General features: G+C 39.0%; 4 protein-coding genes across 6 annotated transcripts; 2 read left to right on the top strand and 2 right to left on the bottom strand.

The window, feature by feature from the left end:
- Positions 1 to 12,333: 12,333 nt before the first annotated feature.
- LOC115748516 (uncharacterized protein At4g15545) lies at positions 12,334 to 15,579 on the top strand. 2 transcript variants are annotated; one of them, XM_030685015.2, is made up of 8 exons: positions 12,336 to 12,678; positions 12,781 to 12,849; positions 13,375 to 13,483; positions 13,861 to 13,956; positions 14,145 to 14,402; positions 14,804 to 14,846; positions 15,117 to 15,195; positions 15,315 to 15,579. In XM_030685015.2, the coding sequence occupies exons 1-8, from the start codon at positions 12,394 to 12,396 to the stop codon at positions 15,405 to 15,407; spliced, it is 1,032 nt and encodes a 343-aa protein (XP_030540875.1). In that variant the 5' UTR covers positions 12,336 to 12,393; the 3' UTR covers positions 15,408 to 15,579. The 2 variants fall into 2 exon arrangements, with proteins under 2 accessions (XP_048136162.1, XP_030540875.1); XM_048280205.1 differs by lacking the exon at positions 13,861 to 13,956 and having other exon boundaries at positions 12,334 to 12,678.
- Positions 15,580 to 20,505: 4,926 nt separating this feature from the next.
- Positions 20,506 to 22,132, top strand: LOC115748469 (histidine-containing phosphotransfer protein 1-like). 2 transcript variants are annotated; one of them, XM_048280221.1, is made up of 7 exons: positions 20,506 to 20,826; positions 20,968 to 21,098; positions 21,226 to 21,294; positions 21,392 to 21,463; positions 21,634 to 21,706; positions 21,814 to 21,894; positions 21,926 to 22,132. In XM_048280221.1, the coding sequence occupies exons 1-6, from the start codon at positions 20,767 to 20,769 to the stop codon at positions 21,874 to 21,876; spliced, it is 468 nt and encodes a 155-aa protein (XP_048136178.1). In that variant the 5' UTR covers positions 20,506 to 20,766; the 3' UTR covers positions 21,877 to 21,894; positions 21,926 to 22,132. The 2 variants fall into 2 exon arrangements, with proteins under 2 accessions (XP_048136178.1, XP_030540824.1); XM_030684964.2 differs by having other exon boundaries at positions 21,814 to 22,132.
- Positions 22,133 to 22,794: 662 nt separating this feature from the next.
- On the bottom strand, positions 22,795 to 29,625 carry LOC115748467 (LEC14B homolog). The gene is made up of 10 exons (XM_030684962.2): positions 29,403 to 29,625; positions 28,300 to 28,819; positions 28,040 to 28,159; positions 27,649 to 27,726; positions 26,826 to 27,005; positions 25,856 to 25,933; positions 24,513 to 24,691; positions 24,128 to 24,283; positions 23,896 to 23,956; positions 22,795 to 23,299 (listed from the first exon to the last, which is right to left on the bottom strand). Exons 2-10 carry the CDS (start codon positions 28,678 to 28,680, stop codon positions 23,147 to 23,149), a joined length of 1,386 nt encoding a protein of 461 aa, XP_030540822.1. The 5' UTR covers positions 28,681 to 28,819; positions 29,403 to 29,625; the 3' UTR covers positions 22,795 to 23,146.
- Positions 29,626 to 47,209: 17,584 nt separating this feature from the next.
- Positions 47,210 to 67,665, bottom strand: LOC115748475 (transcription factor ORG2-like). Its single transcript, XM_030684970.2, has 4 exons — positions 67,347 to 67,665; positions 66,298 to 66,666; positions 65,268 to 65,418; positions 47,210 to 47,231 (listed from the first exon to the last, which is right to left on the bottom strand). The coding sequence occupies exons 1-3, from the start codon at positions 67,656 to 67,658 to the stop codon at positions 65,299 to 65,301; spliced, it is 801 nt and encodes a 266-aa protein (XP_030540830.1). The 5' UTR covers positions 67,659 to 67,665; the 3' UTR covers positions 47,210 to 47,231; positions 65,268 to 65,298.
- Positions 67,666 to 71,255: the final 3,590 nt, after the last annotated feature.

The raw sequence follows: 71,255 nt of genomic DNA, 5'->3' as shown, positions 1-71,255 counted from the left end.
GACAATAAAAATCAAGAAGTGTCGATCCTTGATCTCATCCAAATTGCTATGACCAACCATCAAATGGTCAAATCCAGCTGCGTAGGAATTGTTAGGCATATAAGTTGATTTGACGTTTCAAGAAACATCTGTCACCCCATGCCAACGTCATCATTTTCTGCTAATCAACTTTAAAAATATATATTTTTCGACGCTACAAATGATTTTAAATTTTGATACAATACGTAACGTGATTTTTGAATTTTATTCTCGATATGTAATATGATTCCTGAATTTTTAATTTGTTGACTATAATTTATGAAGTGTTGGTACATATTTAACTTAGTTTCTAAATTATATAAAAATATTTCGAAGTTAACATTGGAGTTATTGCGAAAAAAATACATATATTATTGAGACAGAAAAAAAAAACGATTTTAAAGTCAAATTGAAGTTTCGTGGTTATGGTTATCGTCTTGGTCTACTAAATATTCTATAGGTCGTCGTCATTTAGTGAATTTCGGAGAAAGCATAGAAATATTGGGTAAAGTAATTATTTGTCTAAGGAGAAATGCGGACAAGATCTGACGTGGCTTTGCGATGACTGAAAATTTTCAATGATTTTTTTTAAAATCGAGTTTTATTTTAGGCACACGTTTTTGCGTAGACTTTTTTCTATGCCTTACATATTCGTCACCGTTGATATTTGGCCGCTAATTATGATAGTTGTTGCGCGTATAAGATATGATTTTTTTAGAACATTCGATATCGTTAATATTTAAAAACCAAATAATTACCTAATCGATACGTACACTAATTCAATTTTAAACTTTTAAATTTTGCCAATATTGTTTTGAACCTTTTGCATGTAATCCTTCTAGTCAATTGCTATTGGAAATTGCATACATGGCAAATAGGCGTTGACCGTTATATGTAACACGTTAATGAGGACAATTTGTGGATCGTCACATCGGCAATTGGCCAGAAATACTATGTAAAAATTTTGCACAAAGTTTTATGATTATATTGGTTAAATTAAAAAGTTTGCAGCTGAATTGATATTCGTACAATTTGTTTAGAACTGAATTGAATATTTTTTTTAATCACGTGGTTTTATATTTATAGATCACATATCCCAACATCTAAAATACATATCCATATTCTCATTTTACGAACCATCCAAAATCTATGTGAAGGTCGGAATGTACACAGTACACGCAAAAAAATTAGACAAAATTTTCAAATTTTTTTTAAACATATTGTATTTGTGTCTTTCAATTCTAAAATTTTTGATGATTTGCCAATGTAGTTTTTTCACTGATTTTGATTGAAGAACACCGACATGGAGGTTTAGCCGGTGCCTACAATTTTTTTTTTTTTAAATTTGTCATTCTCTTTTTTCTTCTACTTCCCTTTTCGCCGGTGGTTGGTCTTAGGTGATAGTTAGAGAGGGCTGGGCAAGGGTTGCCCTCTCCCGAATTGGTGAGGATCACCTCTCCCGCGGTCGGCGAGGGCCAATGACGGCTTGCAAGCTCTTGCTTAGTGGATAGAGATGGTTTCCAAGCGCTTTGCAGCCGTAATAAAGGAAAAAGAAAGGAAAAGAATAAATAAACAATTCAAAATCAAAAAATTCAAAAAGTAGCAAAAATTGTCTAGGAAGGGCCGATTGCTAGTGTTCATGTTAGCAATTTCAGTTAAAAAATGGCCGGATGGACTATTTTGACAAATTGTCAAAATGGTTAAGACTAAATCAACCAAATCAAAAGATTTAGGAATGAATTCGCACGAGTGCAATATGTTTACGATTTTTTTGATAATTTTTCAAACAAACTTATATTTTGACAAATAAAAGTTTTAAACTTGCTGATTCACCCTCAAATTTTGCTATACCATACTTAAGGCTTCAATGTTTCATATAACAATAGGATCTCTTTGCTTTAATTTCACCGATTCTCTTGTAATAATTTTTTTTTTTTACATGGCCTTAGGTCTACTTGATATAAGTGTCTTCAAGGTCCAAATGAGAAAATCATGAAGTAATTAACATTGGACGATCAGACAAAAGCACATGTATCGTTTCGAATAGGCCGCACACGATGAGGTCGACATGGGAACAAAGAAGATATTGTATTCCCGATCTCTAAATTATGAAATTGAAAGTCACTTGTCCAAACCAAAATGCTACCTGTTCCTCGGAATGATTATCGAGCCCCACTAGCTTTTCTTTAATTATTTTTAGATGGTAAAATAAAGCTAATCTCACTCTTTCTTTAAAGTGATTAATTATGGGGCACGACTGTGTCTCCACAATAAATAATCACATAAGCAAATGCCAATCCTGCGTTGATTTATTCAAAAAGATTCTGTCGTATGATTTTATGCTGGTTGGATGACGACATAATTATCGGACAATGTTAATTCGATAATATCGAACAAGATTAACAAAAATAAAATAAAATAGTTCGATGACACCGAATCTATGCATAAGGATGCGCCAATTTGAAGAATTTGTTACGCATTTGAGCGTTGTATACATAACTCCGGTCTCGAAGTGAAAGTTTATGAAATGATGTATCCTAACTTAAATGATGAATTATAAGAATTAACATATGCCCTTCAAACCAATTGATGTATCTCTAAGCACAAGAATTTAATTTCAATAATTTTCCTTATTCATTACAAACATCTTTTTCCCTCTTCAAATCCCAAATGCCCTAAATATGCATCCATTTATTTTTCTTCATTTTTAAAAATCTATGTGGGTTTTGTTAGGATTTGGGGAATAGCCACAACAAAAAAAGAACGTAAAAGCAAGAAAGAGAAATCGACACACAAGATTTATCTCGATTCATCATTAAATCAGGATTACATCCAGTAGAGGATTTCATTATAATTAGCATATCGCATCTCTTTGTTATAATTCTGAATTACACGAGAAAGATATAATATATAATATAAGCCATTAATGGGTTCAAGTCCAAATTAATTGTAAAATATGGATTTAAACTATAAAAGCTCTATAGTGTCTAGGGGATGCTACCCCTTTGAAACTCTCGCCAGGCGCCTCCCCCACCAACTCACCGAAGAGCAGGACCTCTGTGCTTTTCAAGTCAACGAGGAGTATGAATCACATCTCAATATGTTTCTTTTATTTACTTTTCTTTCTCCATTTTCTACTCTTTCCCCCTCTGTTTTTCGGTATAAATTCATGCCAGTTCAACATAGCATCGCGATGCCAAAGAACCCACTCAGCACTTCATCACCTCCAACTTGGAGACAAAGACCAAGACTTACGCCTCCAGCTCATCTTAATTTGGGCAATCAATCCCTTCCTTGATTCTTAATTTAATCAAAACTTGCAATCATTTAGTGAAATTTTTTATTAAAAAAAAAAGGAAATTTAAAGGAGTGGACCTTGACGTGCTCTGTCCCCACTTAATCCTCAATGATTTCCCACTGAAAAAAAGGAGGAAAATAAAGAAAAAGGGATCACAAATATTGGAGACTTTAAAGCAAGCAAGTGGGGTCAAAGAACCTTTTCTTTTTCCCCCTACATGAACCAATTTGCAAGGAAGCAATAATGCTCCTTTGTCTCCTATCACCAATCTCATCGCATCTTTATAAAAAAAAAAAATATGCTGTCTTGGGAAGGGGTAGTGGAAACATCCTCCTAGAAAGACAACATCTTAAATTATCCAAGGCCAAAAGTTTTTTTTTTTTTTTTTGTCAGAAAGGCCAAAAGGTTAAAGATTATATTCTTTGTTACCTTTTACTTTTTAGAAATGTTTGTGTCACTCTAGGTTTCGAAACTTTATCACAGGATGAAGTATAGTCCATAGCATTCGGATCCGCTAAAAGATGCAAGTTCTCACATTGTCTTAAATAAATTCAATCATAAATCTTTTAATTATGCTGCTTCAATCTTAAATCTTTTTACAATTGACGATCATTCCGGTCAATTTTGATTAGAAATTAATTATGTGAATGCCAACTATCCTACGTGGCAAGATCGGCCATAATGTGGACAACTTTTATAATTTTTATGATTTTTATTCATTTCTTCTTCTTTTTTACCGTTAAGAGCCAACCCTAGACCCCGTCGGCCCTTAACTGTTAAAAAAAGAAAGAAAAGAAAGTGCAAAAATTCAAAAAATTAAGAAAAAAATTTGCAAAAGTTGTCCACTTCAGTGCACGTGTCACATAGGATAACCGGTATTCACATTGACAATTTTCAATCAAAATTGGTTAGAAGTACTATATTGACAAATCATCAAAAAATTTAGGACTAAATTGACGCAATCAAAAGATTTATGACTGAATTAGCCGTCGTACATATTTACGACCTTTTAAACAATCATCCCCATTTTGATTACAATTTTATCGATTGGCCCAATCATCGGACGAGCCCATCCATTACATTCGCATCGCTCATGGTCGAAGGTATACCACGCGAGCGAAACGCGCCTTTGTTTTAGTTGAAGCAGAATGTTAGATCCACACAATGCACACGCAAGTAAGGTAAATGGGAAATTGTTCATTTAGGTGTCTTTTTAGTTTTCTTTCTTTTTTGGGTGAATTTGATATAGTAAATTTTGAATCCTGAATTGGTCACTTCGTGTCAACGATGTCATTGGAGGCAATCGCCGTTTGTCATGAAAAATTTATTGCAAAATGCAGGGTGTCGACATAATTTGGTTCGAGCCAATCCGGGCCACAAGCTAGTCTTCAGCAACTAATCTTAAGTCACATTACTGATTAGTGTACCTTACCTAGTTTCTTGTGGCTAGACTTTGGTCAACGGCCCAAGTTTGATGTTATCGTTGGTTGTGAAATTTGCACATTCGTTGATGTTTCTTGGTTTTGACTCAAGACTCCGTTCGAGTACCGCGTGGACGGTTAATCAAAACTCTAGGGTTCTTATTTGACAAATCGCAATTTAGTGACCGGCGTAATCTAAGGCTCCGTTTATTTCACGAAAAAAAACTTTTTGAAATTTTTTTTTTGAATTTTTTTATTGTTTGGTTCACAAAAAATAAACTAGTCAAGAAAAATATTCCATCAATGGAATCAAAAGTGAGGGAAATGATTTTTTTTCTTTTCTTCCTATACTCATTCACATTCATTTTTTTAAAATATTCCAAAAGAAATTATGAATTTTTTTAATAATATTTTATTTTATTTCTTCCTCTCGTTGGTTGCCGAACGCAGTAAGGGATGAGCCTAGCCGACCTCGGGTGAGGCTCCACCTCCCTAGATTCGGCAAGGTGGAGCTCGCTTGAGGCTAGCGAGCTTGACCTCCCATGGGTAAAGCTTAAGCCTCGGCTACGGTCTGTCATCGACTGGAAGAAAGAAAGAAAAAAGTATAAAATAATTTAAAAATTAATTTTTTTGGTAATTTTCTCCAAAAAAAAAATCAAATCGGATTTTTTATACCAAATGGGGAAAAATAATTTTCTATTCATTTTCAGGTTGTAGCCAAACACTAAAAAATATTTTCATTTTCATGAAAAATGGCTTTCTCGAAAATATTTTCCAAAAAGTCTCAATTTTTGCGAAACAAATGAAGCATGAATATACCATTTGCTGATAATCAAGTGGTTTAAGATTTGATTTGTAGCTCAACAATTTGTAAAAAGAACTAACTCCAATACCATGTTAGGAAAGTCCGATCCAAGCGCTTAAACTGATAGATGGAAGTAAATCACCCGAACATAAAGAGTATATGAAACACATTGTCAAGTGATATGGGACTTTGATAAAACAAAAAGTGATGCGAGACTTTGATAAAATAAAAAGTGATGTAAGGCAATATTTCAACAACACTTTGGCAGTTTACGAATTTGGGTTAGGTATATTGCTGATATCGGGCTTCCCATTTACTTTGCGATTCGCGCAAGTGTAACAGGCTTGTCCAAGAGTAGTGGCGTGGGCAAGATACACGTGGCCTCACTGAACATTTTGCAATAGTCTAGGAAGTGTAACGACGTTCTTCATTATTTGATTAGACAAAAGGGCTGTATCGAATATTTAGGATTAATTTAAAGATCACATCGAACGAATTAAAAAGTTGAAAACTTGACATTACACGTTAGATCAAAGTTTGTGATTGCTGGTGTCATGTTCCCATTCTATCAACTCTAGACACTCTTTAGGGAATAAAAAGGAAAGAAAAGAAAAAGGTGTGTGACTTCCTGGTCTTCTTTTTACAAAGCTTCACTCTTTCTATTTACTATTAGTCAAGTTTTGAGTGGCCAGGAGGAAGAAAAAGTCAATCCTCTCCTTTTCTCCTTCTTGCTTTCTCTATTTCCGATTTTTTTTTTTTTTCAGAAGGTCCCCTATAATGCATATTCTTTTTTTTTTTTTTTGCCCTTTTCCTCCTCCTCGACTCTTTCTCAATTCTCACTCATCCGATTTTGTCCCAAGCCTAAGTCGTTCCCGGGTTGGGCCGACAACATCATGAATCGGGTTGTCTAGCGATGTGATCAAGGTAAAAAAAAAAAAAAATGAAGAAATTTTAATTCCCTCTCCCTTTTTCTAGCTAACTTTTCCAATCTCTCTCCATGGAGCGAAAATATATGATCGTATTTTAGACACGTGTCAAGACTTTAGCTTACATTTGCGCATAACACAATTGTTAGGGATAAAATGTCAACAAAGTTCTCAAGCTATTGTATTTGTGCCAATTCAATTCTAAATCTTTTTTTAGTATCAATTCAGTCCTAAACCTTTTGTATTGATACCAATTCAATCCTAAATCTTTTGTTTTTATGCCAATTGAGTCAATTCGATCAATTTTAACTGAAAATCACTAACGTGGATGTCGATTGTCCTACATGGTACGATCGGCGCTTATGTGGACATTTTTTTTGGCACATAGGATTGAATTTGCACCAATAAAAATTTTAAGATTGAATTGGTACCAATGCAAAATGTTTGGGAATGAATTGACATCAAAAAAATGTTTAGGATTGAATTGGTATCAATGCAATAGGTTTAGAACTTTGTTGACACTTCTCCCCAATTGTTAGGGTTGAAGTATCTATCTTAGCTCTTATACCCACGGACCAGGCAACTGTGATGTGTATAAATAAAGAAAAATTAATAATTTCATGTCATAGTCTCACCTAATGGTAGGTATAAGCTGGGTAAAACTATTGGTTGTTTTTAATTATTATTCGCATGTTCCATAAAATATGGTTATGGTGATGTATCGGATTTTCTTTTGGGCCGACTATTGATGCATTTGGTGGGCTGAGTGAGACAATCAATATGGGCCGCCCACTCAATTGGCCTCAAGCCCAACGCCTGGACCGTCCTCATGGAAAGAACCCGTCAACTGAACTTCATTAAAAGTATTCCTTCGGCTTTACTTAATTAGTTTTATAAACCTTGTCACAAAAGTACAATTAAGTTTTAAAAATTTTAAAAATACAATCAAATTCTAAAATTTGTGAAATAAATGCAATAAAACATTTTCCTTTGACTCCGTCCAATTTGACTAGTGAAAAATGCTGGTGTGACTTTTTTGATTATTTTCACTCTCCTACGTGCCGATAAATTAACTAAAGTATGAAAAATGAGACTATCCTAATTTTCTTACCCTAAATCTCTATCACATACTTTTATTTCTCATTTGATGTAATTCTTACTGTCTAAAATTTAGAGTAAAGACAATATAAAAAAAATACAAACTAAAAAAAAAAATCACAGGCATGGCCTGCAGCCCCTCACCGATGGGTGTCATCGCCGGAGACGGCCGGCAGGAGTTTCCAAAGATCAGTTTCAGGTTTCCTAGTGTGGGGGAAAAATATCATTTTGCGATGCTCCTCTGTTTGGTTTTTTATTTTTATTTTTTTTTATATTTTTTTGGGATTTCTTGACTGGAATTAATGTCCTTTTTGTTCGTTCAAGGTGAGGAAGGAATGCCGGTTTAACCTCTCTATGCATCGATCATGTTCTCGTAAGTTTTCTGGGGTGGATTACATTGTGAGCAGGTCATGTGGCTATTGTTTCGGGGAACGTTGGTGAGGGTCACCGGGATCCCCCGCCGGCCTAATCCGGTGAGGTGGGGGCGGCAGCGGCACCCCACGGGTGGGGGTGCAGGCACTCGTCTATGATTTTATTTATTCAGTTATTTATCCAGTTGTGTTTTCTAACGTTTTTATTTTTAAATCTAATTGAATTAAGATTTGGGGCAAAATAGTAGGATGCTGGACCAAAATGTCAACGTTGGGGAGAAAAAATAATATAAAAAAAGCGTCAACGTTTTTCATTAGTCAAATTAGACGGAGTTAACTGAATTTTTTTATTGAATTACTTTGATAAGTTTTATAAATGAATTACACTTATTAAAAGCTTTGAGTCGCACTTTCAAAATAAGTTTTGGGATTTTCACTAAACGGTCAGATTGGATGAACATATTTACGTACTTATAGAATTAAAAATTAAACTTTCCTTGCTTTTCTTTTTTTTCCCTTTTATGCATTGTGAAGACTAATATGTGAACGTAAATATGAAAAATATCAAAGGACTTTAACGACAACCTCTTGCCCTTGCAGGAGATGCAACCTTGTAAAGGTTTTTAGGTAAGCAATGTTGAACCATTGTTTTCTATGTATCCTATCTTCGTGTTGTCCCCCATGACTATTTTGTGAAATTTGAAACTTATTTGGCTCTATGAATATCAATTAATTATTATTATTATAGTATATACCATTGTGATTATTAGGAGTAATGTCAGATATTTTGCTTAATTTAACACGGCATCACGTGATTCCCGCGAATGCCCATCCTAATAAATGAATGAATGATTGTTTTTCTATCTCATACTCTTTTCTTATGTTTCATTTTCACCTAACATAATGCCACGATTTAGATTTATTGCGTGTATACATTACATGAAGAGGATTTGAATAGTAGAAAGGTTATGTTGCCACTTGAGGATTCTCTAAAGCTTTTGATTATTTACTTAGGTTCCATTTGTTTCGTCAAAGATAAATGATTTGGATAAAATTTTCTTGAAAATGCTTTCTTGTATAACTTTGAAATAATTAGTCGACGAAAAATATTTTCATTATTTATAGCTATCTTTTGTGGACAATTTAAAATAATTTTCATCCATTTATTTTCGTAGGTGATACAATGTTTAGAGATATATCATTATCGGTAATACAAATATCTTTTTATTAACTAATTATTTTGAGCGATACGAGCTATCATTTTAAAAAAAAAATTTCAACTCATTTATTTTTCACAAAACAAACGGAGCTTTAATAAGACCTTCGTCTATCTCCTTTTCCATTATGGATATCTCGTCTGTCTCCTTTTCCATTATGGATATCTCGACTAATCTAGGCTCAACGATTATGACACTTTCTCGTGGATGCATGCAAAAAGCCTCATACGCATGCCGCATGCCCATGTGGGTAAAATATCGTCGCACATGAAAACTCGACTAATCTAGAATTACCATATTTTCTGTTATTAATATGTGGTTATTATCAATTATATAGATATACACATACATTATCAATTTTTTTTTTGGTCGGCTAAACACAGACATTATTGTCATTTTGCCGATGAACAACCGAGATGGAAAATACTTTAAGTTCCTTTAATTTACCACTTTATTTAGATTTTACAAAAGTGCTCCTAGGTACTTTTTAATTTCCCATTTTAATACACAAATCGCATTTTGAACTAGTTTAAATAATATCATTCCGGCTGCGTTCGGTGAATAGGACAAAACTCTGAATAGGATTACTTTTATCTTATCTGAAATTTGGAGTGACGGAAATCTATATACGATGGGATATAGCCCAGATATAATCCTGCAAAAAAAAAAAAAAATCCCATCTAAAAGGTGGGATAAACCCTAAGGCTGCGTTTGGTCGTCGGGATTTCAGGTCGGGATAGGATTGGATAGGATAGGATAAGAAATCTAGGGATTTGGCCATATCATATCCATCATTTGGTGAACTACGGATTTAAAGTCGGATATTCTCATATCTTATCATATCCTGCATTTGGTAGAAACCGTATATCAATATAAAGGACGTATATGCCATACGTGATGCTCATGAAATATTTCGATCTTGTTACTATAAAAATAATGTTCTCATACTCAAAAACAAAAACAAAAAAAACTTGAAAATATACACATTTTATTATATTTTCAAACCTCTTTGCAAAAAAAAAAAATAAAATAAAAATAGAAACAAATGAAACAAGAAAGTTAGCTTTTATTTGACGGATAAGAGAAATCCTATTCGACCTTATCCTACCCCCTCCCCTAGGATTTTTTTATCCAGGTTATATCCTCCCTATATCCGACATTATACTATCCAGGACACCTACCAAACACGGGATAGGATAAAACATATCCTATCCCGAGTTTTATACGGACGACCAAACGCAGCCTAATAGGATATGCGAAATTTGGAAAACTAATAAAAAAATTATGCCTTCTTTCTCCACTTCTACCCTCGCTCTCCCTTTCTTTTGCCCAACACCACCATCATCAGGCTCCAATGGCCACCGCTCCTCCCACTGGCGACGACCTACTTACCACCTCGGCCGTCGGGAAAAGCAACGCTGGAGTTCGCCGGCCCTGCCTCTTCCTTATGTCGCTCAACTCCATCCTGGTGGGGAACTTCGTGATCCTGATCAGAGCTCGGCACCTCCTCCACGATAAAAAGATGGAGCGAACTGGATCGGAGGAGCTGCCTGCTCGCAAACCGAATGTGCGCACCGTTTTGGCAGGCCTCACGAAACCTCGAGAAACTTCGCTCGTTGGTCTCTGATCCTCGACTCCACTCTCATCTGTACTGCCTCCATTGTCGGATGCAGCAATCGAGATACAACGTGATCCGCATATTAGTTCTTTTGGACTTGAAGAGAGAGAGAGAGAGAGAGGAGGGTGTTGAAGGTGAACATAGGATACGGAAGAGATTGTGTTCGATTGAAGGAGAGAGTGGATTTGACGCAGGAGAGAGGCGTCGACGGCGGCGGAGATGGTGGGACTGGCAAAGAACTTGAACTCGGGGCAAAGTTGAAGGTAGAGCAGGGCAAAATGCCCTCAGCAGAAGGGATATCACAGAAGTAGAGGGAGCCCTCGAAGTCATGGGGGAGAGGGGTGTCCGACATGGATGGTGAATCCGTGGAAGGATGAGTAGTTCTTACGACTCCCGCTGTTTATTTTTAGTTTTAATCCTACAAATCAAAAACTCGTTTGGTAATACTTATGTGAATCCAATTTATATCCCGACATCAACAAATATTGGATGAGATATTTAAAATCCCATCCTATCCTATTCTTGTCTTATATGGCATTGTCCTATCCAGTAAAAATGTCCAGATGATGAAATGCAATTTTTTTTCTTTAATAACTAAGGAGGCATTAGTGCAAATATCCAGTTACAAGGCCCGTAAGACACTCCTAGAATTCATATGTCGGTCGTGTTTAGGTCGTTGATGTAAGTGAAAATCTAAATAAAGACTTAAAGTGCTTTTATTTTTTTGAAATAAGAGCCTTAGGTGGACCTTATTTCAAATAAAAGCATGACCTTATCGGCCGATGGGCATTTTTGTCATTTATTTTTTTAATTTTCTTTTTCCCCTCTTCCCTCTGCCGACCATCGCCGGGCCTCGTCAATGGCTGTTGGACTCGGGTGAGGGCGCCCTCACCTAGGCTAGGCGGGCAAGATCCGCCCTAGCCCCGATCCGGCGAGGATCACCCTTGCTCGCCTAGCCCGGGCGAAAGTGGCTCTGGCTCGATGCCGGTGACGGTTGCCCTCTCTTGAGCCCGGCGAAGATCGTGGGCAGAGAAAAAAAGAAAAAAAGAAAAGAAAAGTAAACTAAACAAAAATAAAAATACATATTTTTAGATTTTTTTTTTTACTGCCCATTCTTCAATGGCCAGAATAGTTACATGCTCGTCAATGGGCCAAAAATCCTTACCTAAGACGATTTGATCACTCTATGCTATTGTTTGAAATAATGTTCACTTCACGCTCTCTTTTAAAAAATATAAAAACACTTCGGACATTTATTTGAAATTTTTCCTTTGATCTATCTAAACGAACATCGACGCAGATAGTTTTTATGCGTATTCGAACTTATGATCTCGTGTTTCCGATCATTAGGAATTCGTGCAATGGATTTTCTTACTATCCCTTTAACGTTTTTGTTTCGTATTTTTTTTTTAGCTCAATTTGTGGGATTTGTCCATTTTCAAAGTCCTATGATCCTATCCACACCAACCCCCGTTGCGCACCACACAAAACTTCTTGGAGTCACATTTTCCCAAAATTACAACTTTGCCACATCTTATATATAAGAATTAATTAAATTATATATGATAAAGAAATTAAAAAAAAAGGAGGAGAGAGAGAGATATACAGAGAAGAGAGAGAAATGCTGGCGAAGGAATCGTCGTCGGCGGCGGCGGCGTTCGACCTGCCGGAGGACGTGCTGGATGTGCTGCCGTCGGACCCGTTCGAGCAGCTGGACGTGGCCCGCAAGATCACCTCCATCGCCCTCTCGACCCGCGTCTCCGCCCTCGAGTCCGAGTCCTCCGACCTCCGCGCCAAGCTCGCCGAGAAGGACGACCTCATCGCCGACCTCCAGTCCCAGGTCGAGTCCTTCGACGCCTCCCTCGCCGACGCCCTCGACAAGCTCTCCCAATCCGAGCTCGAGAAGGTCCCAGAAAACCCGCGCCCACATAATGGAATTGAATTCGATTCGATTCGTTTTCTTCAGGAGGCGAGATTGAATTGGTTTTTTTGTTGGTTGGGATTGCAGGAGAAACTGGTGAAGGAGAACGAATCGCTGACGAGCACTGTGAAGAAGCTGAGCAGAGATGTTTCCAAGGTTTGTGCTCATTCAACTCCAGAGCTCTGACTCTATGCTTATCTTAGTCAATTTAAGCAAAAACTACTTCTTTTAGTGAAATATAACCTATTATCGTGAATTGGTCGCTTAGTGAAAGTGTTCATTCCGTCAAAGTTCATTGAGTCGATTACAGGAACCCACTGTGGTTCAAAGACTACTGGTGAGACCTAGGCTTCGAAATTTAATGGTTTTTCTGAGTTATGATGAGAATTGAATCACACTCAGTTTGATGAAAACTGTGTGTTTGAGCTGCAAAAAGAAAGCGGGTTTTATGAATTGGTAATGCCCTTGCGTAGTGCTGGGATTTGAAAAGCTACTTGAAAGACCTGCTATCTGTTTAGATTTTGGGCCTTTGAATTAAATTTCCTTTAGAGTGTGCCTCATGAGAAGATAACCCCTTCTTGAGTAATTTTGTTTTAGCGGTTGTTAATTTCCTTTTCTGTTGTGTAGTTTGGTAATTTCTGCTGCTCGGTTGGTCTGAGGTTTAATCTTGTGGTTATGCAGTTGGAAATCTTCAAAAAGACGCTCATGCAATCCCTTCAAGAGGATGAAGACAGTTCTGGCCCTGCACGAGCTGGAACTTCACAAATCATTGCAAAGCCGACACCGAGCGGTCTGATTCGAATTTCTATTCAAATGCTTAATGTCTAGCTTTCCTGACGATGCATTTCTTGCAATGTTGATGTACATGTACGTTGATGAGAAATGGGCCGCTTTGTTGGTTTCTACCTGATTGGCTGAAAATGAATGAATGACATTTGGCTGTGAATTTGAGGGGTTGTTGGTTCTCCTATGGCAGTTGAAGCTTCCTTTAGTTCCCATGGATTTTACAACACACATATAAGCACACGAAATTACCCCTTTTTCGGTCAAACGCATGCATTGTCCTAGAACTTTCTTTTGGCAGTTGTGGTTGGTTAGTTGAGAATTGTCATAATTGCATCGCTAGACAGTTTTGTCAACTCAAAATGATTGTCCTGTTTTCTTCAGAAGATGATGCCACACTGCCTCCTTCAAGATCATCTTCAATTAGAAGTCAATTCAAAGAGGTGGGAAATTCTCTATCGGAGGATCGCGAGACTGATGGTATTTTCTGATTTCTCATATATAGGAGGATCTGTCGTGTCACTTTCATATGGCACTGTAGATTCTTGTCTTACTTCCTGTAAATATAGACTTCTCTGAGGGCATTTTTCACAACGATGTCAAATTTCATGGCACAATGCATGACTTTGTACATCTGTTTTTATTAAAACAACTTCTTTCTTTGGCAGTTCCACGACCTGGTATGTCACATGGCTTTTTGTTAGCATCGCAAACTAGCACTCCACGCCTTACTCCTCCTGGCTCGCCTCCCAGTCTATCTGCGTCTGTATCTCCTGCAAGAACGTCGAAGCCAGGGTCACCAAGATGGAATGCGATGTCGTTCTCAACTTCAAGGGGAATGTTTGATGAAAGGTCTTCTATATTTTCTTCTTTGCCCCCAGGCCATCACGGTTCCATATCAGGTTCAGAGTCCGGGTCATACACTGGTAAGCCCAACCGGAATTAAAGTACTCATGCAATTTAACAGGTCATGTGTATGCTTGAAACATGCATTGGCTTTGATGCATTTTGTCTGGGGGCTTTGAAAGTATGTATGTGAAAGAAGTGTCATCGCCACTTGACGTAACAGTTGTGCTCTTTCTTCTCCACGAAAGTTTGTTTTTCGTGCTGATTGGATACTTCTTTGAGGTGCACTTACTCCCCATTTGATACTGCACTCAATGCGTTTTCTTAGATTGGATTTGTTGATGAGGAACATCCACAACATAGAAATGACTAGGAGAATTACTCATTGACATCTGCATTTGATGATTCTTGCTGTAGACTTCTTTTATTAGAAAACTGTCTGGTTGATCCTCTTATTCTTGCTTGGTTTACTTTTCTTCAGGAAGAGCTCGAGTTGATGGAAAAGAATTCTTCCGGCAAGTCAGGTAAGGAAATTGGAATATCTCATAGACAGAAGAAGTGTTTGTGTCGGGATAGCAAAGCTTGTAGCTCTAATTTTTCAATGTTGACCTCTGCCATATGCATTGTCTCATGAAAAAAGTGGTGGTGGTGGTAACCCTAAATTTTAGGATATTGAACTGATCTCAATCTAGTAGTGTTTTTCTTGGTCCATCGAATGCTAATGTATAGATGGTTACTTTCTTGTTCTCCTGGAATCATACTGAGATGCTTCTCTGACTCCTCTGTTTTATCAGGAGCCGCTTGTCGTACGAGCAATTTAGTGCATTTTTAGCCAATGTGAAGGAATTGAATTCTCACAAGCAAACTAGAGAAGTAACACCTCTCTCTCTCTCTCTCTCTCTCTCTCTGTGCCCGCACGACGAGCAGCAGAGAACGACTTCAATCGGGATCGAGTCTAATCTGTCTTTGTTTACGTTGGGTTCTTTTTGCAGGAGACACTGAGGAAGGCTGAAGAGATTTTTGGCTCCGACAACAAAGATCTTTACGTCATATTCGAGGGGTTGATCACTCGCAACGTCCATTGAGATCTTAATTTGCAATCTGCACATGCCTGTAAAGAGCATCTTGTTTCTACTTTCAGATCATTCATTCACACTAAATTTTTCATATGTAAATTGAGGAATAATCCAAGTGCAATTACGCTTGCCTGGTAAGTCATATTTCATCACCCATCAAATTTGCGAGTTGAAAATGTGTTGATTCGTTTGCTTCTGCTCGCACCTTGTTTGGTATATCTTAGCTGATACCAATAAAGATATAAGGTGGTCGAATCGAAAGACGGTGAATATTGATTTACAAATGATTAAGACCTTTTTGATGTTAGACATTATGAGTATTATTTAAATAAACTATTAAGACCTTTTTGATGCGATTAATCGGAAGATTGCCCCTGTTATCAGGCGTGATATTCTAACATGAGCAAAGTTGTATTATTTCACAAATGAAAAATGTCCACGGAAGAAAAATGCAAACATGTTCATCTTGCTAGGAGAATTTGTACGTCTTATTTTTAACTTTTCAGTCAAAGAAAAGCTTGGCAGATATGATAAAGATAATGACTCTAGACAAATTTCATGCGACTCTTTAACTTTTAACACGGTCATTAAAGGTGGTGCATTTAATCTGACATTAATTGATTGAAACCAGTGGTGTAGTGTCCAATGTTAATGTACAGAGATAACAGTAAAGCATAACTTTCGGTTTATTTCACTATGAGCAACCTTTGGGGAAAATTTCAAATAGGGACCGGAAGTGGACTTTATTTTAAACAACCGCCTGAAGTGATCATGTAATTTGAAAAAAAGGGTTTGGTCTCAAGGCCCTCTCGCCTATATTTTTTTTTTACTTTTATCTTTTTTTTTTTGGTAAGGAATTTGGACCATTTCTCAATTTTTTTTTTACTTTTATCTTTTCTAATTTAAAAAAAATAGAAAAAGGAAAAGCAAAGAATAAAACAAAAAAAATGAATGACAAAAATGCCCTTGAGGCTAAGCTATTTTTGAGACTATATGATCACTTCAGGCCCTTCTTTAAAACAAGATTCACTTTAGAACTTTTTTTTTTCAGAAAATAATAGTACTTTAGGTTCTTATTTAAAACAATATCCATTTAGGCCCTTTCGGGCCCTTATTTGAACATTTTTCCAAACTTCTTGGTGACTTTAAGGAAAATTTTTATTTTGTTTGTTTAGGATTAGTTGGTCTATCATGTGATAATGGATCCAAACGTTATCATGCTTGTGAAAGAACGTCTAGAAAATTATTTGGTAAGAGTGCAATAAGTTTAAAAAATTTTAGATAAATTTTATAAATTCATATTGTTGCGTTATAGATATTGTAAAAAAGTGCACTTATAAACTAGATTTCGTTCGACCTAAAAAAAAAATTGTATTTCACACCATAACTCTTTAGGAAAATTTTCAAGTAAGGGCACGAAGTGCTCTCATTTTCTCAAATAAAGACACAAAATGCTGACATTTTCTCAAATAATAGCATGGAGTGGATCTTGTTGGAAAGAAGGGCATGAAGTACCCTCTTTGTTTCAAATAAGAGCTTGATCAAGAGCAATTTCATCATTCACTCTTCTTTTAAACTTTTTTTGGCCCTTCCTTCTCATCGATGGTGACAAATGGCCATCGACGAGGGCTAGGCGAGGTCGACTTTGCTTAGGCAAGGCGAGTTAGGCAAGGGCTAACCACACCCGACGTGCTCGGCCCTCGCCTAGGCGAGCAGATTCTAACCCCAGCAGTAGACATAGCCGATGGACCGTGAGCTAAAATCGCCGCTCCTCGATTCATAGTTTTGAATCTCGGTTGGATCATTACGGTTTTGCTTGCAGCCCCTCGTTTGATTTCTAAGGCCTAATATTGAGAAATCTAGTGTGAACACTAAACGAAATTTCGGATCTAGAAACACACAGGCATAAGATCGGCAATCATCAGAATTAAAAAAATCCTTGAAGGCTAAATTACATGAATATAATATAAGTCGACCCTTTGGCAACTTCACCCTCGCCTAGATCCGGCTAGGGCCAGCCTTAATTTCAAAGAATCCCTCATTACTGCTTGGACGAGAAGTAATAGGTAGGGATGACAGGATTTGAACCTGTGACATTTTATACCCAAAACAAACGCGGATTTAAATTAGGTTTCGGATCCATTTATATTGATTGATTGCCCTTTGGATGTAAAATATATCTCTTCTCCCCATCCCCATACCTTCAGTAGCGTTTGTAGACCACGACGAGAGCCAACAAGGAATTCCATTAATAATAGGCCATTTTAGACCCAAGGGCTGCCCTCGCTGCGCACAGGTGAGGCCCTTGCCAGTGGTCGGCCAACCACCGGTGAAGGGGAAAAAGAAAGAAAAAAGAAAGAAAAAAGGAAAAAAGATTAGTTAGGCTCTTCTTTAAAATAAGTAAGACACTTCATGTCCTTTTTTGAAATAAACTTCACTTAGTGCCCTTATTTGAGAAATCGGTAGTATTTGGGACTCTTATTTGAAATTTTCTCTAATTCTCCATGACACTTTTTCTATAAATTGAAAGTAAAAATTTCTTGGCAAATTCAAAATTCTTTATCCTTATTTTTTATTCTGAAAATCTTTGTCCTTGTTGTTGCATTTATTCTGAAACTTGAGGAAGAATTCCCTCAAAAAGACTATGATTAGACAAGTTCTCAAAGGACTTCTCATCAAATCATCATTTCCTCAAGTAAGATGTCCTAGAGGGTGGCCTGGCTTGGCCACATGAGGGATGTTAATTGAATATTCAGTATTCATTCACTAATTGAAACTCTTCATCTTTATTACTTCTTACTTAATTTTTCAGTAATATATAATATGAAATCCTCCAAATTGTTACTTCTTACTTAGTTACGAAAAAAAAATGTTTCAATGTTATTCTCTATGAATAATTAATTCAAAGAAACACTGTATAATAATTCCTAGTTCATCAATTCTTACACATGTTTAATCATTGAGGATTGCTCGAGAGATCACTTTTTTCATTTGGGAGTTCAATTATTCGCCTTCTTAAAGGGAGAGATGGGTGCAAATGGATGAGCGAGGGAGCGAGATTTCGTAATCTGTGCATAGTACATATCGCACATAATGTGGCTTATAAAATAGGATATGATATGATAGGATATAATCAACCAAAAAAAAAAAAAATCATTGCACATGCTTCCCTTAATAACTTTTCTGCCCCGCATAATGATGGAATAAAATTGAGAACCAACGACCAAGGAAATTCTGTTGAACGAGGAGATGTGACAATTGGAATATGCCTATCCTTTCGTTTGACAAGAATATTTTTTATTTTATTACTATCTCATAGTAAATAAATTAATAAATAAATGGATGAATGATGGAGAGAGAATATGATGTCACGGGACAGGATATGTGCTTTGATGGTGAAAGAGAGAAGAACGTGGACCACTCAAATCAGCTTAAATTGATTAGTTTTTGCAGTATGATACTAAGCAAGATAAGGATTCTCTCTCCATGTTGTCGATGTCCAAAAGAGTAGGTTTTTTTTTTTTTTTTTTTTTGGTCGGAGTCCAAAAGAGTAGGTTCAGCCGACCAAAAACTCACGTATTTTTATTTAACGACTAATGTCACGAAAAACTTTAAGCTATACAAAATTTACTTTAATTATTTTTTTTATCATAAAAGAATCTCAAATTAGTACATTTACGATAAATTTACTCTAAATTATTTTTTTTAACAAAAAAAAATATCCAAAACTGATATACCCATGATAGATTTGCCCTCACACTAATTTTCTGACCACCAAATAATATATTTATCCTCAATTAATTTTCGTTAAATTTTACCGTCAAATTACTAAGTTGGATAACACGTGGCAATTAATGAGTGTTTTAATTTGGAATTTTTGCTCTTTTTTTGTTACATACGTATCAGTTTAAGATTTTTTTGTGATATTAAATTAATTTAATAGAAACTATCAGAAGATAAGTTTGTCATAGATGCATGCCAAAAAATTAGTTTTCGGTAAATTTATCATAGATGTACCGGTTTGAAATTTTTGATGGTTGAAAAAAATAGTGTGAGGGTAAATTTTTTACATTATGTACTAATTGGAGTTATTCTTTATTTTAATTGAAAAAAGTTAGGTCTTTTCGGGGGATCGCCATCATATCTTTTGCCTAACTTTATCTTTACTTAAACTAATAAAAAGGCATGCTTTGCATTTTGGGTCTAAAAGAGTAACTAGGGTTTGGATTTGTGCTGAGGCATGACTCCAAGAATTAAGCAGAAATTAAGGAAAAGTGAGTCTACTTGTTTTCTTACCCTTTGAGCTATGAGGTTTTTTGGACCAAAAAAAAAAAAAAAAACACGTGGTTTTTCGAAAAAAATAACTATGAGGTTTCATAGGAACAAAGACACTGAGACCTCTGTCAGTGTAGGATTAGATGATCCACATTTAAGATTAATAAAAGTTAAAAAATATTGTAAAGCAGATGTAGCATAGTGAGGTTGTTGGTGACAAAACCATGTTCCAACAAGATTGCTCCACTTGGGTTGGCTCTTAAGATTACGAGAGCAAAAACGTCATTTACGAAATATGTTTCAAATAAGATAAGGCTATGCAGAAGAGAAAGTTGTGTAATTTATGCATTCGTAATATTAAAGAGTACATGAGGTATTTATAGGCTTTACCCTTGACTGTCTTAGATAACAAGCAATTATAATCGATCAACAATTAGTGCGCATTGAAATCAATTTAAAGTATGAGATACGCGATCTAGGGGGATAAATGAAGTTACTTATATGTCGATACACTGATTCTCGTAATGGCAGCGAGAGAGGGAAAAAATATCGATATTAGTGGTACTACATGTTAATCGTAATCCCTCATAAGTAATTATGTTTGCAATTCTCTAAATCTTCACCATACGTTCTCATTTGAAATTGGAAATAAGAAGAATCTTCTACTTTGAGAACAATCCAACATGTAAAGTGTTCAATTGGATAAGAATAAGTAACTGAATTGATCCACTGTCTAGGCAATATGGGCATTAAAAATTAACTTTTTCTTTGAGAAAAAAGGCAGATGAGATGTTACTTGGCAGTGAATGTAAGGGGGGACTCTTGATTCTGTCACAAAAGGGCACCAATCCAGAGGATGTCGTAAGTGGGCAGAGCATTTCCCACATTATAAAGCAAGTCTGTTTTGTATTTTTAAAGACCACTAAAAATCACTTTCAGAGGTTCTTCTTTAGCATTTATTAGCTGATCTGATCTGATCTGATCTGATTTAGCAGTCATCATTCTCCACCCCCAAGATCTGCCAATTTAGAGCCACAAGCTCATTGGTCACCCCCCCACGCTTCAGTCTTCAAACAGGCGGGGAACAACAGGCATGGAGGTGGGTCAGATGCAGAGGAGGTTGGCGGAGTTCACCAAGTCAATGTTTATGGAGGTAAAAAGTTCATATCTGTAAAACTCATGTGCAATTCTCAAGTGGGTTTGTATCTTCTTTTCCTTTTTTCTTCTGGGTTTTGTATGGTTGTGTATTGATTTTGACTTTGGAATACTCGTTCTGTTTTTGGGTGAGAGGAAGGGTTTCTTGGATGGTCAGTTTTTGCAGCTCCAACAGCTGCAGGATGAGAGCAACCCGGATTTTGTTGTGGAAGTTGTGTCCCTCTTCTTTCAAGATTCTGAGAAGCTGCTCAATGATCTGACCTTGGCTCTGTAAATGACAAATCTCCTGATTTTTGCCTGATTTGAAGAGACTAATGATGTTGGATTATCATTTGTTTTGGGCCTGTGGCTGTGGGGTTTCTCTGATGTTTCTTTTCATTTTGTTATCTCTGCACAGAGATCAGCAAAATGTGGACTTCAAAAGAGTTGATGCCCATGTTCACCAGTTGAAGGGTAGTAGTTCCAGGTGCATCAGAATTTCCTTAACGAAATAAAAGGAACAAACTTAAAGAAAGACTCAATTTTTCAGACTATACAAACAGTTGATTCTTATAAATTTGCAGCATAGGTGCACAGAGAGTGAAAAATGCCTGCGTCGTGTTCCGCAACTTCTGCGAAGAGCAAAACCTTGAAGGGTGAGTTTGTTCGTCCCGTGTTTTCGAGTTTCATGTTCCGCCATTTCATGTCCGATCGATCGCGATAGCACTATTAGGATTTATGAAGATTCGCAGGACATTAGAATTGGACCTAAACATTGAAGAAAGGTCCTAAATGTTCCAAACCGGTTTTCATTCTTTGTGTGCAGGTGCATGGGATGTCTGCAACAAGTGAAGCAAGAGTTCTACCTTGTGAAAAACAAGTTCGATACTCTGTTCACCGTGAGTATATCTACCCTTTGAGTTCGCAGCCAACTCGAATCAGTAGCATCTTTTCAGTTTGTGTTCACTGCTTAATTTGTTGATACATATGTTCTTGTTTACTGCAGCTGGAGCAGCAAATCGTGGCAGCGGGCGGTTCCATCCCGGCTATGGAAATCACGAGCTTCTAAAAATTTAAGCAGAATAGCAACGTACCCCTGATATGCCGTAGATAATCCGTAACCCGATTTTGCGAACTTTCTTCGGGCCGTTAAGCTTAAGAATTGACCCTGTTTCTGTGTGGTCTCCACTGAGAAAGATGTCTCTGTGTTCGTAGTTTCCTAGAACAGGAACAAGTTTGTGTGTAGTCTAGCGTTTGTGGCTGTATTTGGGATTTAATTCTATACTTTCTTAACTGATGGGCAGTGACGACGGCTCATTACATCATAGAATTGGCGTTCAAAAGAAGAGCACAAGATCTTCCTGATGCAGAACAGAAATAAAATTTCCACATGATGTCCTCATCAAGTCGTAAAAGATCACGGTGAACCCTATTCGATAGGGTTACGATCGCAGCCTCCATGAAAACTCAACCTTTGGAGAGATTATGCCGTGTTGACTAATTCAACTAATGTACAAGAACTAGCTGCTAGTTCTTTCATATATGTGGCATGTAATACATCATCCACCAAAACAAGAAAGATAGCCAGTTGTCTGACGGAGATGCGAGCCCATTTTTTTGGGTTGCCGCCGATAGCAATAGACCCGGTCTGTGACAAGTCCGTGTCGACGTACGTGGACTATTGGTCTCTTCCCTGGTTGATGGGTTCGTAATCCCTGAAGAATCTACTACCACTTTCATCTTCAATCAGTATCGATGATCTATAGTTAAAACGTTCAAAATGGCAAAGCAACTATTGGAATGGACTGACTACGTCGCGCATTCTACAACTCACACAGAGACCACATCAATGAGAATAAATATCACAAGCAGCAGAGCTCCAAAGCAAGCAGAAGCATATAGATGGGTAATCAAACATCTATGAAACAGAACAATTGAAAACCTGTTCTTCGCCGATCAACAGAATGACCCCTCAGTACCCGCCACACGGAGAACTGCCCCTATTCGATGCCCTAGACTTTCCCACATTTGGCTGGAGGAAGCAGACGATTAACAAAAGAAAACTCATCTCACTGCTGCTGAAGCAATGACAAGAATAGTTCTGATCTCTATATACAGCAAAGGGATGAAGTTGAGAAGAAACCTCTGTAATGTGTATCTTTACTGGAAACTGCAATAAGGTAAGTTTATGTCTCGCCTTTTTTTCTTCCTTGGTAAAGGCTCTTTCTATGTTAATTTTGACTATAAACATTGAGCAAAAGATATAAAAAGACCAGGACATTTAAGGCCGCGACCCACTCTAGTAAAATATTGCCCTCCTCCTCCTTCTCTGCCTTGGTTTACCCGGTGATGTTGTTTTCCCATGGGAATTCCCACTTGGCAATCACGCCATCCCACGAAGAGGTGACCAGCAACGGATAAAATGGATGCCAACTGCAATCCCTTACAGGTTCGTTATGATGGTCGAGTTTGGCAACTTCCTTTCCACTCACCTAGATGAAGCAAACAAATTACTCAAAAACATTTCGAGGTAACATGAGGAAAGCAGAAAAGGTAATACTCAAGGTTTTATTCAATTCCCACCTACTGTTATCTGAGATATGGACCCTAAATAGGTAAAAATCAGGAGAAAATACTGACCAAATAGACAGATTTTAGTTTCATTGACCCAGTTTTTTTTAGGTTGAAAGGTCACAAGACCTAGTTACTCACTAGAGGAGTTGAGACATCAAAAGTCCAAATCTGTTACAAAGGTCCAAATGACTGCTCCTTTTTCGGGGCCTGTGATCAAATTACCCCATTCAATTTATTTCTCATGGCCATTAAAGCACCGCGAGAAAATTTACTTAAATCCTTCTCTTCCGAAACCAATGAACATGCACATTTCTTTTTCTTTTTTTTTTTTTCGCTCATGGTAGTTGGTACCTATTCTCGAAAATACCTTTCTACTACAAGTCCAAGGATCAAACCATGTACAAATCTAGTTATTTGATAGCAATATAAAAGGAAATTGATTTCTTCCTCTCACAGTGCAGCATGAAAATTTGAATGAATGAAGACATAATCTGTAAGGTAGTAAGGGTCATACCAGATCATATATATAAACTATGCAGTCACCAGATCCAGTGTAGATATACTTCTGACCAGTGCTGCCATGAAGGAAAAGAACAACACAATATCAGCAGAAGACTTATCAACCAGTGTCAGCTTTATGAAAAGGACGAATTTAGCACTAGTAGACATCCCGAGAAACCAACAAGAACAGAAGGAGAATTCAAAAAGATTTCGCCATAAAGGAGAGGGCTCTTTTGGTGCATTACCTATAGGCGGGGGAGAAGTAACATCGTATCAGAGTATACAACACTGAGTGACCTTTATATGTAGTCAGTGACTGATCGTAGGGATGTTTCAAGTTTCTATCTTCCTCTGGGTAGTCCATCCACCTGTAATCCCAATCATAGTCTCTTCGCCTGTGGCTGCCATTTCATAAGAGAAAACTATACCTGAGAATTAACTATTCAAGGAACAAATTCAACTTCTAGTGTGATAAATATGTGAATAATCACTTGCAAAAGATCCCATAGAAGAGATCCAATGTCTTAAACAACCGTTGGTCAACCCTGCTAATATTGTGTGTATGAGAGAGAGAGAGAGAGAGAGAGAGAGAGAGGACCAGTAAGATTCTAAAGACATAATAAAACCTACAATGTTGGACAATTCGAAGTCATCTTTCGTATATCCCATAATTTGGTGGACTGGTCCTTTCCATTTGAAATGAGGTAGCGTCCATCTCCACGACTATCGATAAACGTAATGCCTTCTAGATGTCCTGTCAAAACTCCAGCTGCTTGTCCTGCTGTAGAAAGACAACGACGGTCCCAGACCTAAAGAGAATTCATTTGTAAAGCAGAATGCAAATTCATGAGTTTCTTGCTCCACATATATATTCGCATACTATTTCCATTGACAACTTTAGCAGAGAATGTCATGCCAAAAATATTGTTGATTATGGTAGTTTGAAGTGCATACCTGCTATATAACACGGTGAAATAGTACATTTTTCACAAAGTATTACATTTCAATCACAGAGGGATAACTTTATCCTGATTATTTATGCACATGAAATAGTTCAGTCAACCAACAAAGAGGAAAGGATCGTTTCATCTTCAACGGGGAGACACTGTAAAGCTGCACGACTTAATTTATTTTAAGTACCTACATATTCGGCAAAATGACACCTCAAGTGCCAATATTTGTGTACGGTACTCACTTTGGTGCCAATATTATTTTGTTGATCACTTAAGTGCTATTTTTTTTTTTAAAAACGATTATTTAAGTGTCAACTCTTGTGAGGTCGCCGAAATTTCTTGCCGTTGGCGCCGAAGTGATCGTTTTTCTCCTATTGGCACTAAAGTGATCGTTTTTGGATCACTTAAGTGCTAATTTTTTTGAAAAACGATTATTTGAGTGCCAACTCCGGCAAGGTCGCCGGAATTTCTTGCCGTTGGTACTAAAGTGATCGTTTTTTCTCCGATTTGGCACTTAAGTGATCCCAAAAAAGATATTGGCACCAAATTGAGCGCCGTAGACAAATATTTGCACTTGAGGTGTCCTTATGCCTTAGATATTCGATTCTCCAACAGGAAACAAATACTTATAACACGTTCCCTAGAAATAGATAAAGAGCCTTTCACTAACAAAGTACCTATAGGTGCCTTATAATTATATATAATCATCTAAAACAACATCAGAAACAAAAAATGCCAATTCAAGACCATACCACTCAAGTGATACGCGAATTTAGTTTCTTGATTTGAGTAGAAATGTAGATCCTTGACTAAGCAGAAAACATCATTTTCCCAAAACCATGGAAGGCTACCTTCTTCATGCCAAGCTACTTTGGAAAAAAGTCATCAGACGAACTAAAAAATTAAGGTTTCTGTCAACAGAGTATTCACATTACACCCCCCCCCCCACCAGAAAAAGAAATCACAAGAACTACTAGTCAAGTTCACTCTCTTCCTCCAACAGAAGATAATGATATTTACCTTACAGAAATTATCATCACTTCCAGAATATATGATGTGGCCACTTTCATCCGCAAAGCATACGGTGTTAACATCAACCTGTAATATGCTAAGCATGTTAAGTATGAGGACCGTAGCTTTTAGCATCTTATGTCTTGTGGTCATGCAGCCAGAACAGAAGGGATATTTGAACAGCGTGGAGACATATGAGAATGTACCTTAAATAACAAAAAACACCAGCAAAAGTTAGTTTGAATTCAAATTCTGTTGGACCTAGATCAACCTTGCTCAATTGACATTATCAATCTCACTCTTCATCATCCTTTCTAATGCATGTCTTTTCCCACTTCATGCTTATTGGATCGGTTTTTATCTCATTTAGTGCTTATCCTATTGAGCTACCATAATAAGCTTAATCAACTGGTGCTACAACCCTTTGTTGAAAGAAAATTTCTAAAATGCCCAGATCTGCTTGGAACTAGGAAAAGTGGAAGTTGGTCTGAAAAACTGGGGAAAAGTTGGAACCTGAATTTACTTTAGAGGAAACTTTGATATACAAAAGATAAGAAACCGATCATTTTACAAAGATAACTAGAGCTTGTAATTTCATGTTTGCCCAAAATTCAAGCTATGAAAGTGTAAATTACACGAAAAGCCAAAGTCAAGAGAATAAAGGAAAAAGAATTACCATGCTAATTAAGCAAGACTAGAGTCGAGCAGCAAAACAGAAAAAAGAGTACCTTTACTTTACTCTTCGACACGATAAAAATAAAATCTGATTAAACAAGATTTCCGCATGTGATAGAAGGGGTCTAGTCAGAGCCAGACCCAAACACAAAAAAAAGTGCAAACCGAAAAAAGAAGGGGAAAAAGAACTGCAAGTGAGAGTTTCGATTTATACATTTTAAATTATCGACGTTTAGCATATCAAACTCATGCCCATTTGTTCAAACTAAATGAAAGCACTATATCCGTGGAAAAGTTCGCCTACCTGATGAGCGAGAATTTGAAGGCCAACCTTGTTTGCTAGAAGATCATAAACATATATTGCCCCATCACTGCTTGCAGCAACAAGCTCTCGCCCATCGGTCGAGAACTTCACGGAGAAGATAGAAAAATCTTCATAGTCACCATTGTTATTAGAAGCAAAATCCAAGCCATCATGTATTTCCTGCATAGAGAGGACTTGCAGCATGAAAAGAGCAGTTTTACCCATCACATATGCATAGCTTGCTACATAATGAGAAAGCAACAAAGCAACCTATGAGGTTGAGAAGCACTTCACCCTCCAAGTGCCAACCTAAGAAAGGCTTAACTGAATTCTTTAGAAAAAGTTCCTATGCAGCTGTTCTATATGATGTATCATCTCACACACTGATTGAACTGCAGTAAATCAATGTGGGACTATCTTATGTCTTGAGTCATGTAATTTGCAATTTAAGTATGAGACATGATCTAACCAAATGATCCCATTTCAAAACAAAGTTCCCATCTTGTTCTACTCTAGACGTAATCTAACAGAAGGATCCCATTTAATGCAAAATTCATATCTAATTTATTCCCAAACAAAATCTTGACATGCGGCAGGAACATAATTGAGTACAATATTCTTTTGCCAGTTTGAAATACCCAATAATCATCTTGCATGATAGTTCCATAAGAAGTAAATTGTTTGTATGGATGTATAATAATGTAATTATATTAACCATTTTGCATAACAGTCCACAAAATTCTGCGAATGCACAAAATTCTCCTTTGTAATTTGAAATTTGGAAAAAAGAATTTCACACTTCTGATCACAGTCGCAGACCTACCGTGACATTCGCAAGCGACTCTGTTGCAGCAGATTCAATACTGACAATGTGGACAAGGGGTGACATACTGGAATAGACCTGCAAAACACAGACCTGTCTGAGCTCCTTCACAAAGAAACCATCAATTTCATGGAAGTCTCGAAAAGAAGTTCCATCAAAAGCAAGACTCAAAAAAGACATACATATGAGTCAATGAAACCGACAAAATGTACTCAAATCATAGAAAGAGAATCCTACATCGAAAAGAAAAGAGCACGTTATATGACTGTTTAAAGATTAGGACTTAGGAGGGACATTACTTGTACAACAAATCAAATGACATGGAGATTAAATCTAAGAAACCTCATCCAATATGATAATGTACTTCCATGTTGGACCTTTCCAAACTTACGAGGTAACGTTGATCAGGAGAAAGACAAGTGTCTGTAATTGTCCATTGCAAACTTTTTGCCATTATGTCCTTCTGAACTTTCCAGCCCTTATCCACGTTGTATATCCTAATATGGCTCCCCTGCAATGGTAATAAGCTATGGATCAACAGCATCGCATAGAAACAAGTGTGCTTCATAACTTAATTTGACAAGATCACAAACTGAAGTCATGATGTGGCATCCATAATTTGCCAAATACCATCAGGAAAATAATGATTACCTGGAAGGCTGCCACAAACAGCGAACCATCAGCAGAAAACTGAGAAACATATGCACGGGATCCCATCGTATCCACCTTTTGAGGGCCATATATAGGCAAACATCTACTCAACACATGACAGCTATCAGACAATGAGAACCTCCCCCTCCCTGAATAATTGCTCTCTCGAGCAGCCAACATTCTGAGGGTAGAGACAGGCAGTTTCAATCCCCCCAGCCTAGCCTTTCTCAAATGTTCATTGGGCTCGGATCTGCGCTTTGTCAACTGAGCAATCTCATGGTCTAAGTCACCTAAATTTCCACCGGATCCATGAGCTCCGCTGGACTGGGTACCAGAACCCTCCTCGTTGCAGATTTTTGTACGCTTGAAATGCCGAGACATTGCAAAGCCTGAACCAAAACTCACCTGTTGCGCATTAGTTTGTCTATAACTGCATATACGAGTCTATTGGGAAAAATATACTCCGCCTCCGAGAATGTACAACAGTGAGAAGCTGACCCAATATTCCACGAGGCAAATCCTGCAGATGACAAAACTAAGACAGACTTAACTGCCCGTTCTGCACCCCATCAGAATCAAGACACTAAACTCCCACAACAACATGACCGTTAATAATGCCCAAGAGAGATGACCGAACTTCACGCACACTAAAGATACTCATGAAAATGCCAAACGACACCATCGGTGCAATCATAACAAGCTACCTCGAGCTGCCCATCGAAAGAACAAAAACATCATGAACATATCACGAACGCCATAAACCCCTCGGAACTAGGTCGGGACCGAGAATACAATCCGACTAAAATCCCATCTCCTTTCAATCACAACCAACGAAAAATCTGTCAAAATTTCCGCAATTTGTCAAGTTTTAAGCGCCATAACTCAACCCCCACAATCAAATATCCCTTAAAGGTTCGGTCTTTGATTCCCTGAAGTTAAAATAAGAGAAATTTCGATACAAACTACCAAATGTTTCAACGTTAGGACCTCAACTACATCGAAACCAGGGGGGTTTGGGTTGACCAAGAAGAACCCATGGTTTAGCGCGCGAACAAAACAAAGTGACTCAGATAAAATCAGAGCAGAACAACATCACCACCCACCCGGTGAAGGTGAGAGACGCCAGAACGTTTGGAGCAAGAAACCGAACAAGGCTATGATCGAAGTCTCGGGGAGGAGACAGACGAAAAGGTTTATTTATGCATAAGTGAGTGCGTATGGGAAGACGTAAGGAGGATGTCACGCTGAGTCGTCGTCTCTTCTTCTTCGTCGGCTGTTACGTTTCGATTTCCGGGAAAAAGAGCTCCAAGAGCCAGAGATCCCTTGGCCGCACAAACGACACGTGTCTGAATCCAGGAACCGGTGCTGCTGACGTACACGGCGGCAGACGGTATCGATCCTTCGTTGGACCACGCCCCCAACTCACTTGTTCAGACATTGTGACTTTTGTAAGTAGACGGTGTTCACTAGAGGATCCGTTTCTCAAGTGACCCGCAAAAACCCACCTTTATTGTGTGTTTGGAGACATTATTGTGAAAATTTTGACAATTTTCCCATTTGTCATCATACAAATTTTACGTTTTCCCCCAAATTTTCTCATTTCGCCACATGTAAATGTTACCTCGACTCACTCCATCTTTGGAGTGAGCGATATTGTCCTCTAATTATATAAAGTGTTTCTCGTAACAATTCAAGCGTCATTTACTTATGAACAACTTTCTTGAATTCACATTTTGTTAATATAATCTAAAACGCAATTCAATTATTCATTTGTCTCGACCGACGTGGGATTAGTTTGAGTTTAATAAATGTTTGTGCATGGTAAAAAGTTGAAAATTTTAGTAAATGATGAGACAAATATTAGATAGATCTTTTTTCTTAGGAAGGAAAGACGTATCTTAAATTTGAATTTATAAAGTTGAAACGAAGTTATAAGAGCCATGTGGAATCCCCGAACACAAAAAAAGGATTCGGTGCACTCATCTTCCAACTAAGGCGATTGATTCATATTATTTAAGGATGTGTTTACTGAAATTTTTAAAACTTATCACGAAAGTGCAATTAAGTTCTAAGAGTTGTAAAAAGTGCAATTAAATCCTAAAACTTATCAAATTAGTGCAATCGAGTCTTTCACTTAACTCCGTCCAATTTGGCTAAAGAAAAATGCTAAAATGGTTTTTTTTTTTTAGTATTTTTAGCATTTTTCTTTAGTATTTTCTCTCTCCTATGTTGCGTTGACATGTAACTCATAAAACATGAGGCTATAACGATGTGTTTATTTTTAAAATGAATTTTATCTAAATTAAATATCAAATAGAAAAAGGGAAACGGAGGGGAGGGTTGTAGCCCTCACAGCCACCGCCCCACCCTTCTCGGGAAGGCTAGCAGGGGTCACCGTTGGCGGCCAACCTCTAACAAGAGTGCCCTCGCCTTCGATTGGTGAGGGTCACAAGCCATCCCCACTCTTGCCGGTCTTCCTAGCGAGGGCTGCAACCTAAGTAGCACCGACACCAACACGCAACACGACACGACACTCTAACATATCATCTTTCAAAAAATAGAGAATTTCAACACGTTGGGACACGTTATATATCAAATGTGTATTTTTATATATACATGATAAAGTTTCTTCTTCTTCTATTAGGGATTCACGATTTTTTTTTTTTTGGTTGGTTGAGCATATTAATTTTGGAGTAGCTGGTTGTGACGACCTGAATTTCCACCATATTGAATTAATGAGCGGAATAGGCATAGTCGGGCTTGAAGTAATAGTCAAAAGGACTTTGGGGGTTTAAATCATGAGTGCGATGGATTGCTTGGGCCTAAGGGGACAGTCAAAGGCGGTAATTTTAGTTGGACCATTGGTGATTTATTCGATTGTGTTAGTTAAAGTAATATCGGTCTGGAGCGAAATTGGTTCGCGCTTGAATAGCAGACCGTTGATCAGTCCCCTGCTTCCACTCCCTCACCTGTCTCTCTCTTCAAATTTGCAACCTCAAGAGAACTCTCACCCCCAAACTCGCTCTCATATCTCTCTCGGTCTCACTCTCGCTGTGCACCTCGCTCGACTACCACTCATCTTCCTCAGTCCGATGCCAGCGACTCTCAAGCTCTCAAAGCTCTCGGCACCAGCTTCCTCCCACGGTCCCTCTCTTGCTCGCCCTCTCGGTCCCTCTCCCACGTGCGAAGCCAAGCAAGGAGGCGGCGAAGCGAGCTCATTTCCGACACGACTTCACTTATGTTCTATTCGAGCCTGGACCAAAGGCAAGTAGTCATCTAGCCTTACCACCAGACAACTCAATTAACGTTCGTCATAGCGTGAATCATCGACTTTGAAAATGGGTATTCCGAATGAGCTTTTAGTTTTGCATGGATGGGAAAATGTCGATGCACGTTCGATCGGTTGCTTGTAGTTGTATCTTTAGATCATGGGTAACCTGAAAATGAGAGTTGATCATTTTGTTTGCCATCAGTTTGCAGTGGATTGAAGTTGGAGGCAGGTTGTGTTTAGCGCGGCGACGATTCGAGATTCTCTTCGCTTTGATCTCGAGGCAAGTAGAAACTCTAATTCTTTCCACTAGATTACTTATTAGCACGCTGATTCGGCGTCACGGCACTGTTTGTTCTTGGGGATGCCAAAATGAGGTTTGGCTTGGGTGGATGGGATGACTACTTTGCAAGTCGAATTTGTCGCTTGGGATAGTCTCTTGTGGACTTGGGTAAGTTAAATTTAAGGGCTGATCATTTTGTTCGTCGTTGGAATAGCGTGTATTGGAGGTGTCTTGTATGTGGGTGTTCGGCCGTGTAGCTTGAATGGTGCATGAGGTGTGTCTTGGTTTGTATATTGACTGAGAATGTGGTGTCTCATGGCTTTGGATTGTCAAGTTGTGGTGTCGGGTTGCATTGCATGTAAGTACCAAAGCATGAGTTGTGTTTCTAGTATGAAAAAGTGGGCGATCAAGCACGTGTGATTGATTGTTTTGCCTGACGTTAACACTTGATTTTTAAGCAGTTTTTCTTTAGAAAATTTTTTAAAAATTCATAAGATTGCAAAATCAATTTTGGAAGTGTTGGCCAAGCTTGAGGATCCATTTTTGAACAAAAATATTTTTCGGTATTTTTTTTATATTTTCCGTATATTAGAAAAATACCGAAAAAAAAAAAAAACATTTGTGGCCACAAAAATCTGGAAAAATATCCAAGATTTTATTTTAATTCCCTCTTCATTTTGGCCTATGAAAATTTTGAAAAATTCAATTTGTGGATGCATGAGTCTTCACAAACGTAAACCCAAATTGAGAAAAAAAAAATCATTGGAGGTCTTTCTATTGTTTTTCTTACTTTGAGTCAGTTATGACATTTGATTCCTACACCTTTAATTGCATTTTAGTCCAATCAATTTCAAATTTTAAGCAGTTTGCAAAGTGAACCTGTTTGCATTTCCGATTTAATCCCCGATTTCCGATTATGGTCAAATTGGCCCTTATAAGGGTGAACCCATGTGCAAACAAACCTTGACCCATAGGTTTTTTGACATTCTAAATACATTGGTGAGGTCAGATTGGCACTAATTGATGATTAAGGACCCTAATTGAGCAGATTTTCGTATTCGGGGCTAAACTTGAGATTTGGGGTTTTTATATGAATCTATACCAATTTGACTCAATTGTATCATTTTTAGATGAAACACATGCTTTAGAATTTGATTTTAGTGTTAATTTTGCAGAAATTTGCCAAGGAATGGCCCGATTAGACGATTTTATGCAACATGGGTCAAATCAAAGTCCTCAATGCACAACGCAAACTTCGATCCGGAGATTGCCCCTTTACCCATTCTTTTCCGGCACCGACTCACCATGAAGTATGCCTGGAGCACGTGCGGTATGGGCTGGCACGTCCAACGAGCTTTGTGCGCCATAACAGAACAAGGAGGAGCTGATCCAATGAGGGGATCTTCCCTCCCATCGACCTCGCATAACAGAAAAAAGAAGAGGGGCTGAAGCGGTGAGATTTTTTCTCAAGGATCTTCAACAAACGAAAAGGAGGTTAGAAGGAGTGCTCGCACACGGGGGGAAAGGAGGCTCCAGAACGAACTAAAAAGAGAGAAGAGAGGGAGGGAAGAGAAAAGAGGTTCCCGGAGTTCACGATCCGCCATTAACGAAGGTGGGAGCAGAAGCTTCGAAGCTTCGGTCGCGGCAATCCAAAGCGAACGAAGTCTCGACATTGAGCCCGCAAACTTCATGGAGCCTAGGCGAAGGTCCTAAACCCTTTGTACTGTGGTTTCGTTGCGAAAAAGGTGAGCACTGTCGCCGATCCCGAGCTTCAGCTCCCATGGTGTAGCTTGATTCGCTTAATCGTTCTTCGAGTTTTTTAGTCCAGATGATTCCTAAGCTTCCACTGACCACATACATCCTCTCTATTTGTGTTTTCATTGCATATATATTCCCCGAGTTGACCTCCACATTCGCAACGCTTCAAACCTACAACTCAATCCTACGAGCTCCGCAGACCTTGCCGGGCCAATCCGACTCGCAGGTGAGTACTCCTGAATCCCATGGATGCTAGTCGTAGCTTTAGTTTGGATTAATATCGTGCAAGATGCGCGCCCGTTTGTTGCCGTGGCCGAACCTGTTCTTGCTGTTTTCACATAGTTTTCACCGTTGGATCGAGCTAATTTTAGGAAATGTGATAACTGACGTTGAGATGATTCTAATGATACCTAGATTGCCCAAATCGGATTAGATCTCACTGTTGAACGTTGTTGGAAAGCTTTCAGCTGTCCGTCGGTTGTCTTCTCCAATAAGGTATTGACCAATCAACGAGATTTGACTCGGTCAACGCAGACGTGGCAATGATGTGGCAGCTACGTCGGCGAGCCGTTATACCGGTACAAGAAAAAATAAAACTTGATTCGACGGTGATCAAAATGCCACGTGTCGTGATTTTGTATTTTCGAAAATAAAAATCGATTTTTTAAAAATATCCCATTTTTCGAAAATAAAAGATTGATTTTGTGATTGCACGGCCCAAGTTTGGCCGCGTGTCACGTGTCTGATCGTTAGATCGAGTTTTTTCTTTTCAAATAAAAAAATTCATTTTCAAAAGCCTTCGATCGGATGGCTATGAATTAGCCACGTCGTCCGATCTTGACCATAGATCTAAACAGAAGATCGGAGGGTCGTAGATTAGCCACGTGGCCCATCCCTGACCTTAGATTTGCTTCTAGATCGAAGCATCGAGAATGCGCCACGGGGTGCTCTCTGAGCCGTAGGATTAGGAATCGGCAGGAATTTTGAAAATTTGATAAAAAAAATTGAAAATCTTAAAAATTCAAGCCTAAATGGTGAAGCGGTGCTCGTTTCGGCGAGGCCGATCCGGACCCACGCAGGTTGGGCTGGCCGCCTCTGAATCGTAGGTCGGGTCACCCGACCTGGTTCGGATAATTTTTATCAATTAAAAATTCGATTTTTTTAAAAAAATTAAAAAAGGAAAAATCTTTGAAAAACCAAAAAAAATTAGGAAAAATTGTAGAAAATTCCTAAAAATTTACGAAAATTCTCAAAAATTGGGAAATGGCCACAGTCAACTGTCCAAGCCTATTTTTGAGGTTTCTTTTCCCGGTATTCCTAAAATGACAATTTTACCCTTTAGGGGTAATTTGTCTCCAAAAATTTCTATGAGTTTACGGAAAATGTTGAAAATTAGGAGACGGGTCGGTTTAGGTGGCCAATCCTATTTTGGGTTTTCTCATCCCAACTCTTTTTGAAAATGATCATTTTACTCCTTTAGGGTAAATTGTTTCCAAAAATTCCGAAAAATTCAGAAAAATGTCGAAAAATAGGAAATGGCCACAATCAACTGGCCAATCCTATTTTCGATGCTCTGGGCTCCTGATTTTCAAAAATGACAAATTTTCCCTTTTCGACAAATTATCGTCCGATTTTCTCAAAATTACGATTTTGCCCCTCATGGGCAAATCATGTCCAAATCATCCCTATTTACCCTATGGGCTGTGATTGACTATTCTCTTAAATAATAGGGTTTTACTAGGAACGCCATGCTGATTTGATGCGTTTTATCTGCATGTTATGGATTCCTTGATTTACGCATTTACTTTAATTGATTGTGATTACTAGGGTAGTCACTCCTACCCGTATAAACTCATAGATTTAGGATTCGCACCCCTACTCATTTGCATGAAATTCTGAGGTTAGAAAATTCAGTCAACTTAGGTACCGAAAGGACATCAACTTTGATAGTTGGCGTAACTAAGTTACCGATCCCACTTCTTTGGTTCTCGCAAAATCGAATAGAAGCTCCCGACTATTCGATAGGGGTTTCTAATCATACCCTCCAAGAAATGATTGGTGGCGACTTCGAGGCATATACACGTACGCACATATCACTAGACCACATCAAAAGGTCGACCCTATTTTTCCTCCGTTACGATTTGGGTATGGGCCTTGGAAGGGGCCTGCGTCCGAGATCCACAGATAGCTGGATTGAAGGGCGATCCATTAACCCACTCGAGAGAGCGCTCCTCGAAAGGGTAGTGACACCTAACGAGTCCAAAGTCGATTGTGTGTGTGGATTGTGTGGTTAAGTGAACGCATGAAACTAGAGTAAATGGAAAGAATGAATTGAATATGTTGTTGGCCTATGTCCCGATGAGGACAAAATGATATCCGCATGTGTCCGGATGATATCCCATGGGAGCCGGAGGGAAATCGAGAAGTCCACAACTTCTGTCCCGTGGAAGCTTGAGGCTTGTGTCACTCGAAAGCCCCGGAGTAAGGGAAAAAACATGATCGGTGTCCCATGGACAATAAGCTGAGGTGTTTATCCCTCAAAATCGAGGCATGTGTCCCTCGAAGATTGAGGCCTGTGTCCCTTAAGTGACCATGGCCTGTATCCATGGAAAAATGGTTATGAATTGGAAATTGACAACTAACAACGAGTCATGTGCATGCTCATAAGTGTGAGGTTCATGATATAGGTAAAGATCATAGTTCATGACGTGTGGAGTCATTGTCAAGTCTCATATTTGCTTGTCATTGTTGTTGAGTATATGGTTTGCGTGTTGAGTCTACTTGTTGTGGTAGTATCACATAGTTGTGGAATTTATTTGATCAAGTGACAAATAGATGATTTAGTTGTTTGGTTTAGAAAGTCCTACTGCTGAGCTTTAGCTCAATCCCGTGGATTTAACCCTTTTTCAGTTAAGCTAGCCATTTGAGAAGTAGTGGACATGGACAATGGCGTTGATGGAGCACGACGGTGGTGGTGACAAAGACGGGAGCAGTTATCTTTTCGTCGTTGTCTCCCAGTTGTTTGCTTTGGTTATTAAAATGGAAAATGTGTAAAACTATTTCTATGTATATAAAGTTCGTATTATCCGAATCCGTATGATGACGGTGTTATTATCGGGTCCCATTAGTGAACCCGCGAAAGGCCATACATAGTAGTGGTGCCTGCCATCTCTTTTTATATGCGGTTGTGTGATTGTATGGCCGCTGATTGTTTTATGTTTATAGTCTTTTACATGCGCCAATTATATAAGTAATATCATATTAAAGCGGAGTATAGTAGATAGTAAGTATGGCTGACGCCTTAGGACATTACACTGGGTATATAACTTAAGTATATATATATATTTGTGATAAATTTACATTTTGACCCCTAATGGATTGAAAATGCTTAAAATTGACTACATCCATGTTGAAATGGTGTGTCATGAAGCTGGACTCGCGTGTTGCTAGCGTGTCTAAAGCGTTAACCACTTGTCGATTGTACGTCGAAGAGTGTAAAAGTGTCAAACACGACATGATACGGAGGTCCTAGAGAATGTTGGTGCTTCTTGGGCTGCAGCCCTCACCACCGTTCCCCACCTTTCTAATATTTAATTTATATAGATTACATTAGAAAATGATATTTGGACGATGTAGAATAGAAAAATTATAAAAGAAAATCACGTCAGTAGTCCCGTTAACCAAATTGGACGGAATTAACGAAAAGACTCAATTGAATAGTTTTGACAAATTTTAGGATTTAATTGCACTTTCTGCAAGTTTTAAGACTCAATTGCACTTTCATGATAAGTTTTAGGACTTCCGGTAAATATATCTATGTTATTTATTGTTTGAAGTGTGAGTTAATACCACGAAAATCCCCAAACTATCACGGATATATTAGTTTAGAGTTTTTTGTGATAAAAAAATAGGTTGCCGTAAATTTATCACATGTATATCAATTTGAGATTTTTCGTGGTACTAACCCTTTTAGTGTAGGCTTTCCTTATTTTATTTTTTTTTGCATTTTTTTCCTAAGATGGGGGACTGCGATAAACAAGGTAACTTGTGGAAATTTATTTTAGGGCAAATATCACAAAAAAAAAAAATCATAAATTGGAATCACTTGGAATCATTTACCCAAAGTTCTACCACTGTCCCAACTCCTTTGTACTTCCATCCAAATTAGCCACAATCCTACATGGAAAATCCATGCGCAATGATTCCACAAGTTCACAAGTGTGCTTGCGCCGGGCCAGCACCATAACTACTACGTGCCAGGGCCAGCCACCGCTAATAGCTGGCGTCCTTTTCTTTGTAGAACCATTATAAAGGAAATAATTTCTACCATTTCTACCAAATTTTGACCGGTCATAATTGTTTTGTTTGGTGTCCGATTAGCGCAATTCTTGTGCCTACTTGGAAAGGTTCACTAGCCGAACTTCTCAAGAAAGTGTTGGGATCACGAAATTCCGCCAAAGTCGGGGCCGAACGGGTGGCCACAGTGAAAGTCATGGTATTTCCCTAGAAAAAACTCATCTCGAAATGATTCTCGAGGCATTGAAAAGCTTACGGTCAAACCTACTCACTACATCGAGATTGGATGGTCCTAGTAAAAGTCGTGATTATTTGGCTGTTTGATTCCGTCAGATTGGGTATTATTAGCAAAATTGAGCACAATCCAATTGTACCCGTCTGTCAAAATTTTGATGAGATTAGCTTTTGATCAAAATTTGAGCAAAATCACGGCAAAAAAAATTAGGTATCTCAATGTACAAGGGAGAAACCTTCGCTCACATATTACACATAGAAATTTTCCTTCTTGCTTTGCATGGTGGTTTTTTTTTGTGATGCTCCAAATCGTCATGCGCAATATGTATTCTTTCGGTTTATACTCATAAGTTATAACTACCCATGCGAGAGCACAATAAAATTTTCATAGTATCCTGTACGAGAAATTGCACAAATTTAGTCGATGTACATATTCTTCTTTATATTAACATCAATATTACAAAAACCAAAAGTGGTCCACATGATACCCCTAAGTGGATCACATGGTCCAGCGATCCATAGTTGATCATCAACATCACTCATCGGCAAGCCATCTCCGTTGAAATCGGAAGGACCATCAATACCCCTGTGTGGTCCAACTCTCCGTCGACCCATATGATAGAACTGCACTTAAAATATACCACCACCGATTTGGGTACATGCATATCTCAATATACAAATTCAAAGTACAAAGGAACTCCAAACCTCTGTGGTGGGGAGCAATTATCCTACAAATTTGAAAAATAAGGAGTGAGCCGAAGCCCAGTAAATGAAATCTCTAAGTTTAAGGTAGGAGATCAGCTTAAAACTCAACCTAGTATCAACAAACAACGTGAGTTCAAGACAATACTACTTAACAATATATGACAAATCCAGAGACAAATGCTCTATCTTTCCTATCATGATTCGCTAGTATGAACCATTAACAATATTGCATAAGATCATTCACTCAAATGCAAGCCGATGTCATTTTACTTCATGAGGCATCAATATCACCTGGTGGGTGATTTCATACTTGTCACTGGACACGATTCATTTAATCCCACAAGGCATCCCAAACACTCTTGAGGTATAGCCAACATGCTCTCCACTTGTTTCAATGTGCAATTAACTTCGTTTCTGCCCCCTTCACTATTTTAGAAGCTACTAGGAGCTGCTCTTTGTCCGGGGCCTCTCACCTCGGCGATCATTTCCCGACATCATCAGACTAGGTCATTATAGGCCCACCAGCTTTTGTCTAGTTCGTCCCCAAACCATACACCTCTTAGATGGGGTGCCACTTTGGCATCCCTAGATTAACTAGGACAATGAGTATACTCGACTAGCAAATATACTCGATAAGTGGTCATCTCAACAAGTGTATATGAGCAGCGGCTGGTGAGTCACAATTTAGGAAAATAACACTTTCAAGCCCGGATTCTTCATTTTCAGAGACAACATGCCACCACCACTCAAGGAATCAATCAAACACATTTACACATTTAAGAATTCATCAAAACAAGTCAAATCAACACAATATTGTAACATGCCACTATTGAGACTTGCTCACACTTACCATCAAATTCAACTAAAGCTAAAATTAAATTAATAAACATCGCCAAACCAAGTCAAGAGTACTAAGTAGATCAACACAGCTTAGTCCCTAGAGTTTTCACTTACAATCATATTCACAGTAAATTAAAAAAACCAATCAACTAAGTTAAGAGTACTAAGTAGATCGACCTAACTTTGTTCCTAGAGTTTTTACTTACCATCATATTCAAACTAAATTAATAAACATCAATAAACCAAGTCAAGAGTACTAAATAGATCAATGTGCTTAGAGTTTTTACTTACCTTGAATAAAAGGCTAGGACAAGTCGAAGCCTTAACCACTTTGTAAACTCTAGAAATATAAAACCAGAAGTTCTAGGAATACAAATGTGAAATCTTCGACTTTGCTTCAAAAGAGTATGAGATGAAAGAGAATGGGAAGTGGCATGGAAGTCTCTCTTTCTTTACGAGGAAACAAGTTGATTTTCTCTTTAAAGCTTGGAGAGATATGGAAATTTATTTATAGGCCAAGGGAGATAAGAACAAATAACCCAGATTAAAAAAATGATGACTTAAGATTAAAACTGGCATAATCACATGGTTCTATCCAAATATATGGCCAAGTTAAATGAACTTAGAAGGCCAAGGTTAAGAGAAACGATAGCATTGGGTTAAACCGGCTATGTGAAAAGAGAGGAATGGTAGTTCTCTTCCTGTGGAGATCTATGTTACACAGACACGCCCTCCCGAGAGATTTTTGGGTGTTGGACATGTGTCGGGGTCGGACACGTTCGGACACGCCGTTGTTGGTACTCGTGTGTCTTGAGGTAATTTGGGAAATTTTCAGTCTTTTAGGGGCAAAAACTTATGCGTCTTGGTGATCGTTTTGGCCTTCTGGCGCTAAATCGAGGTGAGGATCATGGAGTTGAGGGAGGACTAGGTCTGCGAGGTGAGGCAGGGGTAGATGTAAGAGCCATCGCCGGAGAGGAGCTTGCCGAGGATGATGGCGGACATGGCGTGGAGCTCAAGTCTCGACGTGGGGGCGATTGTGTAGCAAGTGGGTGAGCAGTTATGATCGGTCTCCTTGGCGGCGAGGTTAAAGAGAGAGTTGTGCAGGAGATCATAGCTCGCTGGAAGACCATCGTAACCTGTGCTAGAATGAAAAGTAAGGGGGTGGGGGTGGGGGCGGAAAAGAAAAGTAGAGGGCGATTAGGGTTTTGAGAGGTTTTTAATTTTTGTTTTATTCTTTTCTTAAAAAATTAAAAAAAGAAAAAGTAAGGGGGGAGGCCAAGGACATCATGCAGCGCTTGGGAACTTGGTGGAATTGGGTCTGAAGTTCAGACTCTAAACTAGTGATTTTTTCTCATTGTTATTTTATTTTTTTGAGCAAAAAAAAGAAAAAAGAAAAGTATGGGTGGTGTCTTTGGCTTCTTTTAGTGTATTTATTATTTTTTTTATTTTGAAGGGAAATGGGAGAAATGATTGATCATTATTTGTAGTGTAAATTCATTCTAAGCTCTTTTACTTGTGAAATCATAAAAATATAAAAATATATATTTAATATACGACGTGTCCTAACGTGTCGAAATTCTCTATTTTTTTAGAAATCACGTGTCGGCGTGTCGTATCGCGTGTCGCGTATTGTGTCCGTGCAACATAGGTGGAGATGCGATACTGCTGAGATTGTACTAAAACGTGTGAGCAGGTTCAGAGATTGGCAGCTAAACAGGTGTGAAGGAATTTATCCACAAAATTTGTTTCCACCAAGACCTATTACATTCATCTTGGTGAGATTTCTTCAAAGAAGAAGGAATTGTCCTCCTAAGACAGTTATATTCTAATCACAGAAATGACTTATTTCCATATGTATGCCAAGTTCAAGATGAAAACATTTGAGAACTCACTTAGGAACGTGTTGAATACTTCGCGGCTCCCGAAATTTTGGATCCAACTTGAAATTTCTCCAAATATTGGGTTCGCACTCACATCAAATCAAATAGAGAGGGTGGTAGCTGGATTAGCTATATGCCCTTAGGAAACACCCACCGATGTTTTTGCCAGAAGTGGACTCCTCCTCTGATCCCGAGCTGATTCTCGTAGATGGTGGACGGTTGAAGCTCGTGCAGATTTTCCAGAGAAGGCCCTTTCACTGAAGGTTTGGCACTTCCGAGTTGAAGTGACTCTAGCTTTGCGCAATTCGGCGGCCGGCGAGGATCACATGAAAAAAAAAAAAAGGGAAAAAAAGTAAATAAGAATAATAAAAAATAAAATGAAAAATTTGAAAAATATTGTTATCTTATTAAGAATTTTTTACGTCGGCTCTGATCATGCCATATAGGATAGCCGATCACATCAGCAATTTCCGATCAAAGTTGATCGGATGGACTCAGCTGGCAAAATGCAAAAATATTTAGGGCTTAAATGAAAAAATTGGAAGGTTTATTAATGAATTGTCAAAAGTATAACAAGTTTAGGACTTTTTGGACACTCATGTAAGTATGCGTTAATAACTAGTTATTTTTCAATGTGTATAGTACCCCATTAACAGGAAAATTAAGCTTGGGCCACTAAGGGTGGGTTTGGTTTAGCTTTCCCAAGGGGCTTTCGGCCCTCAAAGCCCCTTGTTGGGAGAATGTTGAAGTGCTTGGTTCAGTTTTAAGCCAGCATTTAGTTAAATGCTGGCCTTGGGAAAATTGAAAGCTCAATTTTGATAGGAATCAGCATTGGGTTTTCAGTACTTGGCCAAATGCTAAAAGATTTTTTTTTTGTTCCAAAACTAGCCTCACTAATTTTCTATTTTTTCGATTTTACACCTCTCTGTTATTGCTCACCTTCTTCATGGAGGAGTTAGATCTAGTATTCCAGGCTAGGATCGGCTGAGACAATGAGGGGTCGGCAAGGGATCAATTGCCTAGGCAAGGCCGACCACCCAGGTGGCGGCTCTTGGTTTGCTTGAACTTAGGCGACGGTGCCCGAGGTCACCCGACCCAGGCGCAGTAGCCTGGTAGCAAACCCAAGCATCGCGCGACCCTCAACTAGGGCAAGCTTGAGGTCGGGCGATGGCCTCCGGCACCGGATCTAGCTTGTCGGCGGCCTGAAACCTTTGCCGGTTTGGTGATGGTAATTTTTGATTAAAAAAAATAGAAAATTGCGTTCAAAGCCCCTTTGCAAACTTATTTTTACCAAACACTAGTTAACCTAAAGCCTCTTTCAAATGAATTTTTACTAAACACAATTAGCATTTTCCCAAACCCTTTAGGTTGAAGCATTTGTATGTTTTCAAAATCCATTTCAAATACTGAACCAAACCCACCCTAAATAGTTGATCCATGTAATTAGTACTGTTCGAATGAAAATTCGGGTAAGTGATTATACTGAGTGTTGAAACCAAGTGCTGCAGATTATACCGAGTGTTGAAACCAAGTGCTGCTTTAGCAGAAAAAAGTACACTAAGACTCCTTTTGTTTCATAAAAAATCTGGCATTTCTGTAAAATGTTTTTAGGAAGTTTTTTTCCAGGAAAATAATAATATTTTATGGTGTTCGGCTAGAATCTGAAAATCAACTAGAAAATATTTTTTGCCGTTTGGTATAGAAAGTTCAGTGTTTTTTCCCTCCGTGACCTCCTTTTAATAATTCTATATTTTCATTCAAATTTTTAATTATTTTTTTAGTTTTTTTTTCTCTTTTCTCTGTTCTTTCTTCGCCATGGCCGGCGACTAGCCAAAGAAGAAGGAAAAATAAAAAATAAAATAAAAGAAGAAGAATTAAATATTAAACTATTAAAAAGAAAATAAAAATAAAAATAATAAAAAGAAGTACTTGGAAAAGAACGTGCTTAGTCCGGGTGAAAGAAAAAGGAGGGAAAATGATAAGAGGAAATCATTTCTCCACTTTGAAAGTGTTTTTTCCATTGACGGAAGATGTTTTGCATGATAAGTTTATTTTCTACAAATCAAACGCCGAAAAATCCCATTTTTATTTCGAAACTTATTTTTTATGAAACAAACGGAGCTTAAGTCAATCCTTTAGCATAGTTGGCAACTTTTCACCGTGGAAAGTAGGTGTGTGAATTTCAATAACTGCTAATTTTGTCAAAATGGAACAAAACAATTTTACTTTCTAACTATTTAAATCTAGTAAATTCTGCACATTAATGGTCTCTTTCTATTTAGAGAAGTAAGTCAGAGCATATTGGTGGCAAGAATTGATTATATACCAGTTTTTGGTGACTGTTATGTCAATAGCCTATTTTGGGCCACAAAAAATAAATAAAAAATTAATTTAAATTATTGCATGATCCACTCTTTTAAGATTTTATGGCTCACAATATATGGTTATTCTCTTAGTCACCCAAAAAATGTTATGCTAGCAAAGTTCACTGGTGGCTAGTAATTTTCTGATTTAATGAATCCACCTGTGAAAAAGTGGCTGTCGGACATATCTATAATAAGTTTTATGCATTACTGCTGATCTAGTAACTTTACTAAACTGTGAAAATAAAAGTAATTACAGTACTAAACTTCAGAAATAGCAGTGTCGGATTTGCACTTGCACCTTTAGAAAAATCCTATACCCTCAAGTTACATTTTTCTACTGAAGCATTCTCAGACAATTCCTCGTATGCTAGAATGCTGCATATAGCTTTGAGCAACATATTTCTTCTTCATCTGATTGGGCATAGCAAGGAACAGAGATCATCAATTCCTGACAACGGATAATCTCAAAACAATGCAGTGGCGAGCTTTCCTAGTCAATCCGCAGAAAACAAATTTTCCTCTGAATAAGATTTCAAGTAGCCAATTGACTGCAATCCATGTTAATGAGCTTCATGCAAATGGAAATAATATAAAATTAAAAAAGCAAGGAAATTTATTTTTTATTCGTTTTAAAATATTATGGAGAAGTATAACAACTAAATATAAGCTGTTAGTAGTTCACCTTGCTCATGAAAACCCAATGCAAAGAGTTTCTCCCAGCTGATGTGCAACTCCACGGATGCTCATACGTCTTCCAGGAAATTCGTACGAACAAGCAACTCCAATATTATACACCATAACCAGACACTCTTGAAATATGACATTGCTTTCGGAAAGCCAATGCTGAGGACTATAGGGGCTGAAATGGCTCTCTCTTTCTTCAAGCAAAATGACGTCCGTAATTTCAAGCACTCGTTTGGGCAACGCTTTTGCAACTAAACTACGGAGAGTCAAATTGTCTTTGAATGTGTCATCGGTGGGATTCAACCCAGTAAACATCTCTAGTAAGAGAATGTCCTAACTATAGATGTCGCATTTTTTGAAACCTCACATGCCATTGCATATTATGCCACAAGTTCATATCATGGTACTGGTCAAAGTGGAGTGTGGATCATCAAATCAGAGTGTAGTGTGCATAAGACTATAAGAGTTATCATGAGCAACCAAACTTCAACAGGACGACACCCATGAATGAATTTTGGGTACATAAACTTGGTTTAGGGAGAGAGGGCGGGGAAGATTTTTTTTTTTTGGGGGGTGCTGGGGCTGTGCCAGATTACCCGTGGAGCATAACCAATTGTCTCTTGAAGACCGACTGAACTCATCTGGTTAGCTACAGTATCAAGGGATGATCCAGGAAGGAATTTTGCTAATCCAAAGTCGCCAACATGTGCGACCGTCTCAGCATCTAAGAGGATATTGCTTGGCTTTAGATGACAATGAACGATGGAGACTGTTGTTTTGGAGCCGCATTGCCCATAGGCAGCTGAGATTCCCAATATGAGGAGGGATTGATCCAGAGAGCACTCATGAATGCAAGTCCGAGACCATGACCCTCTGATGCCTTCGGCTGCACGTAATGCCATACCACTGGCAAAACCCAATGCTATCGTTCCACAAGTCAAGCATGACGAAATGATCTCCGGTTATGCCACGCTTGAACGCAAGCAGAGCGAGTCTGTCCATTTCATTGGTGGTGGAGGAGACTTGGTAAAAGCAAAGTGCAAGAGCAATGCCAAGAAGCAAGCAGCATGATTGAAACTCTGCAAAAGTAATGCTTAAGAGTTTCATGTCTGATAAGAGCTAGGCAAGCAGAAACAAAAGGCAGGGACAGTGCTAATGGAAACTGTCAAGAGATTTATAAGAAGGTGTCGATTTTTCACGACGGCTTTTTGAAGCGCACTTCTTCTTCTTCATCTTTTTTTCCTGCAAACGTCAATCAGTGCCTCACTAGTAAAACAAAAAGATGGTTGAAGTAGATGATGTTGACACAGTAGCCACTGAACAGCGAAGCCAGCCAATCCCATTTTCTACCGTTGACTCTGCCTCAGGGAAAGACATTTGTCTGGCCATGCATGCACGAGAGCAAATCTGACGTAGATATATAGCAAAGAGAATCGCTGATGGTCCAAAAATGCATGAAATAAGTGGCACTTTTTTGTCCTATTCTTTATCTGAAAATAAAATAATAAAATTCCTTGGTCATACCAAATTAATTAGCTACTCACCTTAAAAATCTAAACATACCTTATTCATGCTGCCTTTAGGAAAAAGTAGACATTATAGTCAATGCATTTTGCCCGTTTAATAATTCCGAACTTTAATCGGTTTCCTTATAAATGTTTGAAGTGAGAAATTGTTGTTATATTCGGTGGATTTTGGTTATTATAGCATTGTTTCGCCTATTCTTGTAACAAAAATGTAATTCCCCGCCGGTGGACAAGTTGTTCCTAATTGCTTTAATCCTTAACCATTAATATCAAGGGGTTATGGAAAATGCACATCGAGATGCTGGGACAAACTCAATTTGATTGTGTTGGATCTCGGAGGCGCAGCACTCTGATACCGAAAGGTTTGAAGAAGGAAATTTGGAAATGGAGTTTATTCACTCATACTGAAAATGATTACAAAACACATCTATTTATAATCTTAAGATATGACTCTACGTCTACTCTAGACACACGAACAGACACGTCTAGATTCATAACATTCAAAGCTATATTGAAAGACTAGAAACAATAAATAGACATAATTTCTAGGTAACAACTCCCTAGATTCCAAGTATCAAGATGAACTTGGGTTACAAAAAGTCTCCTTGAGACCCGAAAAGCCTTTTGACGTTTTCAACAGCCTCCCTTAAACCAAGCTCATCTTGACCATGCCTATCATCCTCTTGAATTTAAGGAAGGAGTCTGTCTTCAACGGCTTCGTGAACATGTCAGCCACTTGGTCTTCCGACTCGCAATACCGTAGCACAATCTCCTCAGACTTCACTAGATCTCGAATGAAGTGATACTTTATATCGATGTGCTTGCTTCTTCCATGAAAGACCGGATTCTTTGCAAGGGCTATGGCTGACTTATTATCACAATTAATCACCGTCGAATGCTCCTGCTTATGACGTAGCTCAGCGAGCATCGAACGTAGCTAGATCGCTTGAGTTGCACAATATCCCGCTACTATGTATTCTGCTTCAGCACTGGACAAAGCAACCACCTGTTGCTTCTTTGAGGATCAAGAAAAAATTCCATTTCCTAAAGAGAAAACATAACCGGAAGTACTTTTCCGTTCTCCAATATCGCCTCCCCAATCACCGTCCGTATATCCCACAAGCTGAAAATCATTAGAAGAATTGTAGAATATACCATCATCCATAGTACCTTTAATGTACCGAAGAATCCTTTTTGCCACTTGCAAGTGTGATTGTCTAGGAGTCTCCATAAATCCGCTTACCATCCCAATACTATAAACAAGATCTGGCCGAGTAGAAGTCAAATATCGTAGACTCCCAACTAACCTCTTGAAATAAGTGGGATCAACTTCGTAACCACTTCCGTCTTTTGTCAACTTCAATCTTTCCTCCATTGGAGTGCTAATTGGTTTACAAGTAGCCATCTTGAAACGCTCAAGAATATCCTTGGCATACTTTTGTTGACAAACAAAGATACCATCCTCCGATTGTGTGACTTCAAGGCCAAGAAAATAATATATGAGACCCATGTCTGCCATCTCGAACTCACGGGTCATGGCCTCCCCGAAGTTACAAATCAGCTCTTGACAATCTCCGGTAAATATGAGATCATCGACATATAAGCAAACAATGAGCAACTCACCATTCAAGCCAACCTTGACATATAAGGTATGCTCATACGGACAGCGAATAAAGGCATAATGCATGAAATAAGAATCAATTCTGGTATACCAGGCTCGTGGTGCTTGTTTGAGGCCGTAGAGAGCTTTCTTCAATTTATAGACTAAGCCCTCTTGTCCTTTCTTGACATAGCCCTCCGGTTGATCCACATACACCTCTTCCTCAAGTACGCCATTGAGAAATGCGGACTTGACATCCATTTTGTGTATTTTCCAACGCCTTTGAGTAGCCAAAGCAAAAATCATGCGGATAGTATCCATTCTTGCAACCGGAGCAAATACCTCAAAATAGTCAATCCCGGGTTTCTGTTTGTAACCCTTGACTACAAAGCGAGCCTTCAACCGATCAACATCGTCATTAGGCTTATACTTGGTCTTATAGACCCATTTCACGCCGATGGACTTCTTGCCTTCTGGAAGAGACGTGAGTTCCCACGTATCATTCTTCTCGATCGCATGTATCTCATCATCCATAGCAGTAACCCAACTATCATCTTGGGAAGCCTCCTTGAAGTGTGTCGGATCACAATCTGCAAAGAGAGCAAAATTGATAATTTCTTCATCGGAGGGATAATCATCTTTCGACAAAGCACAATCCCTCAAACGAGCAGGTAACACTTGTTCTCGCCGTGGACGTGAGGATGTTTCGACAAGATTTTCGACAAGATTGTCGACAGAATTCGACCGAGTATCTGCTGTCGAATTAGGCTGCATCAAACCCACTGTTGGTTCGGATTGACTATCTGAATTGGGTTGAACCGACTCCTCCTCATTGAGGACAAAGTGAAACTGCCTCTTTTCTTCCGTGTTTCACGTCCATTCAGCTTCCTCATCGAAAGTGACATCTCGATCGATAAACACCTTCTTCGTTACAGGATTATACAACCGATAACCCTTTGTCTCATTACAGTAACCGAAAAAGATGCACTTCTCACTCTTCTCATCAAACTTCTTGCGAAGCTCATTTGGAACATGGGCATAAGCAATACACCCAAACACTCGAAGATGTTGAACTGAAGGGATTCGACCACTCCACACCTCCGCCGGAGTCTTGAACTCAAGACCTTTAGTAGGACATCGATTTAACAAATAAATAGCACAGGCAACCACCTCCGCCCAGAAATGTTTAGGCAAATTTTTGGAATGAAGCATGGTACGTACCATATCGACAATAGTGCGGTTTTTTCTTTCCGCTACTCCGTTATGTTGAGGAGTATACCGTGCTGTTAATTGATGCTTAATGCCACACTGCTTGAAGAAACCATCTCCAACCAAGTATTCCGTGCCACGATCGGTTCGAAGAATTCGAATTTTGTGCCCACTTTGTTTTTCTACATAGGCTTTGAACTCCTTGAAAGCATCGATGGTATTTGATTTTTGCTTCAAGAAATAAACCCATGTTTTTCGACTAAAGTCATCGATGAAGGTAATAAAATACCTGTACCCCTGATTCGATGACTCACCGAGCGGTCCACATAGGTCGGAGTGCACTAGCTCCAACGGCCTTGAAGCTCTCCATGATTTTCCCGAAGGGAAGCTTTATCTACACTTCTTCCCAATAACACATGGTTCACATATCTCCTTCGAAGAAGAAATTTCGGGTAGTCCACGTACCATCTTCTTTTGAGACAACAGCTTCAAGCTGTCGAAATTCACATGTCCGAACCGCTTGTACCAAAGCCATGTCGAATCTTGCACTGAGGCACTAAAGCATGACGAAGCATAATTAATATACAAAGGAAAAAGTCGATTTCGAGCCATTTTTACCTTTGCAATCGGCCCTCCTTTGCCATCATGAATCGTGCAAAGTTCATCCTTAATGGTCATGTGATACCCTCGCTCGGACAATTGTCCCATGCTTAGAAGATTTTCTCGAAGACCGGGAACATAATGGACGTCGGAAATGCTTTAAACCGATCCATCTTTTGCCTTGATTTTAATTGTCCCCTTTCCCATGATAGGAACTTTGGTATTATTTCCGAACCTCACCTCCGAATTAAAGGTGTCATCGAATTTCGAGAACAATTCCTTCTCGCCACACATGTGATTGCTGCATCCAGTGTCTAAGTACCAAACATTCTTCTGGTTCTCCACCGCAGAATTACACGTGAATAAAAGAGCATTATATTGCTCACCGTTACCATCGATATGTCTATCGACGGATCTTGCTACATTTGCATGAAACTTTTGACCACCAGCCTTCCCGCTTCGACATTCAGATTTATAGTGCCCATATTTTTTACAATTAAAACACTGAATAAGGGACTTATCTTTTCGTTGTCCGGCATACTTCTCATGCCGCTTTGGATCTTTCTTTTGATTAGAAAGATTCTTCTTTTCACCGGGCAACACCAACTGGCTTTGTAAAGCTTCTTCCACCGTCTTGGATTTCTCCTTGAGTCGCTGCTCGTGCATTTGTAGAGAGCCCACCAACTCATCGACGGACAAGATGGAGAGATCGGGTGACTCTTCGATGGAAGTCACAATATATTCGAACTGCAAAGTTAGAGTCCGAAGTATCTTTTCAACAATCTGTTGATCAACAATAGTCTCACCATTGGCCTTCATTTGATTGACAAGAGCCAATGTCCGTGAGAAATAGTCAGAAATGGACTCCGACTTTTCCATCCGAAGGAGCTCGAATTGTCGACGAAGAGTCCGAAGTTGAACCTTTTGGACCTTCTCAACACCTTTGTATATGTTGGTGAGAGTGTCCTAAGCTTCTTTTGCCGTCTTCGAATTCGCCACTTTTTCAAAAATTGACGAATCTATTGCTTGAAAGATGTAAAAGAGAGCCTTACGATCTTTCTTACGATTTTCTTTTTGCGTCCTCTGCTCCTCCGTTGTCAAATCTGCTGGCGCTTCTGGCTCCACGAACCCTTCTTCTATAATCTCGGTCGGCTCCCGAAACCCGAATAGCACCTCCATCTAGATCTTCCAATGCTCAAAATTCTTCCCATCGAACCTTGGGATTTGAGGTTGGACCATCCCGGCACCACTCACAGAAGCCATCTCACTCGAGAGTAGATTTCACAAAACTTAGCCAAACCGGCTAAAGCGGCCAAACTAGCTCTGATACCAAATGTTGGATCTCGGAGGCGCAGCACTCTGATACCGAAAGGTTTGAAGGAGGAAATTTGGAAATGAAGTTTATTCACTCATACTGAAAATGATTACAAAACACATCTATTTATAACCTTAAGATATGACTCTACGTATACTCTACACACACGAACAGACACGTCTAGATTCATAACATTCAAAGCTATATTGAAAGACTAGAAACAATAAATAGACATAATTTCTAGGTAACAACTCCCTAGATTCCAAGTATCAAGATGAACTTGGGTTACGAAGAGTCTCCTTGAGACCCGAAAAGCCTTTTGACGTTTCCAACAGGTTGTAAACAAAAGTCTTGTATTCCACAGTGTAATTTGTAAAAGATAGGTAACATGTGAGAGTCAATGTGGGTCGACAGAAACTACAAAACTATGGCATTGTAAAATGTGTGACTCTTGATTTTCAATTTTTTTTTTTCACTTGTTGAAATTAGTAGATCTCCATTACATTTAGAAAAAGAAATACTTAAAAACAGAGGATACATACCTCAGCCCTAATCGTCACTTTCATCATAATCCGTGGAAAATGTAGCAAAAGTTCAGTTACATGAAAAATACAGATAATAAAGCAAAAGATATAGCAAATCATTTTCAGATATGTAAAGGAAAAACTTTCCATGTATGTTGCAAACCTTTTTTAGCCAATACACAATAAATAGGAAAGCATGCTTCTTTATCAAAAGATACCAAATTATAATTATTCAACGTAAATTATAATTATATATGTTACATGAGCCAACGTTAAATATATATTAGAGGAATCACTGGTGCTAAATAAGTAAAAGCCCTATACTTTCATCTCGTCAATATATTCAGTTATATCTATCTTCATTCAAAAGTTTAAGTTAACGAGTTACGAGCAAACCAGACATATTTATCGCTCCTCGCCAAATTGAGACTTCTTTAACACGACTTATATGTGCATCCTAACAATCTTACTCTCACATGTGAATTCAGTGTTAGATTTGCTCCTCCTTAATTCAGGCATCCTTATGCATTAACTTTATCTCAACTTGAATTTCTAACGTGCACTTTCATCCCTAGTCTCTTTCTCTGGACTGACCCATTTCATTGGGCCCGTATTGCTACACCACAATGCCCACCTACCCGGAAATCACGTTGGTCACCAGATACTAATATTGAGATATTCACCAAATGCCAAAACAAATCGAGAGCCCACTAATCTACATCGGATCTGATACCTTTGATGGGAGGAACGAAACTCAAACCGAAATTTATTAAAGGAAAGTCCGAAATCAAGTGTACCACAATCGCCTTCCGAATGAAAGTTGGAATGTGCGTTGGAGTCTTTGCCTCACGGAGCAGGAAAGTCCAATGCAGACTTGGAATTGCACCTTGACTCGATCAACATGTGCCAGGCAAAGAAATAAAAATAAGAAATAAAAGATACGGAAGTTCAGTTGGTTTCCGCAAAAGGATTTTTCTTGTTGAGATACATGCACTAAGAATTGGTGCAAAGTGAACAGTCTTGGGTTGTTGTGGCTATGAGCTATTTTGCTCGTTGGCCGGTGTTTCTTTGTGAAATTGCATCCGGTGGAATTCAAGAGTGTTCAAGCAAATAATTCTTGCAATAAGATTTGTAAATTCCTTCGTGAGATTGAAATATTATTTCGTGGGAAATTGTGAGGCTAAATATCACATGAGTTATTTGGTATAATTGGGAGTTGAGAAATACTGAGAGTTTTTGGGTGACTCGAGTGTGGTTGCAATTTCCGCTGTATCAATTTATTCATAGTGAAATTCGTTGCTGCTCTCTCCGTGGACGTAGGTTGTCCGATCGAACCACCTAATTTTAGTGTCTGATTTATTTTCTTGTTCTGTCTATTTTATTATTCAATCACTTGCTTCTGCAATAATTAATATAGGGCAAGTAGAAGGGAATGCAACCAGGGAACAATGGGGCTCAACTACAAAGCTCCCTACTACTGGACATTCTTATCATAATTATTTATGGACGGTTAATAGATTGATGATGCTTTCAATTGTTTGGAGTAGATCTGGCCTTATCGATATTCCAGGCTATTCTTGGATGCCCCAACGAACATCTGAAAAAGCAAGTCGGTTCCGGATGCTAGAGGCATACATCTCCAAGGAACTAAAATGTACACGCAAGGATACATATCGATATGCAAATACCTATAAACAGTCTATAGAGATAGAATTTATCTTGACTAATTTTGAGAATGTAACTACAAGGGTCGTGTCACCTTGACTGATTTTATGCTGAGGTCTCGGGCCAGGTCTCGATAGACGCGGGGCCCTATATTTCGGGCCCGAGCACTAACATTAGGTCCTAAGCCTGACCTTGATGAACCCGAGAGCAGGCACCAAGGACTGGGGCCACATGGGCATGGTCATGGTCGCCGAGGTTCCAGGCATGGCCTCAATGAACTCGGGTCTAGGCGTTGGGTACCTGGTTGCATGTGCCGAGGTCCTAGGGCCCACCTCGATAAACTCGGGGGCGAGCGCTAAGGTCTACATGCTTGGTCCGGGTGAAAGAAAGATAAGGGGGAAATCAAAAAGAGAAAATCATTTTCCCCACTTTTGAATGCGTTTTTTTCATTGGCGAAAAATGTTTTCCTTGATTATTTTATCTTCTATGAACCAAATGGCAAAAAATCTACAAAATTTTTTCTTTGAAGCTATGTTCTGTGAAACAGACGGAGCCTAAGTCAGCCATTTAGCATAGTTGGCAACTTTTCACCATGGAAATTGGGTGTGTGCATTTCAATTACTACTAATTTCGTCAAAATGGGGGAAAAAAAACTTCACTTTCGAACTATCTAAATCTTGTAACTTCTCGTCGTTAATTGTCCCTTTCTATTTAGAGAAGTAGGTGAGAGCATAGTGGTGGCTAGAAATTTTCTGCTGTAATGAATCCCCCTATGGAAAAGTGACTATCGACATATCTATAATAAGGTTTATGCATCTGTGGTGATCTAGTTTTTTTTTTTTTTTTTGGGTCAAATTGTGGTGATCTAGTAACTTTACTAAAATGCGAAAATAAAAATAATTACAGTACTAAACTTCTGAAACAGCAGTGTCGAATTTTGCAATTGGACCCCTAGAAAAATCCAATACACTCAAGTTACATTTGTCTACTGAAGCTTTCTCAGATAACTCCTACTACCGTATGCTAGAATACTGTATAGAGCTTTGAGCAATATATTTCTTCTTCGTCTGAACGGGCATAGCAAGGAACAGAGATCATCAATTCCTGACAATGGATAATTCCAAGACAACGAAGTGGCGAGCTTGCCTAGTCAATCTGCAGAAAACAAATTTTACTTTGAATAAGATTTCCAGTAGGTAATTGATCGCAATCCGCGTCAATGAGCTTCATGCAAATGGGGGAAAAAAAACCAAGGCAATTTGTTTTTGATTCGTTTTAAAATATTATGGAGAAGTATAACAACTAAATATAAGCTGTTAGTAGTTCACCTTGTTCATGAAAACCCAATGCAAAGAGTTCCTCCGTAATCTGACGAAGCTGATCTGCAACTCCACGGATGCTCAAACGTCTTCCAGGCACTTCGTACGAACAAGCAACTCCAATATTATATGCCTTAACCAAACACTCTTGAAATATGACGTCGCTTTCGGAAAGCCAATGCTGAGGACTATGGGGGCTGAAATGTCTTATCTCTTTCTTGAAGCAGAGCAACGCCAGTAATCTCAAGCACTTGTTCGGGCAAAGCTTCTGTGACTAAACTACGAAGAGTCAAATTATCGTTGAATGTGTCATCGGTGGGACTCAACCTTGTAAACATCTCTAGTAAGAGAATGCCGTAACTATAGACATTGCCTTCTCTTGAAACCTCATGTCCCATTGCATATTCTGCCACACGTTCATATCATAGTGCTAGTCAAATTGGAGTGGGGATCATCAAATCGGAGTGTAATGTGCATAAGACTATAAGAGTTATCATTACTAATCAAACTTCAACAGGAAGACCCATCAATATATTTTTAGTAAATGTGTAGCGACCAAGGCAATTCGCCACTGTCATGTCCTTAATCTACACGAGGTTAGCGGAACGTTCCATACGAACCACCCACAACTATGGCTTACGTTCTCTGCTTTAATCTTTCATTACTCAAAGTAACTGGCGCATGCGGAAGCTCTAAGTAAAAACAATCAAGCGTCCATACGGGTACAAGTGCATGTCAAAACAAAATATCGATACAACAGGCACGCCTAATCAAAGGATATGACCTTTCATGATTTCACTAACCAGATTCACGCATCTCAAACAGCATCCTTATTCATATCTTTCAATCAGTTCTTTACAAAGGTTCAAAGATTCCGGGAGCATCACAAAATACGATAACTACTCTGGCCTAATGTCATTCTCAGCGGACTTCATAATTCACCACCAATATCCACGGATATCTCCTTGCCACCAACATCACTAGTTAGCTAAGAAAAAGAGTTATCCCACGAGGGGTGAGCTCAACAGCTCCGCGATTAAACATTTAACCCAATAGAATGCAAGCATTGAAATCAGAATGCCACATCAACAATTCATAGTCCAAATGCACGCCTTTCAAGCTATTCAAGTATAATTTCTTTAGAAAAATCATGAGTTTATATGCAATGCAGCACCGGCTCCTTATTAGATGAACTTTATGCGAGTGTGCCATCCTCGGGGATAGACTCACCCGGCATCTCACTCCGGAGGCATCCCAAGCTCACAAGGGCGGAGGCATCCCCAACCATCAAAAAGCATCGGAGGCATCCCAAATTCCGTCTGGCTCCCACGAGGCAACATTGGCTCCTCACGGATGAGCGTTTTCCGCTGGTGTGCCCTCCTTGGGGATAGACTCACTCGACATCTCACTCCAAAGGCATCCCGAGCTCATAAGGACGGAGGCATCCCCGATCTGTGATCGGAGGACATCCCGAATTCCATCCATCTCTCGCGGGGCATCGCCAAATAAACCTCATGGCGGTATAACATCGAATAGACTCATGATGAGTGTTTTACTTGTTTCATCATGAAATGCCATGCCATGCATACAAAATGCAATCTTACCATCATTGGCATTCTAAAGTTCCATGAGATGAATGAATCATACATTTTCATAATCATATTCTTTTCATAAAATCAATCAATGAAGAAATCAAGCATATCAAGCGAGAATTCAAGAATACGATCAGGATTCCAAACTATCGACGAACAATTCTAACGCCAATACAAACAAACTATAAAAGTTAGAAATCCACTCGCTTGGATTAAGAAATTCCAATTTCCGAAGATGACGAACGGACGATGGACGATCGGCCAAGGGAGCGCACGGCCGACGCGTCGAACGGTGATGGCTCGATGGCTAGCTAAGGCAACCATGGCCTAAGGGGGTCAACTAGGGCGGTCGGTGTCGGACGGCGCGAAGGGCGGTGCATTGCTAGATGGCGATGTGGATGGCATACGGCGGTGTCACGGACATGGAAGGACAACCAAGGGATCGATGGTTCAAACAAGCAGAGTGAAAACAAAGGTTTCTGACAAGAGTTGACAGAATGAACTAACGCCAATTTCTATTTATAATGGTTCGGTTAGCTTAGGCTAGTCGGCTTGTCTGCAGCTTGCAGCAAAGTCGGTTTATGACGAGTTAACAACTTGTCACCTGCTTGCGATGGAGTCAGCTTACAATGAGTTAACAACTTGTCAACTGCTTATAGTGGAGTCGGCTTGTGACGTGTCGTGCGTAACAATTTATCGTGCTTCTGTTTTATCGTGCTTGACTGCTTTGTTGTGTTTACATTAGCTAAATTCCAAATTCGTGTCAAATGATTCTAAATTGTCAAGCACTAACATGCTTCTACTTTAAGCAAGTGAAAGTTCGGGTCATCACAAAATGAACTTTCATGGTTGAGAGAGAGGGAGGGAGGGAGAGTGATTACTTGGTGGAGTATTGCCGATTGTCCCTCGAAGACCCACCGAACTCATCCGGTTAGCTACAATGTCAAGGGATGATTCAAGAAGGAATTTCTCTAATCCAAAGTCGCCAACATGTGCAAACATCTTAGCATCTAAGAGGATATCGTTTGGCTTTAGATCACAATGAATGATGGGAACATGGCATTGGTGATGAAGATAATCCAGTGCAAAAGCAACTCCAACAACAATATTTATCCTTTGAATGAAATTCAACTTTTTCGGAAGTTCGTTCCCATGAGATGACGTTGCGTTGGGTGTACCACTATTCTAGGCTTCCATTGTCCATGAATTCAAAGAATGCCTTAAAATCATTTCCTTGATAATCACTACTCGAGCAAACCGTTAGTATCTTCAAAACATTTCGATGTCTAATGTCCCTTAATGCTTCGCACTCGATTGTGAAACTCTTCAAAGCACTATCACGGACTAAATGAAGCACTTTCACCGCACCCTATAAATGGAACCAAAGCTGCCAACACCAATCAAATTCGCTGAAGAAAAACCGCCAATTGCGTTTAGGAGTGTTCCACAAGATACATTTCAACGTGAATCAACCTTCAAACTTGAAACCGGTTCATTTACTTCTTCTTCAACCAACAAAGATATATAAAACCTAGAATAAGAGTTATTCCAAGAACTCTAGAAATAAAAGAAGCAGGCAATATCACTACATTGATCTTTTTGCTTGTGGAGCTTTCGAAGATGCATTTAGGGAGGTGAAATTCTGGCAATTCGCCACAAAGCTCATTGTCCACAATTATAGAAGTAGCGGTAGCATTCTTAAAGACTCCTTCACGTGGTAGCATGCCTTCAAACTTATTGTAGGATAAATGTAGAGGTTTCAAGAAACGAAATACCGCTAAGAATGTTGGAATTTGACCCAACAAATTGTTACACGAAAGATCTAGTTCTTCAATGCTTCCTAACAATTTGATTGTTAGAGGAATGAACCCGTGGAAAAATTTGCCCGCCATCCTCAATGATGTCAATTCAATGCAATTACTTAAACTACTTGGGATTTCTCCTTCCACCAAATTATCCGAAATGTCCAACACAATCAATGTTCTCAACTTGTCAACTTTTGTGGATAGAACCCTAGTCGGATGGTTACGAGACAAGTCCAGAGTGATCGCTAATGATGAGAGACCTATAAGTTGTGGAGGTATGGCACCACTAAGATTGTTATTAGGCAGATCGAGTAGATTAAGATATCGGCATTTTGATAGATGTGACGGAATTAGCCCACCAAAGAAACTCCCACCGAGATAGAGTTTAGTCAACTTGGTTAGATTTCCCAAAGAAGATGGGATAGTCCCTCCTAGGTTGCTGTCACCTAAGTACATGATTGCCAGATTTTGTAAATTCCCCAAATTTGAAAGGACAACACCCGAAAGCTGGTTGGAACCCATAACCAACAATTCCAAGTTGACAAAATTCCCAATTCCTTGTGGGATCTCCCCATATATTTGATTGAAGGCAATATTAAATTTTGTGAGAGTGGTGGATAAATTACCTATGCATTTAGGTAGAACCACACCAAACTCATTCACGTTAATACTAAGTTCCCGCAATTTGGTCTTGTTAGTTAATGAGCAGAGGAAGCTCAAGTCTTCGGGTTTTCCACTCCCAAGCTGATTAACATAGATTAGAAGCCAACTAAGCTTATACAAATTTTCCAAAGAAGGTACTTTGCCGGAAAACCTGTTAGCTGCAAGTAGAACCTTATCTAGCTTTGTGCAATTCGATAATTAGGGAGGAATTAGCCCCTCAAGCTGGTTCCCGAGAACGGTAAAACCTTCAAGATATGGGAGTTTGAGGCCTAGGTCTGCGAGAAGAGTCCCATGTATTTGATTGTTTGAAGTAGGGGTGTCAACAGTCTGGGTCTCGAGCTAGCCCGAAATTGAACAGTGCCAAGCCCGACTCGGCCCGAACCCTCTTCGGGGTGGGTCGGGTCAGGTCGGGTCGGTTTCTTTTTTTTATTTTCTTTTTTTAATCAAAATCACTTGACATGTCCGTCGAATGAAAAAATATAACAAATAAAAATGAAAATAAGATAAATTCAAAAAGAAAATGTGGGTGAAAAAAAAAAGCCGAGAACGGGCTGGCCCGATCCTAACAAGATCAAGCCGGCCCGAAAATTAGGGTGAATTTTCGAGCCGATTTGGGTCAGACCGACCCGGACTTTTTTGACACCCCTAGTTTGAAGCAACAAACTAGTTAGCAAAGAGAGGTTGAACAACACAGATGGAATTGTACCCGACAATCTGTTTGCTCCAAATCCAAGGGCTTGCAAGTTTGTCGGGTGGCCTAGAACTTAGGGAATGCTCCCATCCAAGTTGTTTAGGGTGAAATAATGGATCACCAGTGAAGATAAGTTCCCAATGAAGGAAGGTGCACTCCCAATGAGATTATTACTATACAATGGAAAGAACCATAGCTTTGATAATGAACCAACTTATGTGGGAATTTGTCCAGTTAGTAGGTTGAATCCAAGGGTTAGAGCGGCCAGGTTAGAACAATCCGATATGTTTCTAGGAATTTTGCCAACCAATGAATTGTTGTTTAGTTGTAGGGTACGCAAGCTGCGCAGCTAGCCAAGTTGTGGAGGGATTTCACAATCGAGACCGTTGTTTTGGAGTCGCATTGCCCTTAGGAAGCTAAGATTCCCAATATAAGGAGAGATTGATCTGGAGAGCCCTTGTGATTGCAAGTCCAAGACCGTGACCCTTCGGTGCCTCTGGCCGCAAGTAATGCCGTACCACCGGCAAAACCCAATGTTATCGTTCCATGAGTCAAGCACGTCGAAAGGTTCTCCGATTACACCAGCCTTAAACGCAAGCGGCGCGAGTCCGTCCGTTTCGTTTGTGGTGGAAGAGACTTGGCAAAAGCAAAGTGCAAGAGCAATACCAAGAAGCAAGCGGCATGACTGAAACTCTGCAAAACTAGTGCTTAAGAGTTTCATGTCCGATGAGAGCAAGGCAAGCAGAAACAAAAGGCAAGGTCAGTGCTAATGGAAACTGTCAAGAGATTTATAAGAAGGTGTCGATTTTTCAGGACAGCTTTTTGAAACACTCTTCTTTTTCTTTTGGGATATATTCACTAAAAGACCTAAAACTTGTCACAAAAGTGCAATTGAGTCATAAAATTTATAAAAGATACAATGAAGTCCTAAAACTTGCCAAGTTGAAGCAATCAAGTCATTCTATTAACTCCGTCCAATTGGACTAGCGAAAAATGATGATGTGGTATTTTTTTATTATTTTTTACAATACATCTTGCTGAGATGGCGCCAGGTCAGAAAAAAATGGAAAATTAAAAGGGAGAAAATAAGAAAAACAACCGATGAGGACTTTTTTTTTAACTGTTCATCATCTTCCTTCTTCATGAGTGCATCCTTTTCATGTTCTTCTTTCTCCTTCTTCATGAGTGCATCCTTTTCATGTTCTTCTTTCTCCTTCTTCATGAGTGCATCCTTTTCATGTTCTTTCTCTATTTCGTTCATCAGGTAAGCATTGCCAGATCTCACTGCCTCTTCATTTTCTCTCCGTCTAGGTCTCTTCCCTCTCTTCGAGCTCCGCGAACAGCGGAGCACGACCCCCAAATCTAAGTTCAAGCTCTCGCCACGTGCAGAGGTCGAGCCCAGATCCAAGGCTGACCTCGAAGCTGCAAGCGCAGCTCAGCCCAATATGGGGTCGAGTTCAAGCGGCACGGTCCTTGCCCACGTGATCTTCACGGCCACCATGGCCAGAACTGGCTTCGATGCTTGCTGCCATGGCTGTTTGCGCTCGAACCCAGATCTGGGCGGCCAAAGGCCATTGTGGACGCTGGATGAGTGCAAGATCTTGGGACCGAAATCAATTTGACAGAAACACAATCATCAATTAATTTGATGTCAATTGAAATACTTTGTTAGAACCTAAAGAAAGGCTGCACTCTTTGAGGATATGCTTCAGTGGCAGCGACGGGACATTTGAGAACTACCTCCCACTCTTTCAATTAAAACCTAAAGAAAGGTTGCATTCTTTGATTTTCATTTTCTTGGGGTTGTGTGGGAGTGAGGTGAAGGCACTAAAAGGGAACCAGGAAGAGAGGTAGTGGTGGTGGTCCTGCGTCCGAAGAAGCATCATCGCTCATCGCTGGGTTTCTCATAGCAAATTTGTCTAGGCAGCTGGTATCTTGAAGAAACAATCGGTTGATCGACTAGAGAAAAAGAGAAAAGGAAACAATCAATTGACAATAATATCGTGGACGCCAGTATACAATTTCTTGATATAAATTTTGGCATTTTTTCCTTTTTTTTTAATTTTGAAGTTTTTTCTTATGTGGCATTTGGTGGGTGGCATGTCAGCACTGCAAGCTTTAAAAATTAATAACAAAATGCCACATAAACATTTTTCGTTAGTCTAATTGGACAGAGTTAACGAAAGGACTTGATTGCACTAACTTGACAAGTTTTAGACTTGATTGCACCTTTTATAAGTTTTAGGATTCAATTATACTTTTGTGACAAGTTTTAGGACTTTTAGTGAATATATTATTTTTCTTTTCTCTTTTCTTTTTTCCAGCAAACATCTTTCATTTTCTTAGTAGTAAAATAAAGAGATGGTTGATGTTGACTCAGTAGTCATTGAACAGCGAGGCCGGCCAATCCCTTCTTCTACCGTTGACTCTGCCTCTGGGAAAGACATTTGTCTGGCGATACATGCGCGTGAGCTCATCTGATGTAGATATATATAGCAAAAGAATCAGTGATACTCCAAAGATGCATGACATAGGTGGCACTTTTTTGTCCTATTCATGTTTTAAAAAAAAATAAGAAATTCTTTGGCCATACTAAATTAGTTAGCTACTCACCTTAAAAATATGAACATGCCTTATTCATGCTGCCTTTAAAAAAAAATGAAATTTACAAAAAAGTGCTAAACTTATTGCAATTGTTTCAAGGGAAAAAACCACCAAAAATCCTAAACTATGTCAACTGTGACACATTTACCCCAAACTTTTTTTTGTAACACCAAAAATCCCAAACTTTTACTCATGTGACACATTTATCCTAAACTTTTTCATGTGACATCGAAAACCCTAAACTTATATCCGTGTGACATATTTACCCCAAAATATTTTTTTGTGACATCAAAAATCTTAAACTTATATCTATGTGATACATTTACCTCAAAATTTGGGATAAATGTGTTATATGCCCGTAAGTTTGGAGTTTTTAGTGTCACAATAAAAAGTTAGGAGTAAATGTGTCATACGAGCACAAGTTTGGGGTAAATGTGTCACATGTGTATAAGTTTAGGTTTTTTGTGTCACAAAGAAAAGTTTGGGGTAAATGTGTCACAACGGGCATAGTTTAGGGTTTTTGGTGGCTTTTTCCCTTGTTTCAATTCGATCATGAACTTTTTTTTGTCAATTCGATTATAAACCTTTTACATTTGTGCCAATTTAGTCCATCCAGCCAACTTTGGCTGACCGCCGCTAACGTGGATAATTTTTAATGTAACATTTTGATTTTTTATAATTTTATAATTTTCTTTTTGTTTCTTTTTTTCTTTAGACTTTAGGGCTGAGATGCCCTCGCCGACACCGGGCAAGGGTGTCGTGACCCTTGCTAGATGTGGGTGAGACACCGCGTGCCCTCGCCTAGTCTTGGCGAGGGCATCTCGACCCTCACCTATGGCCGATCTAGGGAAACGAAAAAAAATAAAAATATTAAAAATTGTCCACGTGTCGCCTAAAATTTGTCGGATGGAGTGAATAAATACAAAATATTGAGGATTGAATTGATATAATTACAATATGTTGTTGACTTGTATCACTTGAAATGATTAGCCAATGAATTTTTTTTATTATTGACAATAGTTTATGCATAAATATTTTAGTGAATGATGAAAATATTTTTCGTTCATTCACTTTTTGTAAGGTATATAAGCGATCATTTTTAGGAAAATGACTTTCAAATCATTCATGTCCACAAAACAAACAGAGCCGAAATCTAAATTAGATGCTAAAGCAAGAAATATGTCTGTCCCTGTTGACCATATAGGCAATTATATTCACTTCCAGAATCTTCGCTAATATCAACATCAACTTGTTCTTTCCACATTCCTCCTCATTGGACGTCGCCCATTTACCCAATAATTTGACAAAGATAGGTGGCATGTGAAAGTCAATATGAGCCGACAGAACTCTACAAACTTATGGCATTGTAAAATGTATAATTCTTTGCTAGGGACATGGACGCGAGTAGTGGGTCCAAAGCCCAGCCTCGATGGACACGGGTGCGAGTGCCGAGGTCTATGGCTTGACCTTGTAGGACTCGGGTTCGAACGTTATGGACTTGGTCCCAAGAGCTTGGGGTTTGGGGCCTAGCCTCGATGGATCCAGCGTGGGCAGCCAGGGTCCTGAGCACGGGTTCGAACTCTTTGGACACGGGCCCGTGCATCGAAGACCCGAGCATGGGTGCTGAGGTACCGAGCATTGTCTCAATAGACCCAAGGTCGGGCGACGGGTCGCCGGGTACAACTTTGATGGACACTAGCCCATCTGGGCAAGGGCGCAAGGGACCCTAGCTTGGCAGTTAGGGACCTGTGCATGGGCGGCCTCAATGGACCAGGCACTGTTCCGAGGACCCAGGCCTAACCTCGATGTTACCAAGCCCAGTGTCTCGGGCACATGCACTGGTGTCCTAGCCCCGGTCTCAATGGACTCGGTGTAGCGGCCGAGGTCTCAGACACGGCCTAGATAGACTTAGGCCAACGCAATGGGGTCCCATGGGTTCAGCTTCAATGGACCTAGGCCTAGTGCCGAGGGCCTTGCTGTCAAGGGCTCGAGAATGAGCGTTGGGGTTTCCGTGCCCAATCGCAATTACTAGTCCAAACGCCGATACCTAGTCATATTTTGAAAAATTATTTTCGATTTTTTAAAGAGGAAATCATTTTCCTGAATTTAAGCTTTGGTAGAAAAACATTTTCCGTTGACTCATTTTCCTAAGCAATCCAAACACCGGAAAATGATGAAAGCTTCTTCCTGGAAAATATTGTCTGCGAAACAAATGAAGCCTTAGGGTGCGTATGTTTGAGTAAAAGTGTTTTCTTGGAATTGATTTTTCGAACTTTCACGCGTTTGGTTCGCCAAAAACGATTTAATCAATGGAAAACACTTTCCGGTCAATGAAAAATCCATGTATAAAATTAGGAAAGCAAATTCCCCAATCCGAAGAGGTGAAAAAATTTTCCAAAATTGTTCCTCTCAAACTTTTAACATTTTATTTCATTATTTTTTAATATTTCAATATTTTAATAAGTTTTTTTTTCTATTTTCCTTTTCTTTTTTCTTCTTCGTCTTCAGCGGCCGTTGCGGAGCTCAAGGTTTAGCCTCGCCGGCAACATGGTGAACTTGAGCTCGGCCGTGGCCGCCACCAGCTAATCGCGGTGGAGGACGTGGCGACAGAGGAAGAAGAAAGAAAAAAAAGAAAAAATAATAATTAAAACATAAAATATAAAATATATTCTTTATTTTTATTTTTATTTTTATTTTTATTTTTTTGCTTAAGATAAAGTAATAAGATTGAAATTATTTTTCAAATAAGAACCGAGACACCACAAAATGTTCTCGTCATATATCACCAAACAAAGCAAAACAAATAATTTTCCTTAAAAAATTCTCTTTCATGGATCTTTTTTGTAAAACAAACGCACCCGTAGATGCAGATGAGAATGAAATGGCACAAGTTAAACATGATTACGAGCACTTTCTTGTGGATAGTCACGGTTGCTCGGAGTTAAGGTTCTCCATCAGTAGAAAAGTGGCCATCGCCAAGGCCCCGACAAATAGTGAGAAAAAAAAAGAAAATTAAAAAGAGAAAAATCAAAATATCTACAAAAATTCAATAGAAGTTTAAGAAAAATTATGAAAATCCTTTATGCAACGCCGGTTGTGCTATATAAAATAGCTAACGATCATATTGGCAATTTTCGGCAAAAAGCTAGAATGACTACATTGATAAATTGTAAAAGGTTTAAACTAAATTGGCCAAATCGAAAAATTTATGACTGAATCAACTGTTGTACAATATGCTTAATATTTTTTTGGAAAATTTGTCCATATTGAACATATCGCTTGTCCCATTGAGTTCCCTTCTTGATCTCTAACCACTTGGTATCAGGGTGGTTATACGACAAATCAATGTTTTTAGAGATCAAAAAGTGATGCAAATGACACTTTTTTTGCTTAAACATAAAGATAAAGATCATAGTAATCACTCAAAGAACGCATCCTAACCATATTGATATCAGTGTTTGTCTGGATCTTATTTTATTCATACACGTTTAGTAAGCAGTTGTGCTGTGTCTTGAAGTACCGAAAATATATATACACACACACTATGAGGTAAAGCAATGGAGAAACTATTTTTAGACTCTCTGGTTCCCAAGTTGCCCCAGGAAGTCTACATCGCTTCTCATCCGATGATCAAATAATGCTGATAGCTTCTCCTTCAAAGCCTCACACTCTGTTCCCCAGCTTCTCTCAACCTGCACATTTCAATTTACCATCATGCATGTCATTCATACATCTTATACGTTATACCATGTCATGGAGAATTCTATAAGTTTTAAGGCTTCATTCGTTTTGCAGAAAATAAATTTCAGGAAAATGTTTTTCGAACTTTTCGGCGTTCGGTTCACGAAAAATAAAGGAGTCGAGGAAAACATTTTTTGTCAATGGAAAAAATGCCTTCAACAGTGGGAAAAAATATCTGTGGACCTATCGATGGACCATAAATGCGAACCAATCGACCTCTGTCTAAGAAAAGAGTTGTAGTTCTTCTATTGAAAAGGCTTACTCCTTTTGAAATGAGGAAATCATTTTCCCTCCTCTTTCCTCCATGGACTCCTTTACATGCCTTTCTTTTTTTTTTCCTTTTTTTTCTTTTTTTTTCTTTTTTTTGTTCTTGTCTTTCTTTTTCTTTTTCTCTTTCCTTTTCCTTTCTCCTTCTTCCTTCACTGGCCGCATGCCTCGGCAATTACTAGCCATGACGCAGGTCAACGAGCTCGGGCCTTGGCCGACCCAGGGGAGCCCGAGCTTGCCCAAGACCGACAAGCTCACCTGCGGCCAGCTAAAGAAGAAGAAGGGAAAAGAAAATAAAGATAACCAAAATTTTGAATTTTTAAATAAAAAGAATTATTCAAAGAAGTGCACAGAGGAAATCAAATCCGATTTTTCATATCAAAAGATGAAAAATATTTTTCCAGACTTTTTTAGATTTCAGCCGAACATTGGAAAATATTATCATTTTTTCTGGAAATTGACTTCATGAAAAATATTTCTGAGAATCGTTGCATTTTCTGTGAAACGAACTGACCCTAAATCTAACCAAAGAAACTAATGGATCATTAACAAAGGTAAACTACCTGGACGTGTAGATTGTAGAAGGTTCTTGTTCCGCCGCACGACTCGAAGGTGGAAGAGCTTATCAGAGAAAAGCCATGGCAATCCAAGGTAAGCAAGACCTCAGAGAAATCGACAGTCTGATGAGCCATGACCTTTGGGGTGCATATCTGAACTGCAACTTCGCTCTCGCTCAAGCGAGCCGTCGAGATAGATGGCGCCACATTCTGAAGCGAGCCTTCTCCTTTCTTAGTGCAATAATCTCTGTCTCGGGTAGCATTAGTTCTTGACAACAGGTTTTCCTTCTCTCGAGTGAGTTTCTCCACTTGCTGTTGCAGTTCCGGTATGTATTTCAGCGCTCGGGACACCGTTGTTGGGATGCTTAACTTTTGCTAGAGGAAAAAGGAATGAGATCCAACTCTGTTAAAACCAAACTTTAAGGGGTAATTCTTTAGTTTCTCTAGTGCATAAACATTGAGATAACTTGAGTACGCAGGGACCTGAAGTTGAAGCAGCCAGTGATAGGAAAACAAAATGAAGTTGAACAACAGGCTGGTATTAGGTCAAAGAATCCGTTTGAAGCCTTAAAAGATCCGAATTGTCAGGAAAGAAGATCGAGAACATAATAAAATAAATGATCTAGAGAAAAGTTACTGAAACTAGGGTTATATATGATGACACAATGTCCACTAGCTACTATTCTTTTGGAGCTTGTTTTTTAACTTCTTTGTTTCCATAAGCAATTTATGACCAGAAATGATTTTTTCTGATTCTGGAATAGTTTCTGAATAGAAGAATATATTTGGCAGCTGCACAAAATTTTCATTCTTGGAATAGAAAAAGAACAGAAATATATTTGACACGACTGGCGACGGACGGTTGCCGGAGACCGACAGGGGCAGCAGGCGACCAGCGGCGAGCGTTGACCGAAGGTAGACTCTTTCTAAAATGACATTGTTTCTGATTTTATTCTTGAAAACAAAGAAGCCACTTTTGCTTTTTGTTCCCGAAAACAAACAATCAATTTACATTTCCATGATAGATATAGGACTAATAGCATTAGTACAATTACCATTTGATCAGTGGCCGGAAGCAGCGAACGGAGCGTGGAGTACACACCATTCATCTTCTTCCGCCGATCACGCTCGCTAGCATTGTGGTTCAATTTCTTGACCATCGTCGCTTCGCCGTTCGCCACTGCAAATGGAGTATCGAGAGGATCGACCGCTAGCTCCGTCTGAGGATAAGGTGTAGGTGGTGATAAGAAGGGAAAATGGAGAAGAGGTGGTGAATAGCAAGTGTAGGCATCTCCGTGCATGTAGCTCTTTTGTTCATGGCTCGTGGAATCCTCCAAGGGCCAGCCACTTGGAGAAGAAAACAACATCGGGATGTATTACTCTTTTTGAGGTTTTTGAAAATTTCAATTCTATCAGAAGGTGAGACGACCATGACTCGTTTATATATAAACTCCCATTGACGGCTTGAGCTAAAGAATAATAGCACAATATATTGGAAAAAGATGACTAATTTATTTATTTTCTCTGGAATAATAGAGTGGATTAACTCCCATGACATCAACAAGATGGGACTTTTTGTCTCTTTTGGACAAAAATATGATTATGGATGTGTTATCTAAAGCTTAATCGAGCGTGCATATGCGTGTCCCGAGCGTGTGCATGGCTCGTGGGTTCGTGTGGCTAAGCTTCTTGCGCTCACTTCTGTTGTTGTCGATACACGAGCACTCCTATGCATTATTCTTCTATTTGTACATGTAAAGAGATGAAAGAAGCGCCCCCCCCTCCCCCCCCCCCCTTTTTTTTATAGATTCATTGGGTTAAAACATATGCCATACGAACTCTTAGAATATCTAAATATTAAATCACATCTCTGCCTATCGGCTCAAGCTTTTGAATTTGACTTTCTTCACATGATATTAGAGCCAAGTTCTGCTATTTCTGCGTGTGTGTACACTCTCGTCATTCGAATTTTACGTGTCACACATAATTCCGCTTGCACGTGAGGGAGGGTGTTGAAAATGTCCTATGTCAGATGACAAGAAGGTTTATATAATCTTTACGTACATATAGTCTCCCTTCACCTATTAGTTTTAATTTTTAAGTTAGAAGTTTTTAACACGAACAACACATTAGCATAAGCATGTGCATGTGTTTAGTTTGTTTGTCAACTTCCATTCCATTATTTTGGTAAACAATTTCCTGTTTCTTTTTGTTGCGCATTAAAAATCTTTCGACTAGGCCCAAAACGAGCTCTCCGGTCTTGGCCCGGGAGAGGTTGAGGCCCAAAAGGATTATCCACGCGGGAATCTTTGATCGAACTTAATCCGTTCGTTTTCCAATAAGGAGTTAAGGGTCGGTTTTGGACAGAGAGTGTCAAATGCGAAAGATACTTATATTGACACGAGAGGCATGATACAGACTCTTGACAATCCGACAGCCCACTCATTCGATAGTGAGATAAACTTTGATGTGCTAAGATTTAAGGTGCGACTCCGGAATTTAATCAACGAGGCCGAATCAAATTGGAGGACACAATGCCGGAATCTAATCGACGACACTGGACGGTGGATGTAGGACATAATACCAGAATTTAATCGATGGTATTGGACAGGATGGGCGATGGATACAACATCGGAATTGAATCGACGATCTTGGACTAAATGAGCAGATGCCGGAATTCAATCGACGACACCTAACTCTAGATATGAACCTCACCGGAATTAAATCGACGATGAGAATCTGAAAGCTACAGCTAGACTAAAAACTAAGCAAAAGAGTAAAGTCTTGTTTGTTGAGTTGTTCCGGAGCCTTTCTCGTTGAATGACTTGCGATATTTATAGAGAGCTCCTTAGTAATTGCCTTTGGTTCTCCACTCCCGCACGTTCTTCCATTCTTTGACGGTTTTCATCGACGATTCCAAGATTCGCGTGCCACTGCCTTTTCCATCTTTTGGGATTACCGGCCTTTTGCATAACTGCTTTGGTCATGGTTTCTTCGCGCGTTTTTTCTCTCCGCTTTTGGGAACCGCCGCCTCTGACGCGTAGCATCCTCTTGATTCATCGAAACCCGATTCCAGTACGATTAACTGTAGGTAATCATGCCTTCCTTACGTACCTGTCTCGTGACACCTTAGGTAATTTTTGGTGTCAACACTTTTCTTATTTTCTGTCTTGATCGTGTGCAGTTAATGGTTTTATGTTTAGTGGGTCATTCAATTCAATTCACTTCAATTATGAGTATACCATCCTAATGGAACATATGTATTATCCTAAATGCATACGCTTCAATTAGTTTATAATAAGATATCTGACTTGGACTAAACTATTGGGATGGTCATTTGTTTAATGCCTGATTAGATGTAAATCGTGCATAATATATCTCCAGCTTTACTTTACTTTTCTTCGGTGAAAGAACAGGAAAAAGAAAAAGAGTGACTTGTGAAGTGCGCATACCATGCACACCAAAACACGGGCACAAAACGAGGCCATCACCATAATGCACGTGCATGAATTGCCATACCACACGCTTAAGCCCGGAGGGATTATTCTACATGTATTTACCTATATCTAAGAGCCTATTTGATTCAGCATTTGATACGGGCTTTGGGGCTCTAAAGTCCCTTGGTCAAATACAAATAGTGTTTGATTCGTTTTTTTTTTTTTTTTTCAATTTTGGGAAAATGCAATTGCATTTCCAAATACTCCTAAAGACCTTTAGCTCAAAGTATCTTCAAAAGTACTTTGCGAAGTTGTTACAATTTTTTATTTTTTTAACATTTTTATTTTCTTCTTTATTTTCTTTTTCTTGTTTTTTCCTTCTTTCCTTCTTCCTCCTTCCTCCACCTACTGCTCCTTCCTCTGCCGAAAGCCAAATTCATTTTCTTCAACACTTATCCAATTTGGCTCTCTAATGTTGTACCGATACCCAAGAAAGATGGCCGGGTAAGGGTTGGACTACCGAAAAGAGTGGTGGGGCCAGGTGAAAAAGCTGTATGCACGAGACAAGCATATGACACCAATCAAAAGTACTCTTTCGAAATCAACTTAGTCAAAGGTCAGGAGCTCAATCAAAACTAGCTACAATTGCCTCACTATTGTATATCTGCTATCCCCATATGCCTAAAATCTTTCTTACACACCTTGATTGAATCTCTTCCATTAAGGCTACTCTGAAATATTGAACTACCACCTTATCCATCCATTACTGGAGACGGAAGCTGCAATCCCTAAAGCCTTGCCCCTCTTCCTCTAGTCGGGAGCTAATAAAACCGTGTAAAACAGTTAGTTTTAGTACAATTGTTATCCCATCAATGACCATAGTCCGAAGCAGAATTGGAAGCCGATCGGGCAAAGTCTAGCTGCCTATTCAATTCCGAAAGTCCTACTAAGATTAGCAGCACTTAGTCGAGCAGCAATTATGCAAAGAGCGGAGGATAATCGCATGATCACCAAATCAACTCCGGCTTAGATAGATTCCATGCCATATACACCAGGGTTCTCTCAGCCCGACTTCAAAATGCGGAACCACATATTGGATTACTCCAGTGCAGCATGAAGCCGCCGATGCCGACTCAGCTCCTATGCCGCTAGCTATACCCCGCTTGGTCCCCCGGCATAGTGAAGGTTATGTAGCGCGTCATGAAAACGGATTGTATAACCACCTTTCTTACCAGCAAATTTTCAATATACTCCCTTGGTGTGCGATTGATCATTTCGCTTGTAAAGGATAAGGAAGTCCTGCATTTTTTAGGGACATTCGGGGGGCTTCCTTGTACTCTGTTCGAGATAAAATAGTGGTGAATAAGTGTTATAGAAGGATCTTTAAGAGCTTGACGGTGAAACGACGAGATAATGGTTGGGATCCCCATACCAAGCCAACACATGTTCTTTCCAGGAACGAGTTATCCCCCACTCAGTGCTCCCCCTATGTATAGGTCTTCCCCTAACGATCTTTTGGTTCACTGA

This window comes from Rhodamnia argentea, chromosome 6 (genome assembly GCF_020921035.1).
Source record: "Rhodamnia argentea isolate NSW1041297 chromosome 6, ASM2092103v1, whole genome shotgun sequence".
Taxonomy (NCBI): Eukaryota; Viridiplantae; Streptophyta; class Magnoliopsida; order Myrtales; family Myrtaceae; genus Rhodamnia; species Rhodamnia argentea.
The sequence above is the reverse complement of the archived record's forward strand: the minus strand, read 5'-3'. Positions and strand labels throughout refer to the sequence as shown.

Excerpts from the sequence above, each read along its gene's own strand:
- LOC115748516 (XM_030685015.2), top strand. The coding sequence starts at position 12,394 with ATGCTGGCGAAGGAATCGTCGTCGGCGGCGGCGGCGTTCGACCTGCCG. Across the intron at positions 12,850-13,374 it reads TGAGCAGAGATGTTTCCAAG|TTGGAAATCTTCAAAAAGAC; the intron begins GTTTGTGCTCAT and ends GTGGTTATGCAG. Across the intron at positions 14,847-15,116 it reads GAATTCTTCCGGCAAGTCAG|GAGCCGCTTGTCGTACGAGC; the intron begins GTAAGGAAATTG and ends CTGTTTTATCAG.
- LOC115748469 (XM_048280221.1), top strand. The coding sequence starts at position 20,767 with ATGGAGGTGGGTCAGATGCAGAGGAGGTTGGCGGAGTTCACCAAGTCA. Across the intron at positions 20,827-20,967 it reads CCAAGTCAATGTTTATGGAG|GGTTTCTTGGATGGTCAGTT; the intron begins GTAAAAAGTTCA and ends GGTGAGAGGAAG. Across the intron at positions 21,464-21,633 it reads GAAGAGCAAAACCTTGAAGG|GTGCATGGGATGTCTGCAAC; the intron begins GTGAGTTTGTTC and ends CTTTGTGTGCAG.
- LOC115748467 (XM_030684962.2), bottom strand. The coding sequence starts at position 28,680 with ATGTCTCGGCATTTCAAGCGTACAAAAATCTGCAACGAGGAGGGTTCT. Across the intron at positions 24,284-24,512 it reads ACTTCGAATTGTCCAACATT|CCACAGGCGAAGAGACTATG; the intron begins GTAGGTTTTATT and ends ATGAAATGGCAG. Across the intron at positions 23,300-23,895 it reads TAGTTTATATATATGATCTG|GTGAGTGGAAAGGAAGTTGC; the intron begins GTATGACCCTTA and ends TGCTTCATCTAG.
- LOC115748475 (XM_030684970.2), bottom strand. The coding sequence starts at position 67,658 with ATGTTGTTTTCTTCTCCAAGTGGCTGGCCCTTGGAGGATTCCACGAGC. Across the intron at positions 66,667-67,346 it reads TTCCGGCCACTGATCAAATG|CAAAAGTTAAGCATCCCAAC; the intron begins GTAATTGTACTA and ends TTTTTCCTCTAG. Across the intron at positions 65,419-66,297 it reads TCTACAATCTACACGTCCAG|GTTGAGAGAAGCTGGGGAAC; the intron begins GTAGTTTACCTT and ends TGAAATGTGCAG.